The sequence below is a fragment of the Ochotona curzoniae genome, unplaced genomic scaffold (genome assembly GCF_017591425.1).
Source record: "Ochotona curzoniae isolate NIBS_2020 unplaced genomic scaffold, NIBS_Ocur_1.0 scaffold_4506, whole genome shotgun sequence".
In the NCBI taxonomy this organism is placed as follows: Eukaryota; Metazoa; Chordata; class Mammalia; order Lagomorpha; family Ochotonidae; genus Ochotona; species Ochotona curzoniae.
In genome coordinates, this window is record NW_024467119.1 from 79116861 (window position 1) to 79188524 (window position 71664).

At 47.6% G+C, this 71664-nt stretch overlaps 1 protein-coding gene and 1 long non-coding RNA gene across 2 annotated transcripts; both read right to left on the reverse strand.

The window, feature by feature from the left end:
• Positions 1-5354: 5354 nt before the first annotated feature.
• TMEM154 (transmembrane protein 154) lies at positions 5355-44686 on the reverse strand. The gene is made up of 7 exons (XM_040967359.1): positions 44426-44686; positions 25514-25768; positions 25386-25424; positions 21003-21030; positions 19851-19936; positions 18309-18366; positions 5355-7218 (listed from the first exon to the last, which is right to left on the reverse strand). The coding sequence occupies exons 1-7, from the start codon at positions 44487-44489 to the stop codon at positions 7203-7205; spliced, it is 546 nt and encodes a 181-aa protein (XP_040823293.1). The 5' UTR covers positions 44490-44686; the 3' UTR covers positions 5355-7202.
• On the reverse strand, positions 42249-44414 carry LOC121147477. The gene is made up of 2 exons (XR_005882394.1): positions 43591-44414; positions 42249-42715 (listed from the first exon to the last, which is right to left on the reverse strand). It is a non-coding gene; the product is annotated as an uncharacterized LOC121147477 (long non-coding RNA).
• Positions 44687-71664: the final 26978 nt, after the last annotated feature.

Below are 71664 nucleotides of genomic sequence, written 5' to 3' on the forward strand. Positions count from 1 at the left end.
CCTTGGGCCTCTGCACCCACGAGGGATACATGGAAGAAGCTCCTAGCATCAGGTTGACCCATCCTTGGCCATTGTAGCCATTTAGGGAGTGAACCAATGGATGGAAGACCTCTCTCCGGTATCTCTCCCTCTCTTCTCTGTAACTCTGCCTTTCACGTAAATAAATACTTAAAGAAAAAAAAAAAAAAGATGGGGAGCTGCAGCTTGGTTCACTGCCCAAATAGCTGAAATGCCAGAGGTTGGGCCAAGTTAAAACTAGGAGCCTGGAACTCCATCTTGGTCTTCCACATGGTAATGGGGATCCAGGACTTGGGCCAATTTCTGCTGCTTTCCCTGGCCATGAGCAGAGAGCTGGCTTGGAAGTGAAGCAGCCAGGACTCTGACCAGCACTCCTACGGGATGCCAATGGTGATGCTTCAGATATGGGCTCCATTCTGCATCATGACACCTGGCCAGCTGTCTGACTTGTTAAGGTCAGGGTTGGTACCTCGTCAAACACCTCCTTTGTGAAACAGAGCCTCTTGCTGGTGGGTGTGTTAATGCACTGAGAGCACTGTGCTGCCACCTTAGAAGCAGGTTGCCCCATGAGACGTAAGCAGTGTTGTTTCCTTGGGCTAAGAGGAAAGCTCCTTGAATGCAGCTGGCATCATTGGGAAGCTCATCTTGAAGTGCAACCTTGTATCTTCTTAGACATAGTGTCTGGACTTCCAACCACCAATGGGATCATGTGGTGACCCTGAGGCTGCAAGTCTTACACAAAGGAAGAAACACTTCCTAGCAGATTCCAAGGGTATGTTGACATGCTTTTTGACTGGATTCTTCCTGCCTAGTGTTTGTCAAAGTTCTGACAGCTTTTGGTGACTTGCAAGAGAATTCCTAGTCAAGAACATCTTTCTTACCTACATGATGAATTCGCCAGGAAGGTGTGAAGGTGTGGAAGATGAAATTAGCATTGAGGACATGAAAAAAAGTGCGTAATCAGGAAGAAGAAAAGGTTTTCTTTAAAAAAAAAAAAAAACTATTTTTGAAAGAGAGAGGGAGAGACAGAGAAAGAAACAAAAATGGAGAATGAGCAAGACACAGAGAAGAGATCGTCCACCTGTTGATTCATCCCCCAGATTGTTGCAACAGCCATTGCTGGGCTAGGCCAAAGACAGGAGCCGGGAACTTCCTTCAAGCCTTCACATGGGTATAGGGTTCCAAGCACTTAGGCCATTTTTTACTGCTCTCCCAGGCACATCAACAAGGAGTTAGATCGAAAGTGGAGCCGTCTGGAGACAAACTAGCACCCATGGGATGCCAACATCATAGACCATAGCTTTATCTGCTATGCCTCCAAATTATAAGATTTTATTCAAAACATTGACTCTTTTTTTTTATTAAAATAGCTATTAGAATTACATCCCCTTATGCAATTAAAATGTTCATTCCTTCATTAAAAAATGCTTTGGAATTAGGTACTTGGCCTGATGGTTAAGATACCTGCATTACACATTAAAGTGCCTGGGTTTAATTCCTAGCCGTTGATCCTGACACCAACTTCCATAAGGCTGGACCTTGGGAAGCAGTGGGTATGGCCCAAATAATTGGTTCCCTGCTACCCTCCTGGGACACCTCAACTGGGTTCCTAGTGTCTGCCTTTGGGCATGGCCCAGCCCCAGCTGCTGCGGACATTTGTAGAATGATTCAGTTCATGAGAGAGTGCTCCTTGTACCTCTCAAATAAGACATGTAAGCATTTCTTAAAAGTAAATGTTATATAAAGAAGAATAAATACAAGAATCTGTAATAATATATTTTAGATCAGCAGAAAATTCACTTAATTTTTAGAGTAGATAATTTCGTACAAATTCAGTTCTAAAATAATGTTTTGGACTTGTACTGCTTCATTAGTTAAAAAAGATTGACAGGGTACAATTATAATGGTGAGAATTCTTTTTTTTAATAGTCACAGAAATTAAGTTAGAAGAGTTTTCCTTTAGAAAGATGCAGAATTTACCCCTTCTATTCTTAGGAAATAATATTCTAGCAAAAATATCTTACCTTCAAACAAACCTTCATGTAAAATATTCATATCCATGAATTATATAGAAATTAGCATAAGAGATATTCTCTCTTCCCATCTTAATTTGAATGTATGCATCATATACACCTGACATTTATAAAGCTACAAATTACAAGGAAAAACATTACATACGTAAATTTTCAGCTTGCAAGGTAGAAGTAAACCTAAGATCTTCACTCAATCTTGAAACTTAGATGGTTTTGCAAATAAGTTCTAATCAATATCAATGGTACCATTTCTTTCTTTTTTAAAAGATGTAATTTTTTTTAAGTTTATTGGAAAGTGTGATTTACTGAGAGAAGGAGACACAGAGAGAAAGACCTTCCATCTACTAGTTCACTCCACAAATGTCCTCAATGGCTGTACCCGGACCTTCCCAAAGCCAGGAGCTAGGAACCTCTTCTAGGTCTCCCACATGGGTGCAGGGTCCCAAGGCTCTGGACCATCTTCTTCTGCTTTCCCAGGCCACAAGTAGGGAGGTGGATGGGAAGTGGAGCAGTCAGGGAACATGAACTGGCACCCATTTGAGATCCCAACAGCTACAAAGTGAGGATTTAGCCATTAGGCCACCGCACCAGGTCCATGGTACCATTTCTTTCAGGAAGCTTGTAAGGAGGAATTTACACATTTTTGGGACAGAGACTAAGTGACAAATATGACATCTGATGACCTAACTGTCCTCCTGAGACAGTCCTCTACAGGGCTCATAAAATGGAAGAGCTGAATAAAGTAGTATTTTACATTATTCTTAGTTAACTTCAGGGACGTGATACATGTATATTACATTATTACTAATCTACCTTGGCATGGATTGAACAGCATTTGGTTCCACATATTCATGCAGACATTAAAATGCCAGAGTCTTAAGTTAATTGTTAAGGAATTAACAGCTGGTGGATGAAGGATGGGGACTTCCCCCAGTCATGGTGTCTGATGGTGGGAAGGGAAGGGGAGGGACTGGTCTGAGTCAGATGGCAGGGCAGAACACCATGATCGAATTGTGATGGCTTTGTGAAGAAAGAACCCGATGCGGGGAGGAGGAGCGTGCTTCCCCAGTCTCTCCAGTTCCTAACTCACTGTCCCAGTTCACGTGTTCTGCTTCTTGTCAGCCTCCATCAGACACCAGATCAATGAGCCTGCCGATCGTACCCCAGGAACCTCCAAAACCATGAGCTCAAAGCAGCCTCCTTCCTCTCTCAGATGTTTTAGTTCAAGTAACCAAAAGCTGACTCCAGCAATATCTGTGATCCTTGCTCTTTCTGGAAACTGGCATTTACTAACCATATGCCTGATGTCATTTATCATTTGAGGATTTTCACCTAAGAGGAACCGCATGATTACACTCAATTGAACTTTACACTGGTTAAAAAAAAAAATAGTGACCACAGTAGCTATAGATCGCTATTTATTCTTTTACAGGCAGATCAAAGAGGAAAACCATGCAGGACATCTTCTGCAAAGTCTCGTTTCTTATTTACAAAGGACCTGCGTTAGCCAGCTTGTCACCACTATAACTCTACACCTGAGACAAATGATATGTGAGCGCAAGGAGGAGCGCTGTTGTTTTTTTATTGTTTTTTGGTTTTGTTTTCGCTCACAGCTTTGGCTTGTGACTCTCAGGCAGGTGGGTACCACTGGTCCAGGGGGTGACATTGTCAGTGGCCCATCAGGGAGCATGGGTGAGCACATACTCAACAAGGAGACGTGGTGGGTGGGCCTGGAAGCAGAGGAAGTGGCCAGTCCCAGCTCTCAGGGCACATCCCCCTATGCCCACCTCCCAGACACAACAAACAGCTCCCACCCTCTTGGTAGCATTGGCACAGGCATGAGTTCAGGAATATGTGTCCTGTTCACGGTGCCACCAACAACCCATGAACACGATGTGATGTACATGGAGGAGTAGCTATGGAGCTCTCTGCATCTGAGGTTCACTTATCAAAAAACAAAAATTAAAAATCCCACTCGCCTCTGATTGTCTTAAACACTCTGACACTGTGCTTCTGATGGTACGTGGTGCTGAGATTAGAGTCTTCATGTTATCTTAAGGTACTCGGGTCTTGGGAGCTTAACCTATTAAATCTTTTCAAAAGCTCAGAGCAGGTGCAGAGTGCACGACCAGCTCTCTTTTCTATAATTGTGTGGATTGCTACCACATGAGCATGGCTTGTTACTCAGACGAGTGCTAGGGTGCAGGCAAACACCAGGCAGCTGTAGAGGATGACCTCCGGAAGCCAGCCCAGAGGCAGGCCAAATGGCCACAGACAAGGCATCAAGGTGCATTGCAGGCCTGGGTTGTTGTGGAAGGCAGCTCTAAATGCTCAGTCCGGCAGGTGCCATGCTGCCCCCAACAAACTCGTCCAGTTGTCACAGGGCCAAAAGGCACCTGTGCCTGCAGCTGCTCTGCACTGGCTGCTGTGCTGTTGGACAGTAACCCCAGAATTGACCCCACCTGTCCTGTGGATGTGAAAACGCCACACATAATCATTTTATCCACGTTTTTCTGCTCAGCGTAACACTGCATCTTATTACGGCGAAAGGTTCCGAATATGGACCAACTCCAACAGAAGCACAAACGGCCACCTGTGTTTTAAGGTTCCCCAACACAAAGCCCTTTTCCAGAGATGGCATGAACTGCCAGTTTTACCACCGGCTGAAGAGCTTCCTCTGCAGTTCCATTTTCATTGGCATCCATTTAACATCACTAGAATCTCTGTCCACCTCCCTGCCCATAGCATCAAGGACCACCCTAGGCAGGTGCTCAAGTCCACGTAACAAGTTACCCAGGGAGAGATGTGACAATGGTGGGTGAAGAGTCCCAAGAGGAACCTTGGACATATTCATCACAGTAAATTTCCTGAGTGGGATTAGACCAGGCTGTCCACCTGGGATGCTTTAAAATGCACAAAAATGCAATAAAATTTACATGACTTGAGCAAATTTTTACTTTGATGAGCTGTACAAAGAAGATAGCTGAGTGAATTGTTTTTGCTAGTGATAATCTAAAACAGAAAATGAAGTCTTAGACTTAAAAGCCATTCTTGAAATTGTCACAAATAGTCGATGCCTGTTAACTGGATAGTAGTAAAAAAACTCAGGCTGCTGGAACTGCTGCTTAACTGCTTTGATTCATACTGACTTCTTCCTTTCTTGCCAGGATCAACCTTCTAATGTCCTTGGACACTGTGCAGTGATAATGGTCTGTACCTTTCTTAGGCACAAACTAAAAGCCAGGTTTGCTTCTCCTGGAATTTGAAGGATTTTTTCCTTCCTTCCTTCCTTCCTTCCTTCCTTCCTTCCTTCCTTCCTTCCTTCCTTCCTTCCTTCCTTCCTTCTTTTTCCCATATCAGAGTGAGATTCCAGGGTTCCTTGTATTCTCTAAACTTTTACAGGTCATCATTTGATGGGGTTGGAGCAAATTTCAAGGCTTGAGTGCTTGGCAATGTTAGTACCTAGCTAAAGAAGCAGAGCAAAACTAAACAGCAAAGAACGATGAGAAACAAGCTGAAAGTATCAAACAAAGGCAAAAAAAAAAAGTTATGACTGCTGAGAAAATGACAATTTTGGCATAAACATCTGCAGAGCCACTGTGGGCTGTAAGTTGATTATAGGTATGCAAAAGGGCAAGGAAAGCCAAAAGTTGTGTGAGGATCTGCTCCTCAGAAGATGGGCAAATCTGCTAATGTCTCGCAGCATGAAAACCATCTTTACCAAAGTACCGTGCCGCCCTGGCATAGCACGAGAGCAGTGATCAGGCACAATGTGACAGCTGCATCTTTTGTTAAATAGAAAGATATCTCCACTCTGGACCTCTGCTTTTAAAATTATTGGCCGAGTTCGGAAAACACATACTTGTAAAATGGGGCCCAACGGGCAGGAGAAGGGTAAGCTTTTCCTTGGCATGCAGGCAGCCTTCCTTCCAAAGACCAGTCCACAAGTTCAGCAGCAAATGTTCGGTTCACCTTATATCCCCTTGGTTGACGTGGGGGGGGGGGGGGAGGGGAGAAAGATGACTCAATTTTTTTCATTCTCCGTTTCTTTCCTGGAATAAAATAGCCAGCATCCCAAGACAACAGAGGACTCTCACTTTTGGAGGTCAGAATTGGGATCAGGTTTGAGTGGAGGCTGATTTGGCACGAGTGGGAGTGGCCAATGGGTGGGCTGTTACTCTTAGCGTGGGGGTGCGGGCACACATCACAGAGGACGCGTGAGCTCTTGGAATGCAGACAGCGAGTGCTGGGGGTGTGAGTCACGCTGCAGGCCCACACTTCTGCTAATCTTCTCTTTGGTTCCAACCACCTTCAAACTCTCCAGGAGACAGATGGGTGATGGCCACCCCTCCCCCATACACACACCTGCACCCATACCACACGCAAGGGAAGCACGGTCAAGCCAGAACGAGCGTGGGGGAAACATGGAAGGGAAGGTTATTTTGGCAGAAAAGAAAAATGTTTGTTCTTTCATTGAAAATTCTCAGTTCCTCTGAGAAGTCCCAGGGGAGACAGGAGGCAGCCAGGTCAAGGTTGGTTAAGCCCCCAAAGCATGCTTCCTCATCGCTGCGGGGTAGGGGAGGGGAAGGCGAGGGTCTCTCCCCACGTCTTCTTGGTGGATGCAAACCAGCCCACCAACCCCCAGGATGAGGCTCACGATCATTCTCACGATAGAACTCTCCAGAAAAAAGCTTCTGCTCTGGGTAGTTGGCCTGCTGGTGAACTTGATTACCACAAGCACTTTACCAGAGTGAGCCAGAAGAAAACCATAGGTGAAAACAGCCTCCTGGTTAAACCCTAAGGAATGAAGCCAAAAGGTGGTGAGGACGGGAGAGCAAGTACCACCAGCCAGGAGTTAGCCCAGAGCAGGGAACGTCCTAGGGTCAGAGCGGAGCGCGTCGCCCGTTGCTCCATCCTCAGAGGCAGAGAGGCACGGCAGCCAGGTCTTTTACTGGGGCTCAAAGGCCTGTTTTTCCGAGTGCAGGTGTAGCCACCATTAGGAAGAGCAGGCATTGGGAAAACAGCAAAAGGTTCTCGTGTCTCCGTGGGTTGGAAATTCATTAAGCCCTGTCGTCTTGGTCGTCCTCGGGCAGGCTGGGTAGGTTCACTCAGCAAGGCTGCTCCTCTTGGAAAACAGAGCCCTGCTCCGCGTTAGGGTTCATGGTCACTGTAAAAGAAACCGAACAATAGTGCACCTGCAAGAAACTACCAAGAGGTGGTCCCTGCATCGCGTAGGTGGCTCAGGAGAGCAGAAGTGGGCAGGAAGTGGGCAGGGGCCAGCCCGCCATGCCTGAAAGCAAAGGTCAGCTCAAGTTTCGTATTTGTTTCCCTGAGCAGGAAGTCCATGGAAGACAAGATCCCCAGCTCCCAGCCTCCACCTCCTTCCCAGTGCTGATGTGGAGAGGAGCAGATGGAGTTGGCCTTCCCCCTTAATTAAATCTAATCCCACTCTATGAATGCGCACCAAATGGCCTTTAAAGGTTGTTTTGCTTCCCCCCGTCCTTCCCGCAGCCCACAAGGCTATTTTCTTCCCTCAAGACTTTGTGGTGCCGACCTGGTTTTAGTCACCTGTTTTCCTACCCACACACGGCCTGGAGGTGTCCCCTCCCATGTCTTCTAGAATTCAGTCATCGGGTATCTTGGGGATGGGAGTAGACAGCAGTTACGGACGTGGTGCTTGCACACCACCCGGCTCTTGACTACTTCCGGCTTTTGTTTCCAACGTGGCTGTCCGTTGCCAGCTAGCTCGCTGCGTGGGGCTTTCTTTTTCTCTCCCTGTGGACTCGTGGCTCCACCCTTTTTCTTTCTCCTGGAAGGCAAGCTGCACTCTCCTCCCTCCCATTTCTCTTTTGATTTGTGTGTGTCCCCTTGGTGGAAATTCCATCGTGTCCCTGCCGGAAGTGGCCGCTGTTTCCTGGGACTAGGGCTTGAATGCTGGGAGCCCTGTGGGGTGGAGTGGCCTCCACTCACACGTGTGCGTGGCAGGTAGCAGATCCGGCTCTCCCATGCACGCTGTAGCGCTCCCTGTGCCTTGATAGAGAGGACTTTGAAATAACCAGGACAGACAGATGGACTGACTGATCTTAGATTTGTTCACAAAAGGCAGATGAAGATGGTCGTGTGTGCATGTGTGTGTGTGTGTGTGGAGAGAGAGAAAGAGAGAGAGAGAGAGAGAGAGAAGCTCATAAAAGGAGGGGCTAACAGTGGGGAAACAGAGAGAAGAACTTAATTTGAGATGGGGGAGGGAAGGAAGCAGCCACAGCAACATTTACTTAAAATGCAAAGCCAGGGCAGCAGTTAGCACGCAGCCTGGGTTGCCTGCATCCCTTAGTAGAGTGTCTGAGTTTGAGTCCCAGCTCCGTTCCCACATCCAGCTCCCTGATCATGGGACCCTGCCAGGGCCTCAGTAGTGATGGTCAGGTCCCTGGGGCCCTGCCACTCATGTGCGAGACCTGACTTGAGCTGCTGGCTCCTGGTTTCTGCCTGGTCCAGCCCCACCTGTTGTAGTAGGGCCTGGTAGAAGGGAGCTGTCTCTCTCTCCATCTGTCCTCTCTGCCTTTCAAAATAAATGAAAGTGGAAATCAAAACATTTGTACCTGAAGAGTGGACACTCAGCATTGCCGTGCCTTCACTTAGGTCCATCCTGACCACCTCGTACAACGGGCAAGGAGGCGTTCTCACGGGCAGCCCAGTAACCCGGGAAGAACTCAGCCTTGTGGGCTTTTTTCCTCCCTTCTGTGTCCTTCTCTTGGAATTCCAGTCAGTTCTGCAGAGAGCTGCGCCAGCAGAGAAGCTGACCAGCAGTGGACAGAACCCTTCTGTTTTTCTCCATGCTGTTCTGTGTCCAGCTGTTAGAACTGGAGTGATTTTGTAAAATGAACTGTTAGAAAACTAGCCATATTCATAGCTGAAAAAACTGGAAAGTACACCGAAGACAAAAACACCAATAATCTCAATGTTGTTAGCGCTCTGGTAGTTCCTTAACTCTTCTGTGGCAATAACACATAGCCTGGGTGTGTTGAACCCAGGTCCTCTATGCGGATGGTTCCGTAATATGCTGCTCTCATCACCACTCACCTGCGGCCATCTTTGCTTCCTAATGAACATTCAATGTCACTGTCTTACTAGATTGAAAAGTAATTCAGTGGAGCTGGAGCTGTAGTGCAGTCTGCCACGCTGGCATCCCATATCAGTGCCAGTTCAAGTCCCACCTGATCCTTTCCCTTTCCAGAACTCTGGGAAAGCAGTGGAAGATGGCTCAGGTGCTTGGGCCCCTGTCACCCATACCAATGACGTGAGTCTGCACACTTCCTGACTTGGCCTGGTTCAGTCTTACCCATTATGGTCATTTGGTAAAAACTAACCAGCAGATGGAAGATCTCTCTGTCTCTGTCTCTCTCTTTGTAATTCTTCCTTTAAAATAAGTAGTTAAAAAATTTGTTGACACCTTTAATAAACCTTAGGCTACTTTCAACTTTCATTTCTACAAATACTGCTACATGCTTGCACACTTCCAATTGTTACTTTGGCATAAAGCTCTAGAAAAGGAATTGCAAGTCAAGTTGCTGGCAATATTAAAGCTTTAATAGTGCATGACCATATTATTCCTTTCCCCTAGAAAATGTGTATAATTTAAACTGTACCAATACTTCCCTTTAGGAAAATATTTTTATGCCAACATCCAACAACAACAAAAAAAGTGGGTTTTTTCCCCCATTTTATTTGGAAAGCAGAGCCCACCATCGGCCATCTGCTGGTTCACTCTCTAAATGCCCAAACACCCAAGACTAGGCCAGCTGATGCCAGGCCACCCAGGGGGATTCTCGGCACCCAAGTACATGGGCAGCTTCTGCTGCATTCCCAGGGTGCACAGTAGAGGGAACTGGACAGGAAGTGGAGGAGCTAGGAATCAAACCAGGCTCTCCAATTTGGAATGCAAGCATCCCAAGTGACGCCTTGACCACTGACCCAAATGCCTGCCCTTACCTTTACTTAAACTGACCTTAAAAAAATCATTCATTTTATTTGAAAGGCAAATTACACAGAGGGGAGAAAGAGAGAAAGATCTTCTATATGCTGCAGTGCCAGGGCTGGGTCAGGCCGTACCCAGGAGCGAGGAGCTTCGTCTGGGTCTGCCATGTGGGTGACAGGAGATGGAGCACTTGGGCCATCTTCCAGTGCTTTCCCCAGGCGGTAAGAAGGGAGCTGGATTGGAGCAGCCAGGACAAGGATTGGTGACCATATGGAGAGCAGGCGTTGCAGGCGGCCACTTTATCCAATGTGCCACAACAGTCGCCTTGTTTATTTACTTTTTTTTATTACTAAGAAGAACAAACATTGTTGAAAGTTTAATTGATCATTTCTTCTCTTGTTGAATTGCTTGCTGATCCTTTTTTTGCGCCTAGTTCAGATGAGATCATTATGTTTGGTTTGGTTACTGAGTCTAATTTTTTGTTCATTATACAGAGTGGAAAAAAAAACTCCGTATGAGGTCATTTTCCTCCTAGTGTGATTTATTGAGTTTTCTGAAGTATGCAAGTGCTGAGTTTTTAATGTAATTGAATCTATCCTTTTTTAAAAAATTATTTCCAAATTGTATATAATTCTTTCAAGCCAGTCCCCCTCAAAGAGCTTATCATTTTTTCTTAACTTTTTCTGCACATTTTGAATATTTAAACTTATGAAGAGTTTAAAGCATTTTAAATGTAAAACAGCTTAATGCTTGTAGAGAATGCATGGTAGAAGTTCTAGAATTCTCTCCCAATGTTAGCCAGTTATCCCAATTATTCCCAGAATGATCCACCTGTTGGGAAATGTTCCTCCCATAACATACACATTTCCACGGACTTGTGCCTTTTTCTGAAATTTCCTTCTATTTCTTTAATATTTCTCATTTGGTTCCAAGTAGACAGAGTTTTAACTTTTGACAAATCTTCCCTCGCCCGCTGCCACTCCAGTTGTCCCATCACTCCCATCTGTGAGAACTGTCCTGGGTACTTGAGCAGTCATTTCTCAGGATGCAAAGTGCACCAAGATTTTTAAGAGACTGATTTTAAGTTTTACCCTGGGGAGACTTTAGTTGTGGAACACACTATGCCTCTCCATTTGTCCGAATGTGTATGACTTTCAACAAGCATATGGATGTTTCTTTAGGCTCTCCGCTTAGCTCCCACTGTGTGTTCTTTTGCATGATATATTCGCACTGGTGTATGTGCTGACATGTGGCTTGTGTAGCGTAATGGATAAAAGCTCAGGGTCAGATGGCCAGCTTTGGGGTCAAGGCTCAACCACTTTGCTGCAGGGCGATGATGGGGAAGCTAGTCTTGGCCTTGTGCCTCGGTGTCCCTGCTGAGAGAGACAGCAGGTCAGCACAGAGGGGGTTAGCTCTCCCTGGTGGCCCCTTCATGGTCAGCCCACCACCTGAGCCTGAAGTCCTGGCTGTCTCCTAGGTGCGGGCCTGTAGTGAGTTAGACACGCCCCCCTGCCCAGAGGTTGTTTCTTTTCTCAGCAAAATGATCAGACAACCCCTGGCAGTGCTAACCTGGGCAAACGATGGGCTTCCTGGGCAAAAACATCTTGCCAAGGGCCCAGCACAGTAGCTTAGCAACTAAAGTCCTCGCCTTAGATGCACTGGGATCTCATATGGGTGTGGGTTCAAATATCTCTTTCATGGTGGTCCCTGCCTTCAGCTGCAAGCAGCCAACAGCTCCTCTGGCTAGTCTGTCTTGTAACCACCCTGTCTTTTTTTTTTTTTATGACCCAGCCAAGGAGCCTCATCTGCAGGGCACGGCAATAAATCTGTGTGAAGCCTTGCTGCTGTTGAGATGTTCTCTAACTTGGTTTTCATTGCATGCAGAATTCAGTTCAGCACAAAGTCATGTAACAATTGGATTAGGTTCTTTCCCATCATCAATATCATTGTCCCTTCTTCCCGCAAGAAGTCTGGCCTGGGTGGCTGATTAGGCAGCCTAGGATCCATTTGAGACATATAGATCAGGCCATGGGACAGACGTCATCTTGGCCACTGTCCAAGCAATGCGTTGGGCTTTTAGATTTTTCACATCTTCCCTCCTCTGCTATTCGCACATGCATATACATCCATGCACACCATGCACATACCTGTATTTTACTGTTATTGAGGCTATCCACGGGATTATTAGCTATCCATCTAAGAGTAAACTCTGATTGGAAAACAATTAGTTGGCCCTTAAAACTTGCTGATACGGAGGGCAGGGGAGGGAGGCATTTGGCTTAGCAGTTAAGATGCCCATTTCCCATATCAGAGTCCTCATTCCAACATCCACCTTTGGCTCTGGACTCCAGCTTTCTGCTCATGGGCACCTTGGCAGGCACCAGTTTGGGGGTCCAGTGGTTGGTTCCTGTCACCCACATGGGAGATTCAGATTGAATTTCTGGCTCCAGATCCAGCCAAGGCAGGCAGCTTGCAGCTGCAAGGCAGGGACCGCCATGAAAGAGATGTTTGGGTTGTCCCGGCCTCATTTCACTGGGAGCTTGCCAAGTAGATGTCTTCTTAAAGATAGTAATCCTGGGATGCTTTTTAAAATCAGTTCCACTTGTTTTCACAGTTTGTCATCCTGTTACGAGGCAGGCTCTGGGGAGAGGTGTTCCATGTGCCTCAGATTGCTACAGGGCACTCCCGGGAGGAGGCCCGCTCACGCGGCTGTTGGGATAAGCTTGTAAGCACCACTGTGGCCAGCCACCCGGGTTGGAAGCCGCTTATTTCAGGCACTGCAACCCTGTGGCAGAAAATAAGAGCTTTCCTGACCTCTCTTCGTTGCTTCTCAAATTAAAAAGGAAAAAAAACGGAAAGCTTGTTGATTTGAAGTGTGTTTTAAGTGATTTTTGAGAGGCTAGAAAGGAAAAGAGGAAATAAACATGGAAACAACTGTGAGTAGCCATGGAAAGTGTTTGAACAGAAGCCTCCAAGGGCTCGCAAAGCAGTCCTGCTCCTGGCAGGTGAATCTCACTGATGGCAGGACTGGTGAGGGTCACGCCAGGTCATGGCCTTCCACACGCCAGGTCATGGTGGCTGTCCTTCCTGTGGCTACATGTTGTTAATTTATGAAATACCCCTTTTATTTTAAGCAATGAAAGACAATACAATTGCAATTTTAAAAGAAGCTCCCTTTGTGGCCGTTGTGGTAGCTCAATATGCACTTTTATACCAGCAGACCATATGGCTGCTGGTTCTAGTCCCAGCTGCTCTACCTCCCATCCAGCTCTCTGCTCATAGTCTGGGAAAGCAGTGGAGGATGGCCCAAAGCCAGGTACCCCTACATCCATGTGGAAGACCTGGAGGAAGGTCCTGGCTCCTGGCTTCATATCAACCCAGCTCCAGCCATTGTAGCCATTCAAGGAGTGAACCAGTGAATGGAACAGGAGAGGAGAAAGAAGAAAGACAGAAAGCGAATGTGAAAAAATATATATATTTATTTTTATTAGGAAGCAGAGAGAAAGATCTTCCATCTGCTGGTTTACTGCCCAAGTGAACGCATCAGCCAGAGCTGAGCCAATCTGAAGCCAGGAGCCAGGAACGTCTTCTGGGTCTCCCATATGGGTGCAGGGTCCCAAGGCCTTGGGCCATCCTTACTGCTTTCCCAGGCCACAAGCAGGGAGCTGGATGGGAAGTGAGGCAGCCAGGAAATGAGCTGGCACCCATTTGGGATTCCGGAGTATGCAAGGCAAGGGCTTTAGCCTCTAGGCTACTGTTTCTGGCTCATTTTTTAACTAGCTTCATGACATGAGGCAGATAGCATTTGGACATAAAGGATATTTAGAAAATATGTTCTGAAGAATGACATTGGCAATTGTGCTTTCTAAGCGAAAAAAAAAAAAAAGAGAGAGAGAGAGAGAGAGAGAGAATATGCAGGGAGAAAAAAAAGTATAAAAAAATTCTCCCTTAAACTGCCCTGATCCTTCCCTCAGAAATATTGAAGTGGCCCAGTTTTACAATAGCACTGAGCTGAGAAACACAGAATAAACATTCAAATTATTCTAAGCATACACAGCTTTCCCTTCTGAGCTAAATTTTTAAAAGTTCATTTATTTATTTGAAAGGTAGAGTGACAGAAAGACACAGCGAGGGAGGGACAGAGATCTTCCATCTACAGGGTCACTCCTCAAATGGCTTCAATGGCCAGGGCTGGGCCAGACAGAAGCCAGGGGCCTAGAGCTCCATCTGGTCTCCCCCATCCCCTCATCCCCTCAGGCATGCATGAACAGAAATCTGGGCTGGAAATGGAGCTGCCAGGACTCCAAGCAGCCTTCTGGGGTGGGATGCCGGCATCCCAGCAGGTGGTTGCACTGGCAGCACTGCAATGCCATCCCCACTTGACCTCCTAAATGATGGTTCCTAGGCACCTGGGCTCTGACAAATGCCATGGAGTCTCGTTAGTGGTCTGTCCACTTGGATGCGCCCAAGGTCAGCGTGAAGTTACCACTGCGGTTAAGAGGAGAATGTTTGTCCTTCCTGCTCTGTGGCTTTGCCTGCAAGTCTGCAGAGATGGATACAACAGGCTCTCCTGAAACTTTCTAAACGAACTTCACTGTCTGCGTCCCCAGAAGAGCACAGGCTGGCTGGGCCCTTTCTCCTCTTCGCCACTGCTCGTGTCCCCAGGGAGGATCTGCAGGCACGGGGTTGGTAGTGGAGGAACACAGAGGACAGTAAGGCCCCCTGGGTAGGGCAGATTGGGGATTTTCATCAGGAGCTTGCAGCCACTCAGGCGCCATGGTCATGGGGTTCTCTTCCTTCTTTCCCCCACTCCTGATGGCCACTCTTCTCTGGGTAGGCAGGGCTATCAGTGGTTGATCTGGAGGATGGACGGGGCCTCCCTATCCTTGGGACAGCTACATCAGTTCTTCCCAAGGCATTCAACGCACCTGCCTTGCTACAGCATGCAAAAGGATGACTCAGAGGCAAACGTCATTAGAGGAGCTTGGGGCAAGGGTGATGTGTTCAGTGGAGCCTTATTGAACAACCCGGGCTGGTGAGGGCTGCAGATCCTGACACAGGGGACAGGGGAGGGCGTTGTGCAGAACCCTCTGTGTTCTCTGTGAACCTGGCACTGCTCTACAAACATCAGCACCACAAACAGCCAGCACGGAGCAGGGGGAACTGCTGCCACAACGTCAGAACTGGTTCATTGGCACGGTGCTTTGGAACTAGCAGAGTAGCTGCTTTCTCAGGTGCTCCAGAAGGACACACATCCTTATTTCACATTTTTTTTCAAGAAGAACCATCAGCAGCACAGGGAGCTGAAGTGAATTTATCTCAGTCTAACAGGTGCCCGAGCCAGGCCTTAGAACAGCCATCTCATTCCAGTAACCTTGTATCTGTCTCTCTTCTTCCAAAAGCTTCTTCAAAATTAATTTTGGCTTTTATGTATTTGAAAGGAAGGCACAGAGAGAGACAGACAGATAGACAGACAGACAGACAGAATGTCCTATTGTCTAATTTGCTTTTCAAATGCCTTGACAGCCAGGGCAGAGTGAGGCAGAAGCCAGGAACCCGGAACTCCACCCAGAGCTCATGGCAGGTGGCAGGAATCCATGTAGCTGAGATCAGAAGCTGAGCCAGGACCTGCTCCCAGGCACTGTGCTGTGGGGTGACTCCAGGCACTGTGCTGCGAGGTGACCCCAGCACTGTGCTGTGGGGTGCTGGGAGCACTGTGCTGTGGGGTGCTGGCAGCATTGTGCTGCAGGGTGACCCCAGGCACTGTGCTGCGGGGTGACCCCAGCACTGTGCTGTGGGGTGCTGGCAGCATCCGAAGCAGGATCTTAACTGCTGCACCCTACATCTGCCCTGACATGGATATCTCAATGAGTCACAAGCTTTTAGGGGGAAACAAAAGTGAACCCTATTTCTGTCCTGGAGGAGATAGTTACAGTAATGTACTGGCTATCAATGTAATGAAGCAATCAGGGGAAAGAACTGGGAATGAATTTACGGCAGAGAAGCAAGGCTGTACCCTCGAATGTCCTTTCAGAGAGAAGACAGGTTGAGGAGCAAGTGGTGCTCACACCACCAAACCCAGGGCACCTGGTGGTCGCGGAGGAGAGCCCAGGCTCTTCAAGGAGACCACCCAGATTTCCAATTCCTCATGTTCAATGGGTGTGTAAAGAAATCACCATAGAAACCAGTGGCAAAAATAATGCCCTCCTGCTCCCAGTCCCTGAGCCTGGGACTTAGGATACAAGCTATGAGCCCCACAGAGAGTAAACCTCTCTTGAACAGTTTTAATTCTTTAATCATGACAACAGCAATAGCCAATATGTATTGAGAGCTCAGTATGTACTTTTCTTAGTTTTCAGTGAATAAAAATTAATTTGGGGCGGAAGGTTAGCATTTAGCCAAGGGTGAAGGTGTGTGAGTCCTCTTTTGGGGTGTCTGGGTTCCATGTCTAATTCCAGCTCCCGGTGCCACCTTCCTGCTAATTCAGGTGGGGCATGGCAGCAGATGACAGCTCAACAGCTGGTTTCCTGGCACCCACATTCTGGCCTCCTTGCTATGCACTGACCTTCTCTGACCTTTGCTGGCGTTGCCAGAACAAACCAGCAGATGGAGGATGAGTCTTTATTCGAGTCTTTCTCCATCTCTCGGCCTCTTAAATAGTACTCACAGAAATAGTTAGAAGCGGAATGTGGCCCAAAGACCTGGGCCTTGCCCTGTCGGGTATGGAAGACCAATATGGCCACACAGAGCAGGAGTGCACCTCCCCCAAAATGAAGACCAAGCCAGGGTGAAACCAGGATCTGGGAACTCCATCTGGGTCATAGCCAAAGGTAGCAGGAATCCAACTACTGGGATGCTTCAGCAGGAAGCTGGAAATAGAGCAGTCAGGCCTTGAACTCTAACACGAGACACTGGCGCTCCAAACAGCAGCTTAACCTACTGCACCACCACACCTGCCCCCCTGTAATGGGGAGCGTCTTCCACATTGCCCATCATTTTCAAGAGCAAACATGGGCAGATATGCCAAAGCCACTGACATTCACAGCAGGTGGGTGTCTGGCAGTCATACAGTAGTAAGATGCTGCGGAGTGGGCTGGGCGTCAGCAATTGGCCCGTCATCAGGAAGACACTCCTTTGTAGTGACCTCTGTCACATTGCCACTGGGTTCATTTTTCCACCTGCTGGTTCATTTGGGGAATCTTATTTAGACGGAACACAGCATGAAGGTTAACAAAAAGATACCCAGAGAAGCACCTTCGTATCGGAGCTTGGGTCTGTCTGAGTAGGACTGCAGTGTTGTCATATTGGAGACACAGGAGGGCGAATGCTTCGAGCAGTTAGGGAGTGGATGCAGAAAGGGGGTGCAGGGGACAAGTCTCTGCCTCAATAGGCAGCCTTCCATAACCAGTCTTCTCACATGATCTCTAGTCCCAAGGACTACCCAATGGCATGAGACTGTTTGGCGAGAGAAATAAGGGGTGCCCTGAATGTTTGTCCTATTTCCCTGACACAATTGTACCATCCCCATCACGGGCTCACGTTCTGTGTTCTCTGTCCATCTGTGGGTGATCCCCGCCAATCGCCAGGTGTCCCCCTGCAAATCCCTGCCCCAGCATGCACAAGTTCCCAGACTTGTTCAGTCACGAACCCCCTAACTTGAGCAGACCATGTCTTTCCAAAATCATACACATAAACAAGGCAGAATCTGTACTCAACAAAAGACTATTTGCACTGGGCCACCAAGGGCCCACAAGTGACCCAACACGTTAAAATGTTCTAGCTAGTACCGCCACCTAGTGGCAGAAGGGAGCATTTATTTTTTGATTTTTCCTTTCCTCTAAGAATCTTATTGATGAGATGGGCTTTTTATTTCTTTTTCAAATGTTCCTTTGGTTAATTCTTATGAACAGCTGCCCCATCTGAAACTTGCCTTCATCTCTTTTTTTTTACTGACACCAATTAGGCAAGGTGAGCAAACCCACTGTGTTTATAAAGTCTGATGACTCAAACAGGCACCCATATTGAATAACATCTCTCTAGAGGGTCTAGAAAACAAATACTGTTTTATTTCTAAAATTAATACTAACCAACTTCTCCATATAAAGGAGCAATAGGGTGTTCACCTGGTAGTCTTCTACTTCTGACGTCGCATAATTCCTTTTCTGCACGCACACACACACACCCTGTGAACTGTCACATGGAATATACAACCTGGGGAAGACAAGCACAAAGCCTTCCCTACAGGTCCCAACACTGCAGGAATCCCCAGTAGCAACGGGACGTACCTCGGGCTGTGGCTCAATTCCTTTTCTTCCTTTAAGGTAGGTAAGCACTCATGATCAGCTAGGACAGAACGAAAGCACACACACTGTTAATCACCGAAGCACTCTTTGCCAGCCACCAAACTGGCCAGATGGCTATTGCGTATCCCTGAGGTGTGCAAAAGTGGCTTCATCAGGGAGTTGCAGAGCTTAACCCTAAAGGTTCTAGAAGGTTCAGGAAGGCTCTGGAAAGCTCTGGAAATGGGAAAAGCAGCGGTAACACGGATGCCCTCCCTGCCCCCGAGAGTGTGTTGCTCATCACTGCCTGGTGATTCAGTGAGAACGCCAGTGTTGCTCCCAAGCTAGAATCTCGGTCTTTGGGCTTTTGTGCTCTGACTGAGGTCCTGCTGGCTGTGCGATGGCTGCAGTGAGAGCACACAACAGGAAGTAAGCGGGGGCAGTGGGGGTGGGGTGGGGTGGAAAGCAAGCAATCTCCCCAAAGCCAGGAGAGCATCACTACACCTCCAATGACTTGCAAGAAGATTGAAAACCCACTGGAGTCATCCCCTCTGTGCCAAAGGAGCTCTCTGCTTTGGCCGTCAAGCGCAAATGTCTGGAAATCTTGTTTATTTATTTGAGAGACAGAAAGAGCACTCCCATCAGCTGGTTCACACGGCCAGGGCTACGGCTGTGCCAAAGCCGAAGCCAGGAACTAGGGATTCAATCCAGGGGATGGAACATGGGGAGGGGGAGGGAAGACCCCAGTACCTATTAAACTGCGTCATAAAATAAAGAAAAAAAACCCTAATGACTTGAGACATTGCTATTGGCTCCCATGGTGTGGGTTAGCAGGGAGCTGAAGCCAGGAGCTAGAGCTAGGAAGCAAACCCTGGCCATTCCCTCATGAAACGTGCACATACTAACCCTTATAAACACCCATTATTATTGGGCCCGGCGCGGTGGCGCAGTGGTGCAAGTGGTTAAGGTCCTCGCCTTGCACGCCCGGGATCCCATATGGGCGCCGGTTCTGATCCTGGCAGCCCTGCTTCCTTTCCAGCTCCCTGCCTGTGGCCCGGGAAAGCAGTCGAGGACAGCCCAAAGCTTTGGGACCCTGTACCCGTGTGGGAGACCCGGAAGAGGCTCCTGGCTTCGGATTCGCATAGCATTGGCAGTTCCGCTCACTTGGGGAGTGAATCATCGGATGGAAGACCTTCCTCTCTGTCTCTCCTCTCTGTATATCCGCCTTTCCAATAAAAAATAATAAAAATAAATCTTTAAAAAAAATAAACACCCATTATTTAATCTTATGCTACTTTCTCAGGTCAGAGGGTGTGGCAGGATAAGTTAATACAACCTATACAAATACGAAAACAAGGGGTAACCATCAATATAATCATTACAATGCCTAGCCAAGGCTAGTCTGAGCCAAGGTTATTATCTGTAAGCATAAGATCAAAGGCAGGAACAGGCTCTGTCCAGTTCCAGGATTTACCAGGAGCTTTTATTTATACAGTAGTTGCTGCCTTCTATGACAATAGCCAAAAGCACCTTCAGCTTACCACGTACCGTTTCTATTCATGCTGCTCATCCATTTGTCAAGCTCTTCCATCTCAATTTCCATAACAGAGGGCGTGTCTTCTTCAAAAATAGGGCTAGAGTTGGACAGCAAAAAGCTCATTGAAAGCGATGTGTGGTGCATTGGATGTCATTTGCAGGGAGCAGTGCATGTGGGCTCTGAGCAAGAGGCACTTGACTTAGAGTCTGACACTCCAGGGCTGCCTCTGTGTGTGTGTGTGTGTCCTATTCAGAAGCATCAAGCTCTATATGAAATGAGACAAACACTAAAGCAAACCCACCTCTAAATGGGGAACCCACTGGTCCTGCACATGGGCCCAGAAAGGAAGCTGGGGCCAGCTTCCCTGCAGGTGCAAAACCCAGCCGGCAAGCCTTGCTTGGGTGCTCATGCGGCCAAGTGGCCACACGTTCAGCTTCGCTTCATTTTACTTCTCTTTCCTCGGGAGGCCGGAGAGCAGCTAGTCACAGGCTGCCCCGCTCCACCCATTCCTCAGGCTTTTTCCATGTGGAGAAGGGGCAGGGGAAACAGGCTGTCTCCTTCATGGTTTTTATGGGGCAGATGCCCTGGTAGAAGATGCTGGGAGAGGATGGACCACCTGCCTGCTCCCAGCATCAGGCAGCTTGTCTCTTACATAAGTGTCGCATGGGGAACACTGCAGGAGCCAGGGGTGGGGTAAAGCGGGATTGGGGAGCCGGGTCATTGCCCAGAAGGTTCCTGGCTCCGAGGTAGAATTCCTCTCTCTTTCTCTCCCTCTCTCTCCCTACCTCATTTTTCCCACCATGCCCCACACCTGCTTTCTCATCCTGTTCCACCTTCTGTTTCTGTCCTTCCCACTCCTTTCTCTCTCCTTTCTTCCTCCCCTTCCGGAGGCTTGGGGCCCCCATCTGAGTGTCTTCCCTGGTGATAACCTTTTCCATCTGCATGTATGAGCAGAAGTCCTTGATAATCAGCCAAGGTCAAATAATGCGACTATCATGCATCGGGTATTGGTACCAGGCAGAAGCAGTATTTTCTGAACAGAAGTCAAGGCGATGAGGCAGCTGTGGCCCCTGCCCTCCGAGGGGTTGGTGCCCTGAGCAGGGTCTGGGGCCTGGGGCTGGGAGGGATGGCAGCAAGGACAGAAGGCAAGGGGTACAACTCACACTTTCATGTTGTCACCTCCCAGTTCACCTAAAAGGGAGGAAGAGAAAGGTGGTTAGCTTGGCTCAACCTGCAACGAGTTTTCAATTCAATAGTGAAACAAACACAATAGCTCCAAGGAAACTGCCTTTTGCAACTTCATCTATCATCTGTTAGTTTCAGAAGCTCTGGCTCCCTCCCCAGTACACAGGTGCTCCAACCATCCCTCTTGCCTCCCACCAGCAGGCAGCAGGCAGATATCAGGCAGAACAGGGGAGCCACCTCCAGGGGCCTGTGGCGGGGCTGATCTGCCAGTGCTCAGTTCAGATCCCAGGCTAATCCCTCTTCATTTCCTATCTCCCGGAGAGAACAACACAGTGGTGAGGGAAGGAGAGGGAGGGTTCAGGATCAGGGCTTGCTCCCAGCCCATGTCACAACACCTGGGGTGACCTGCTGCCCTGAGGACACTGACCCCATGCCTCTGTCCTGCTGGTGGCTGTGGCTGCTCCATCCTCAGCTCCCCTAGGGACTGCCCTTATTCCCTGCTCCAGCAGAGGCTGGCTCCTGCACAGCCTCCAGATCTCCAAGCTTAACCACTCTGTTGAGAGGCCCTCGCAGCCTCTGGCTCAAAGCAGGTCCACCCTTCCTATTCTTTGCAGCTCTGCATCTCTTAGGCGTGTGCCTGGGCAGTGGCCACAGGTTCTCATCCAGCAGGTCATTTGCCTTCTCCACTTCCACCCCTCCCCTGCCTTTTTTTTTTTTAAAGTTTTAGTTATTTATTGGAAGGCCATAGTTACTGAGAGAGAGGGAGAGATAGAGACCATGAGCAAGAATGAACATAAGAGCGAGAGAATAGGAGAAAGATCTATACTTGATACATTCCCCGATGGCTACAATATCCCATGGGGCCAGATGGAAGCCAGGAGCCTCGAACTTCATTAGAGAATAGCACATGGGTCCAGGGGTCCAAAGAACCTGGGACATCTTCCACTGCTTCCCCAGGTGTGCTAGCAGGGAACTGGATCAGAAGTGGAGCCGGGACTTGAATTGGCACTTATACAAGCTCCTCGTATTGCAGATGATGACTTTTAAGTCACCTCCCCACAATGCTGGCCACTGCATTAACTGTTTTTTTTTTGTCTTTCTCTGCCACTAGACTGCAGCTTCCGAAGGGCACAATCACATTTGTCACATCCAGTGTGGCATCACGCCAGACCAAGGTCCACAAGCATTGCACTCGGGCAAATGCCTTGTCAATGCAGGAGTACTTCCTAGAGTTTCTGGGAAGATAGCATTAGAAGATAAGTTCATGTTGGTGCTAGAAGTCAAAATCCATGCACTGCATTTTTCATAAAATGCATTTTTCATGAACTTTTTCAAGACCCTCATATTTATTGAGTAAGTCTTAATAGCGATCGGCACTAGAGTGAAGTTCACGTTCAAGTTTTTGGCCTTAGCGTCATCAGTCATCATCACAGTGCATCTTCCAGCAAGCCCACTGGGTGGCTGTTGGTTGCGGTTAGAGTCAGGTGGCAGTTTGCAACAACAGGACTCTGTGGTAGATCTGACTGGAAGTGAACCCCAGGTAACAGAGTCCTGGTGTCCTAGCCCAAACTCTGCTGCCTTTGCCAGCAGGTCAGGCACACCCAGCAGAACAGTGTGGAGCAAGTGGGCAGCTTGGGTCCTCTGCACCTCTGCTGGCAAGACCAGGGGAGAACAAGACCCTCTGAGGCCCTGCAGATCATCCCATCCCTTTGGCCTTTGCCCACTGGGAGCCTCCTTTTGTCTGCCCTGCAACTGGTCAGGCCCCCATGCAGGGACCACTGCCTGCAGCGTCCCAGCAGTGCAGAGGGAGCTGTCATTTCTTGTGTTTGGCAAGTTTGACTGGCACTGCTGATTCAGGAATGCTGGGTACAAATGCAAGTTTCAAGTCACCAGTGTTTGCCTTGGCTGGAGGGGAGGGGTCTGGGTACGCCTGTTCCCCAGCGTCGGCCCCCTCGTTCAGGTGCCTGAAGCTTCAGAAAGTTAGGATGGGGGAGAGAAGAGGACCTTCACTTTGCAGCGTTTGCACACTCATTTTTAACCTGAAACTCAGATTTGACAGTAAATAAATCCACACAGTTACATTCCTGCTCCCACCACGGGTGACGGGGTGTGGAGGGGGCAGAGCTCCAGTGTTTGAGTGCTCCCTGCTCTCACTCCCTTGTCCCCTGTTTAATAACCCCTAGTAGCTCTCAGCCCCTGCTGCGGGCATGGATTTATCTTTATAATCTGCAGTTCCCTGTAGGCTTCTTGGTGAGCAAAAGCCAGCCTTCATGCAGATGCTGGGGAAGTTTAAAACCCCATTACAGAAGCACTCAGGAGGCACCCACACCAAGTGCTTGTAATCAGTGTTAAAGCAGCAAAAAGCCTTCTGTGGCCTCCTCTCCCTGCTCCACGGCCATTACCCCCATTACCATGGCAACAGGAAAGTGTTAGGGAGAGTACCAGAGGAGACAGGAGGCCAATGGCAGGTCCTTGGCTTGCACACCCTGCCCGCCCCACTTTGCCTGGATTCTATCTATTACCAGCCATCTGCTCTGCTGCCCCCTCCCACTCCCTCCATTCCCTACCTGCTCCCAGTCCTTTCCATGTCCTGATACCCATTTTGTCTTCCTCCTGCACTTCCCATCTTACACCCAGCCAACCTGCCAAATCTCCCCCACTATGTACCTGATGACAGGAAAGCTGCTTGGGGAGAGAGGCAGAAGATGTTCTGGCCTCAGGAGACTTGGATTTCCCTGTCTTTTGTCCCTGATGAGCTGTGAATCAAGTCACGAACCAAGTTGGATTTCCCAAACAGAGCTGGGCATACTACAGCAATGGCCACCAAGGGGTTAAATCAGTGGCTTCTGGCCAGGCCTCTTGCCTGCAGCCATCTCCTAGGGACCGGTCATCAAAGGGGTAAATAAGTCTTAAACAGCAGCCACTGCAAAGGTAAGGCCCTGAGGTCCAGGGGAAGAAGAATCCAGAACATTAAATGATTTCCCAACTATTTCCCTGGTCAGGAAACAGACAGCTTCCCCCGATCATCACCACCACCCAAAAGAGGCTGGGGTGGCACAGCAGTTGAGATGATGCCCGGGGACAGCCACATTCCACACTGGAGTTCCTGGGACAGGCCAGGGGCTCTATTTCAGATTCAGTCTGCTGCTGTTGTGTCCCCTGGAGGCAGCAGGTGAGGGCTCCAGCATTTGGGTCCCAGCTGCCCATGTACAAAGACTAGATGGCGTGCACAGCTTTGCCCTGGTCCAGCCCTGACTACTGTGGGCATTTGGGAAGTGAACCAGCAGCTCTTGGTTGCTGGCTTCAGCTCCAAGCTCAGCTCCGGCCATTGTGGCCATTAGAGGAGTGAACCAATAGATGAAAGATCTCTCTCCTCTCACTCCTCCCTCCTTCTCTCTGTGTAACTCTGTAACTCTGTTTTTCTAATAAAAAAAAAAATATATATATATATATATATTTAAAGATTCAATAGGAGCAGGTTTTTCTTAGTGGTTAGGATACCTGCATCCCATATTGGGGTTGTAGGATCAATTCTGGCTCTGGGTCCTGGTTCAAACCTCCTGCCAAGACAGATCCTGGGACTCTAACGCTCCTTCATGGACTACAAACATGTACTGAGCAGATGGTGTGTGTTGGGGTAGGCATCATGTTAGGCAAAGGGAGAAGAAATAAGCAACGATTATTGTATGATTAATGTAGCATTTATCGTATGCCTGGTGATCCATGTAACTCTTACAGTGCTGGGAGGAAGGCATTGGGTTTCCTGAGCTACAGACGAAGTTCGATCAAGGTCGCAGTGGCAGCGAGTGTACTGACCAACTGCAGTCCGCACGACCTCAGCACCACACTGTCAACCCAAATGAACGAGAGACATTCTTGTTTCGTCAACTTCATCACACAGTAGGAAAGATAGAAAAAGACAAGAAAAAGAACACCTTTTTTCCATTTAAAAAAAAAACACAGAATTATTAACCTCTGGAAAACCTCACGGAAACAAACCATTCATTACTTGCTATCATATGTAGTCTTTGTTTAAGTCCTTTTATAAAGTTTTTAACATTTTTTTCATGTTATTTGAAATAGAAAAGGTCAAAGATGGAGACCATCCATCTGCTGGGCCAAGCCAAAGCCAAGTGCTAGAACCAGGCTGAGTCTCCTGCAGGGGTGACAGGGAGCCAAGGGCTTGAGCCATCACATGCCACCCCCTCAGCACACATTAGCAGGGAGCTGGGATCAAAGCAAACACTTCAGCACTGTGCTTAACAATGGCCTTATTGCTTAATTCTAAAACGTCTCAGTTCCTTGTTGCCATTGCGCCCTCATCTCTAAGCAGATGTTCCGGTAATTCTTGGAATACTTACACGTCTGTAACGCGTTCTGAGATCCTTGGCTAGAAGGCTCTGCAGACAAGCATAAAAAATTGTGTCTTACTGAATATTCATTTACACACACGCAAGTGTCTGGAAATGGGTAGACAACAAATATTCACCTTGCTTAGCTCTTTTTCTTTTATAGTATATTGCAAAGGGTACTACTATCAACACTAGGAGGATCAATAAAGCCAACGGGACCGCGGCCATTAATATTAGCTGCAACTGCATTGTATCCTCAGCCATGTGGGTGAAGTTGGCATCCACGGTGGGCAGCTGCAGGGTCACTGCATCAAAGGTAGTCAGGGGAGCATCTTCCACTGCTGCGTCTTCCCCGACCATGTCTCCCGACTGCTCTGCTTCCTCATAATCACCTGTGGGAAGACGCACAAAACTGAGATGGCCGTGGAGACACAGCTGGTGTGCTACGTGTTCTGTGGTTTTTAAATGGATCCTTGCCACATTCAATCCTAAACATGAGCCACTGGGCGTGGCTCTCAGGCCAGGCTGACAGGAGCAGCGGGCTGAAGGTAAACAGAGCTCCAGCTGGGAGTAGAGCGAGCATGGAACCACAGCTTGCCAGTCACCCCCCACAAAGGCAGTCATGTAGCCTTGACCGGATACAGTAGCAGCACTTAGAGCAAAGAGCATCAACACACCCCCTCATGTCAAGGCTGATGTGCCAAGCCGTGTGGTATTCTGAGATTACTCCTGGAGTTTATCATGAGACTTTTTAATATGATTTCTCAATACATTTAAATTCACCTTTACAGGCCACATAACGTGTTCTCATTTTTAAGAAAAGGCTGGACCTAGTGGAAAATAATTTGTTGAAGGTAGAGCAACTGCTTAGGTCTTGGTGTCAGTCTCCCGTTCTGTATAACCCTCTGGGATTCTCTGACCAATCTTCCTGGGTTCTCAATGAAAACGCAATGCACATGTCACTGACAAAGGGAAATTCCCAATATTTACATTTACTGAAAGAAATGTCTCCATGGAAGTGTTCCCTATCATCAGGCAACCAAGGGCATTTTGCTTTGGCCTCAGATTGTACTGAAAAGCTGCCTCATTCCTGATGACAGGACAGGGAGAGGACATGGGTGGGTGACAGTTTTGCAAGTCTTTTCTCTCCTGGCCAGGTGATGGTCATGGTCAAGTGAGTTAAAGATCTGAGTCCTATCATGAGGTCACACTACCTGCCCTTCAGGTGGGCCCAATGAGCAGTACTCCCTGTAAACTGAGGCCATGGAATCTATGGGAAATGCTTTCCCAGGCATGAGGCATCGTGCAGATGCACAAGTTGGCTGCAGTAAAGCCACACGTTAATCCAGAGCAATGAAAGTGGACCTGGCAGAGCCAATTTATTATCTGATTTCAGGGCTGGTGTGATGATAGAACAAGCTAATCCTCCACCTGCAGCAACAGCATCCCATGTGGACACCGGGACAATGAACTTTGATTAGGATTAAAATAACACAAATATTTGGTCATTGCTAAGGATTGAATGTTCACACACACACACACCCTTCACGTGGTGAAGCGCTAATTCCCAATGTGATGGGTTTTAGGGGGGCCTTTGAGCACACTAAGATTGGGGTGACATCATGAAGGCAGGACCCCCATGGTGGGATTACTATCCTTATAAGGAAATCGGCAGACATCATTGTATGACAGATGAAGCCATTGCTTTTGGCCTTTGCATTCTGCCCATGTTAGCCCCAGTCCCAGCTGCTCTGCTTCTGATCTGGCATCCTGCCAGTGCATCTGCGACTCCTGCCACCCACATGGGAAACCAGGATGGAGGTCCTGGCTCCTGAAATCAGCCTGGCCATGTGGGGAATGAACTGACGCATGGAAAGCCTCTCTCTCCCTCCTTACCTCTCTCTCCCTCTTTCTCTCATTCTGCCTTTCAAATGAATGAATCAATCACTTAAATAAAAGCAGAGCCCAGCGTTCTCTGTCCTTGCCAATGGGGACACACCAGAAAGCAGTCATCTGCACACCAGGAGGTGTACCCAACAAATGTCAAATCTGCCAGCACCTGGATTTTGGACTTGCCAGCCACCCAGTTGGTGGTGTTCTGTTATGGTGGCTGAGCTGAGACAGCCGCAGTGTGATGATCTGGTTATAGATATAAATATGGCCTTCCCACGCAAGGCCAGGAAATGCATCTGACAGTCACGCTGTCCTGAACCATCTACATTCATCACATGCAAACTTCAGAGTGTCACTTCCCTGTATTTCTCACACATACATGCCAAAAGCAGGAGGAAGAGGTGGCCTGTCCTTTACTGGTCTCCGTCTTGTGCATTAAGGGATTTGGATGGTTACACAGCTTTGGTTTGAGCTGAGCCGATGACGTGGTCATGCCTATGTGAAAATCTTTGCTGTCTGGTGCCACAGGGGAGCAGGGATAGGTATTGCCCACACATACACTCCTTAAAGTCACTTCACTTCCAGGACCACTGGGATTCAACATAGTACTCTGCCCTGGTAACCTTGGCAACTGAGGGGCAGGGGTCGGGCGAGGAGGAAATGATGTGTCTGCAAGTGTAGGCGGTGGCAATGCCCTAACTCCCGGCCATGGGTGCTTAGGGTGCTTATCCTGCTCAGTTCTCCAGGGCACCAACAGTCACATTCACACAATTACATGCATATACACACACTCACACATACACACCTGCTCACATACTAATACTCTCATTCATGCTCACACTCTCATATACACACAAAAACGTGCACACAAATATACTCACACATTCACAGACTCATACACATATACACATAGACACACACCAATACATGCACACTCACATAATATGCTCACATTCACACACACACACACTTGATTGCTTTGGCTTCCTTCTCTCACTGCCAGAGGCCCTGTTCTAACTTGGGCTAAATTGAAGTGACAATTTGCCAAGGGGACAAACTCTGTGCCCAGCAAATTATCTCATTACTCCTCACTGTTTCTTCCGGATCCACTCTGCGGCTGGGAGGTGGTACAATGTGCCCAAGATGCCAGAGCTAGCAGGCAGGATTAGAGACTCCGACGCCAGGTTCTCGGCCTGCCCCGCCTCCCTAACTGGAAGCAGATGCCCCTCAGTGAACTACCCAGACTGTAGGGTTCAACTCTTATTTCAGAAAATGCACTTTTGGTAGCAGCTGAGCTTCTGGCTGGCCACTCCACTTGGCACACAGCCAGGGAGGAAAGTTCCTCATGCAAGGCAATACCCCTCGCCCACAGAAGGAGGTGGCTCTTGGGCACAGCGGAAGTGAGGAACCGGGTCCTGGGCACCTGTCATGTGTTTGGGACTCCCCTGCCCAGGGTGTGAGATGGTCCCAGTGACTCTGCAGGGAAGGTGAGTGAAGTTTCCAGAATGTTTTGTGCTCTGCCTCAGCCCTTGACCCCTAGCCCCAGAAATCAGCCAGCCAGAATAAGGAGAGCATTTAGCCCATTGGGGCTGGGAGCAACAGACAGAAGGGCACTGGGTGCCCAGGGCTGTGTATCTTTCTCAGCTTGAGATAATTCTGACCGTGGATGGGCCTTGGCATTAAAGGGAACGTTCTCTCCACAATGTGCCGTCACACACACCCTCACATTGGTTTGCTTCATGCTCTCTCAGATTCTTCAGGGGCTGTTTCAATGAGTGAGGATCAAGTGAAGGCTCCCCCTGCCCCTGCATGTATTATTTACCCCGTAAGTCTTCACCTTCAGAGAGCCCTAGGAGGGCTTCCATCCGAGCCCACTCCCTGTCCAAGCTCCAACTCCATGATAACCTAGAAATTGTACGTAAGAGTAACTGTATTTACTGGCTGCTCAATTCATGGCATATGCCAGGACAAGTACGAGTGGCATGTTTTGACCTTCACAGAGACCTTAATGTCCCCAATCTATAGATGCAGAAACTTGAGCCTTGGAGCTGGCATTGGGGCTTAGCAAATAAAGCTGCTGCTATGATGCTGGCATCCCATATGGGCACTGGTTCGTGTCCTGGCTGCTCCACTTCCGATCCAGCATCCTGCTTATGGCCTGAAAAAGCAATGGAAGATGGCCCCAATGCTTGGGGCCCTGCACTCACATGGGAGGCCTGGCGGAAACTCCCGGCTCCTAACTTGCCCAGCCCTGGGCTAGTGTGGCCATTTGGGGAGTGAACCAGTGGATGAGAATTCATTCTCTCTCTCTTTGCTTCTTGATAACTCTGACTTTCAAATAAATAAATATATATATTTTTAAATGAAAAAGAAAGGAAGGAGGAAGGAGACAGTCTGGGCTGCTGGTGCTGGGGAACGGCAGCGTTTGTGTTCAGTGTTCCGAACCTGTGGGGCTTGCAGCTGCATCTCCTCAGGCGTGGCCGTCCACTGAGGGTGCTGTCCTTCCTTGTACAGCTGAGGATTTGGACAACCCATTCATCCTTGCACGGCTTAATGTGCTCATCGATCCAACTGAGGAGTGATCCCCAAGGCCCCATCTATTTCCACACTGAGTCTCTACGCTGAATCCAAAGCATTGACCTTGCTTTTAATTAAACTTCCTGGAGAGGCAATATGCAAGGGGTACAGGCTCAGAAAAAAAAAAAAAGTTCTGCTGCTATCCTGGCCCCCATGGTACAATTTCCTTCCCCAGAGGTAACCACTGTCCTGCTGCCTTCCAGAGAACTCTATGTGGATAAGGCGTTGGTATTAGTTCCTGTTTCCTTTACTCATAGAGACAAACAGGAGCAAAATGTATCCAGTATTCCGCCCCTTTCTTTCTTGCACTTGGCATTTCACCTTGAACCTTGTTCCATGAGGGGTGTGGAATTAAGTACAGAGTGCTGTCCCCACCACCACCCGGAGCCATGACTTGGATCTGTCGCCACCTGACCCTGCTGCTGGAGATCTCTCAGGAGGTTGTTGTGGTTTCAACAGTGCCATTCACACATCCCCTTGTTCATCCCTGAGGTTTCCCACAGGCAGGACAGTTTTGACAGCGGAGCTCAGCAGAGGGGAGAGAAGGTGTGGGGGATGCGATAAAGGGGGCAGTACTTCCCAAGACACAGCCCAGGCGGAGTCCTCTCACTGTGAGGCTTGACAGAAACCTGATCAAAAAGGGCTGGGTGTGGGGGGCAGCCTGTGATGGCCCCAGTGGGTGCTGTGGCTTGGACTCGTCTCCCCCAAGTTACGGCATTAAAAACTAAACCCTTGATAACTATGTCGATGTTGGGACCATGGGGTCTCTGCGAGGTGGTGTGGATGACATGATGGGGCATCAATGGCTTTGGAAGAAGAGGAAGAGAGATGATGTTGGCACCTTGCCCTGTCTCACCAAGTGACCCCTTCTGCCATCTTATGACCCAGTGAAGAGCCTTCACCATGCAGATGCCAACCCCAGGTTCTGCAGCCTGCCAGCTGCCAAACAAACCTGCATTCTTTACAAATTACTCAGTCCGTTATTGATCCAGAAAATGGACTAAGACAAGGAGCAAAGGTGGAAGCATGAACAATCAGCCCTCAGAAGCTCCTGCAGTGATTCTGCCAAGGGAAGCTGGAGAGCCTGGGCGGGACACAGCCTGCCATCAGTGACCAGGAACGGGTTACCAGACAGAGGCGCAAACCTGAACAGGGAAGCCCCAGGTGACAAAAGCAGGTGTGTGCAGGTGGAGCCAGTGGAGGTAGCAGAGCAGGCCTCCCCTCCCCTGTCCCCCAAAATCTGATGGCTGTACCTGCCCAGGTCGGTACTTAACCCCAGTAGACATATGATCCCCTAAAACCTGCCCAGCCTCACACAGCCCTTGTAGCACCAGCTAGGCTAAGAAACACACTCCCAGGAAGATGTTCCGTGGGCAGCATGCCACACAGCCACAGGGACTTAGCACAGTCTTGAAGAAAGCCAGAACAAGTTCTCTGTTTCTTCCTCTCTCTCTCAGGAAGCGAGTCAGGATCTGAACCCTGTTGAATGTCCTTAGTCTTGGAAGCCAAGGACAGGTTCCTAAGCCAGAACTCGGAAGAGCTGCGCTTGAGGCATGCCACACCACCCCCTTTAGCCAAGGGGATGGAGAAGTGCCCCTTCCCTTCTCTGACCTTCTGCTCCCTAAGATCCAAAAGAAGCCCTTCCACAACACCTGTCTCATAGTGTCTGCCCGGCAGCCACTGAAACCATCAGCATGAAGACCCTGTGCAAGAGGCCGTGACCTCTTGTAGGTTTCTCCGTCACTCATCCATTCTCTTTCCCCACCCCTACACTTCTCTCTGCTGTTCCCAAGAGGCTTATCTGCCTGCTACAGCTTGCTCCTTCTATGGCTTGATATATTTCAGGGTCCCAGGGTGGGGCAGGCAGCAGCAGAAGCCCAAGCTGCAGGAGCTGCAGGGTGAAAATGGAAAGCGACAGTGACATGTTCACAGGCAGAGACCCAGGCAGGAAGAGGAAGTATGGAGGACAGCAGGCAGAAAACAGAAGGTCAGCCTTGCATGCCTTCACACCCTGTGTGACCCACTTGCCACGACACCGGGCATGAGGGGCTAGTGGGCTCCCTGGCTGCAGGTTGGGCGGGGTGCTGCCTGTCTGGGTGGTTTTGTCATGTCGGCACGGATTCTCCCAAGACTTTTCCATCCCAGGATATATATATATATATTTGAAGGGTGATTGAAGGCCAGAGTAAAAGTAGAAGAAATGGGCTGTGGAGAGGAGAGATCTTCCATCGGTTAGTTCACTTTCCAAATGGCCTCAACAGCCGGAGCTGGGCCCAGCTGAAGCCAGGAGCCAGAAACTCCATCTGGGCATGTGGGTGGCAGCAGTTCAAGAACATGGGCCTTCTGTTTGCTTTCCCAGGCCATTAGCAGGGAGCTGGATGTAACAGTCAGACGTGAACCTGTGATACCGGATGCCTGCGTTGTAAGTGATGCCTTAACTCACTGCATGACAAAGTTGGCCCCTAATCATAAAGAGAGTTTGGAGTGCACGCATCTGATGTGGTGGTGAAGACACCATTCTGGATGGCCACATTCCATATCACAGTGTCTGGGTTGGAGTCTTGGTTGTGCTTCCCAAACTAGCATCCTGTTAATATTGCATGCTGGGAGGCAGCTGAGGGCAGCCCAAGTACTTAAGTTCCTGCCACACACATGGGGTACCCACAGGGAGCTCCTGGCTCCTAGCTTCAGCCTGTAGCTGCTACAGGACTTGAGGAGTGAACCAGTAGAATGACCTCTCTCTGTTTCTCTGCCTTCCAAATAATGACATAATCAAAAGAGACAGAGAGAAGGAGAGTGGTCATATGAATGAAGAAGTCACGTTGCAATGCCTCACTTGACTGTTTTGGAAGTGATAATAATAATTCAGATCTGATCATTCAGATGATGAATTGTGCAGTGTTCAATTACAAATGCTTATTGGCATATTGGCAACATTCATTCAAGCACATCTGGAGTCCATGGTTTCCGCATCTGGTGAGGAATCCTTGTGCATGGGGACAGAATGAGCTGAGGCCAGGTGGCTGTGGCGCCTGGCAGCCTGCTGCACCTTCAGCACTGCCCTGAGCAGTGGAAACACCCTTGCTCCTTGGTGGCGCAAACTCTTTAGCAACTTCTGTTTTTTTTTTTTTTTTTTTTGCAAGTGGAACATATATGTCACTGACCTCTAGCTATTACAACTAGGAAACGCAGCATCCCACACCACCGTGGTTACCACACTGATAATACAGTGGGAAACAGAACGATGACAAGAGGCTGTTCCGATCTCACTGATGCGGGGAGGCAGGCTGGACACCATCTGGCCACCCAGCTGTGTCATGCACTAAGTACGCAGAGTCCACGTCTGCATAACTGAAGTAATTTGTGATGTAGAGGAGGAGGTGGAGCAGAGCATAGCAGGTAGTCAGTAAGACTTGCCCCTGCTCTGGGTGGGTGGCGGGGGTGAAATCACTCAGGATGCTCAAGAAACTGGACTCAGCAGTGAACACTGGGCACAGCCCTTACGACACTGCCTGTGACATTAGCATCCCATTTTGGAGTGCCTGGGTTTCCGATTCTAGTTTCCTGCTAATGTGCACCTTGAGAAGCTCAGGTATTTGAGTTCCTAGCACACACAAGTCTCAGTTCTGGGCTCTTAGCACTGGCCAGGTCCAGCCCTGGCTGTTGCAAACATCTGGTAAACTGATTAGTAGACAGAAGATCTCTCCCTCTTTCTTATATATAATTCACATATAAATTTAAAAGCCAATAGAAACCAAAGCCTAACTTTCATTCACCTGTATGCCTCCAACTATAACCAACAACCTAACTAGTATAAGGACATTAAAAGAAACAAATAAACGAAACAAAACAAAAAACCCAGGAGTGTTTCAGTGGTTTTCAATCCTAGTCACACATCAAAACCACTGGGGCACTCTTTCACACTTTGGTGTCCAGCCCACACCCCAAGTAAAAAAGTAATAATAATACCTTGGAGGTGCAATCGAGGCCTCAAGGCTGTAGATGGTTAGATTCTATCCCCTCGGCCACCACCAAGCCATTCTCTCCTCTGGTTCTCTAGGTCATTTTGGGAAGAATCCAAGACAGGGAGTTGGACGCCAAAGGCTTGCCATTTGGGTCCCTGGAAGACACTGCCCAGGGTACCCCTGAATAAAAGAGCTGCCTGTTCATAGCACCTACAGGTTTGCATGAGAGCTGGGGCCAGGGGCTGTGCTGACCAGGCACCTGCATCCGTTAGTACATGCATTGGCTGGTTTAGGAGGTGGATTGAACCTGACCCTGCACTAGCTGGAGCATCCAAGAGTCAAGTCTGAAGACTTCCCAGGCAAGGTTTTTTGGAGAACTCCCCAACTAGACCACTGGGCTCAAGCTCTGACCTCAGGGATAATTACAAGGGCATGTGGTCCAACCTTGGAGTACATGTCGTGGGACTGGGCCACCTCAGTTGCTGATGCCCGTGTCATTCAGAACATACCCAAATGTAATGAGAAACATGACAGCCAGCTCATCTAAGCTGATGGGAGCATCAAGTGCCTCATCAAAAGATGGAAAGCAGAGCAGATTGAACAACTCTCCTGGCCAGGCTTTTCAGCAGGTATCTAGATCTGTGGATAAGCTGAAGTAGACCTGGTGACCAACAGACCTTAGGAAGATTTTCTCACTGTGATACAATGAAGCTGACAACCTCTCAGAACTATCCAGACCACTCAAGTAACACCCTTCCCCACATCAGGGTCTCTAGGTCAACATCAAATGACCATCTCCATCCCTGAGCACTATTGAGGTTTGACAGTCAAGAGCAGGCTCCCCCCACACCAAAACCTTTTCTCTCATAACTCCCCTAATCTGTGGACAGAGGGGAAAAAAAGAAGTGAAATATTTATCTCACCCAACTTCCTTCACATCATGACCCTCTCCACCCTAATCAGAAGCTTACATGGGTATACAGCCCTCTTACCTATATAGCCAACACTAAACACAAAATAAATGTATAGATTAAAATGAATAAATGAATAATCTTGTGAAAGAAAATAAAATAGGTGCCAGCTAGGATGCCAATTGGCATCTCCAGAAAAGGTCCTGCTGATGCCACAGCTTGGAGGTTTAAGCCAGGAGTCCTTAAACCCTACGGTGCATGGCAAACATGAGTGCTGGGTGCTGCTGCCCAGCCCCGGGATGGAACCTGAGAATGTGCATTTCTGACATGTTACCAGGCCATACCACTGCTGCTGGGCTGGAGATCACAGGGTCTGACAGGCCCAGATAATCTCGTTTCCTTCTGATTCCTCATCGGCCACAGCAGTAGTTCTCCACCTTCACAGCACTCAGACTCCGAGTTCCTGGAGCTCAACCAAATCAGTATTTGAGGCTATTCGGGGATATGGCCTAGCAGACTTAAAAGTTCCCCATTTAGGAGTGAGCCCATGTGTGGAAGATCAATCTCCCCGAGCTCTGTAATTCCGCCTTTCAAATAAAATAAATATTTAAAACAAATGCTTCCCTAAATAATCCTAGTGGGTATGTGCACTGGGGTGAGGATGATTCAGTGAAATCATAATGGAGTGGGCTTTAATCACCCATGCTGACAGTCCTCATTCATTTTCTGTGTGATTGCAGAACTGAACACAAGGACAAAACCCTTGGGCACAAAATTAACAGTTGCATATACCTTTCACAGTCTATCTCTTTGGCTGATCTCTTTAAAATTGTGTTCAGCATTTGTGGTATCTAAGACATAGCCAGGGACAAAACTGGAACAAACAGAAACAGATGAGCTTCCAGACTCATCAGGCCCCCATCTGGTGGTGGAAAGATGGCTGGGTTTGGTGTCCATAGATGCTTGCCAGTGCCATGTCTTTGGGGGATGCTACTGAGACAGCACTGCTTTGGATAATAGAAAGTGCCACAATGACACCACCACCATTGCCCAGACCATGGACTACAGAGAGGGCTATGGGGACACCACTGCTGCCCAGACCACAGTGGGGACCATGGGGTCACCACCACTATACAGACCACAGAGAGTGCCAGAGGGACACCACCACCACACAGACCACAGAGGGGACCATGGGGCCACCACCATATACAGACCACACAGGGAGTAATGGAGACACCACCACTGTACACAACTCAGTGGATCCATGGGACACCACCACTGCACAGACCACAGAGGGGGCCATGGGAACACCACCACTGCACAGACCACAGAGTGGGGCTATGAGAACACCACCACTTTTCAGATCACACAGGAGGCCACACAGACATCACCACTTCCCAGACCACAGAGGGGCCACAGGGATACCACCACTGCATAGACCAAGGGACACCCCCACTGCACAGACCATGGCGGGGGGTGGACACACAGACATCACCACTGCACAGACCACAAAGAGAGCAATGGGGACACCATCACTGTATACAACTCAGAGGGTCTATGGGACACCACCACTGCACAGACCACAGAGGGGCCATAGGGCACCACCACTGCACAGACCAAGGGACACCACCACTGCACAGACCACAGAGGGGCCACACACACACCACCACTACTGCATAGATCAGAGAGGATCGAAGGACATCACCACCATATACGGAACACAGAGAGGGCCATGGAGATGCCACTGCTGCTGAGATCACAGAGGAGCCACACAGCCACCACCACTACCCAGACCTCAGAGGGGCCATGCAGACACTACCACTGTCCAGGCCACAGAGGGGGTCACACAGCCACTACCACTGCAAAGACCACAGAGAGGACCACAGAGACACCACCATATACAGACCACAGAGGGGGTACGGGGACACCACTGCGGCCCTGACTTCAGAGTGGCCACGCAGACACCACCACTGCCCAAAGCACGGGGCGGGGGGGGGGGCCATGGGGACACCACAGCTAAACAGACTGGGGCAGGGGACAGGGAGACCACTTGTAAACAAACCACAGGATGGGCTATGGAGATACCACCACTGCCCTGACCACAGAGTGGACTTTGGGCCATCACTGCTATACAGACCAAAGGGCAGGGCGCCACAGCAACACCACTGTTGTCTATACCATAGAGGGGGCCAGGCTCCTGGCTTCAACCTGGTCTAGTCCCAACTCTTACAGTCATCTGGGGGGCGAATCCGCAGATGGAAAATATTTTTATTTGTCTCTCTCTCTCTTCTTCTCACTGTGTAACTGTGCCTTTCCAATAAATAAATAATAAATATTTTTTCAATTTTAGACTTCATAAGAAAGTTTGGGGCTGTTTACTAATACTTGAGAATAAGATTCTAAAACTGTCAAGTATCAATGACATTTATCTACATATTACTATAATTTGATTTCACTCTGCAAATGGTTATGGTCTTATCATGAATGTAAGTACATCCTGAGATGTAATACATATCCTCCATTCATTCATACAGTCATGCACTAAGGCATTCATTCATTGACTCAGTTCATCAGTCATTCAGTCAGTTGCTACACTCTGTGATGTGCCTATTACACGGAAGGTGTTTCATGCCTTCTAAGCTCCAGGATATACAGATGAATGAAACCCAACCCCCTGCCTCTTCCTAGGGAAGTGACTGGAAAGCAGGGACAACACCATGCAAATGAATAATAATTAGAAAATAGATTAATAAAAGTTGTAAGGTGGTGGCATATGGTGCCACAGGGATATGAGGGAGGAAGGAATGAGTGGCATGTAGGATTGGGGATACGAGAAGTCTTCGCAGAGGAGTGGAACCATTGAATCAAATCTCAGGAGTCCACCCAGCCCAGGTGCAGGGGAGGAAGGCTCATTGGCCCAACCCCTGATGTGTTTAAGTTGTGTCTTAGGGCACAGGTGGAAGTGACAAGGGTCACATGGGAAGGGAACTCTGGGCACTGTGACCATGCTGGGGGTGATCAGACAGGGGGAGGCAGAATCTTCTCAAGGAAATGAAAAGTCGCACACATGGGACTAAGCACAGGAGGAGAAGGGTTAAGTTTGTGATATAGAAAGACCACTGCAGAAGTGAGACCAGATACATCCAGTGCCCAAGGTACACAACAGTTACCCAAGTACAATGAGACCTACAGGCGGTCTGCAGACTCAGGGGGCAGAGATGGAGCTGTGTTTCCGGCACTCTGGACTCATACCATATGCTGGGGCACAGCCTGGGAAAACTGACCGTGGCAGGGCAGACAGATCTGGGTGGAGGCGATGATGATGTGGAAATCACCAGCCTTGGAGGGAGATGAAAGGCAGACAAGTGGGTAGGATGGTCCCAGAGAGGTACAAGGAGCAAGGAAAGGAGAGACGTGCACCAGTATGAAGTGAACAGGTGGATAAGAAAGCATCAGGCAAAAAGCAGAAGAGAGTTTGTATCATTATTCGGATCTGCAAATGGTAAGAAAAAAAAAAGGAGGGGAGTGGGCCCTGGGGGCTATTAAAGGCACTTGTGACTCAGTAATGGGCCTTCTGGGTCCAGACCCAAAGCCCCAGGGCAGAACACTGCAGGAGGACCAGAGAGTGAGAAAATGAGGATGCAAAAGGGCTGGAGATGGGAAGAGAGCCAGTGGAGAGCAGCAGGTGCTCCCACCCTCGAACCCTCGTGACCTCTTACTGTGTGGAAAGACGGGCCACAAACCTCAGGGGGCCACTGCCCAACCAGCTGGGACCTTTCTAAAGCGAGGGTGCACAGATATTTTTTCTCCAGGGGCCAGTGACTTTCAGTTTATCTTTAAAGGTCAAGGATAGTCTACAACAATGTCTTCATCACCAGTAAAGCTGAACATCTGTGCCACACAAGCATCTTAAACTTGGGGATCAGCAAAGGGGCTAGGCCGCAGCTCTTAGCCCAGCAGGCACTGCACTTCCAGCTTCTTCTCTAGAAGAACCAACACCCTAGACAGGGCTGAAGTTCCCTCCACATCCACTCTACCAGTGGATGTGGAGGGAACTAGCAATGCTAGATCCTCAAATTCAGTACCTGAAGTTCATTGACACACTTTCAAAAGATGCCTGTGTCTGTAAGCAATTGACAGCACACTGTGATGCATTCTGAACACTGAATAAATGTTACTGTTGTGTGCATAATAGTCTTTCTGTCAGCATCACTTCTGAGACTGCTGTGTCCTGACACAGGTAACCCAAGGTCACTGTCTCTGGCTCACTCTGGGGCATCTTCCTCTGTGACTACCCCAAGTACCTCTGTGCTCCATTTGTGAGAGATGTAGGAGCCAGTTGTTGAGATGTACAGAATGGTTATAGGGAAAACTTCTGAGATACGAGACTACCTGGGAATTCTCCCAGTGAGCAACATCTGCAGATGCCAGATGAAACCCAAGGAATAATCTTTTAGATGCAGAGAGAACACGAATGCAAGTAAGAAACTCCCCAGGGCCTGAGAACTGAAGATTGTAGAGGAAATGGCAATTTCGCATCATGCCTTTTTTTTTCTTATTAGAAAGGCAGATATACAGAAAGGAGAGACAGAGAGGAAGATCTTCCATCCGATGATTCACTCCCCAAGTGAGCGCAACGGCCAATACTATGCCAATCCGAAGCCAGGAGCCTCTTCCGGGTCTCCCACGCAGGTGCAGGGTCCCAAAGCTTTGGGCTGTCCTCGACTGCTTTCCCGGGCCACAGGCAGAGAGCTGGAAGGGAAGCGGGGCTGCCGGGATAGAGCCGGCGCCCATATGGGATCCTGGGCGTGCAAGGCGAGGACCTTAACCACTTGTGCCACTGCGCCGGGCCCCATCATGCCTTTTACCAGGAATTTCCTAGACAAAAAGTTTAGATCCTTAGAGATGGAATAGGATCTATGGGCTTTCCTGGGGCTCCTGTCCATCCAGAGGCCAAAAGGCAGAGCTGAAACATCAGACCTTGCCTTTGGGAAAAAAGAAAGAAGAAAACTCGAGGGGCCATCACCATAGCAAGCAAGGCTTCCACCTGTGTCCGCATCCCATCCGGATACCGACACGTGTCCTGGTTGTCCACTTCTCATCCAGCTTCCTGCTAATAGCCTGGCAAAGCAGTGGCAACAGAAGAAGACTCAAGGCCTTGGGCCTCTGCACCTACTCAGGAGACCCTGAAGGAGTTCTTAGCTCCCAGCTTCAGATCAGCTCAGCTTACCTCCAACTTTGTGGTATTTGGGCAGTGAACCAGAGAATGGAAGAGCTCTCTGTCTCTTTCTATTCCGTGTCTTTGACTTTCAAATAACATAGATAGATAGAAAGATAGATAGATAGAAAGAAAGAAAGAAAGAAAGAAAGAAAGAAAGAAAGAAAGAAAGAAAGAAAGAAAGAAAGAAAGAAAGAAAGAAAAAAAAAAGCCACAGTAAAGGCCTTGAAACATTCACAGGCATGGGAGAGGCTGCTGACCCAGGTGGGCCCTGGACCTGCCCTTGACTTTGAGTTCTGGGTTTGGTCCACTTCTTGTGGGCAGACACATTGGTCTGTGTGGTTAACTGTCCTGGTGCCTGACATGGCTCTGTCTCTAGCTGCTTCCCCTCACTGGATGGCTGTCCCTTCCCCACCCTGAGGCTAGGAGCAAGCATCCAGATCAGCACCTCCCTGCCTCTCTCTGTGTTTTCCAGATCCTATTTGGTGCCATCAGGCCTGGGGTTTCACCTTTGCAAGGTTGCCAGTTAGGGCATCATGTCATACGTAGCCTAGTGGTGGGACTAGTATCTCCTGGATTGGCAACCTTAATGTACAGCACTAGCCATTGTACTTCACAACCTCCATTCTGACTGGGAGTCAGCCAATACAACTACAGTGCAGACATGCTGGTAGGCAAATTGCAGGATGCCTGGTTCCTTACGCAAGGGTCCCATCCCAGCCACGCTCTGTCCTCTTCAGTTCCTTGGGAATCTGTGCACACAATGGGACTCATTCCCCAGGTGCCTGACTGTGTTTGCTTTCCTCAAGGCTCCGTGGTGCTGGCGGTCACTTTCCATCTGGGCTCCCAGACAGCAGCTCCTGGGATGCTGGACCGGAAGCTGAGCTGCTCTGCGTGCCTTGCCCCACCTGCCTTGTTGGACTCCCGCCCTTCTGCAGCTGCTCCCCCAGTGACTTCCAAAGGCTGCTTTTCCTGCTGCTGGGTTTAACTTCCCTAATCCCCCAGATTCCCTTGCTGCTGATGCCACACCTGCATCAGCTCCTCCCTTCCCTCCCCCCCTCGGTGGCTGGGCGGCCCAGCTTTCACCCAACTCTCCCCAAGCCTGTACCCTGGCAGCCAGCACACTCCCAACACAGACAAACGCAGCACTGTTATTCTCACTCAGAAACCCGAAAGCCCAGCTGGGAATTCTGTGATACACCTAGATCCGGGAAGGTAGGGACTTGTCCCAACCTGAACCTGGACACGTGGTCCCGCAGCGCCTGGAAACTCTCCTGGGTTGCAAGGTGAAGGTTACAGTGCAAACCCCAGAGGTGCCATGGCAATTAGGTCTGCTGCTTGGCTGTGTGACTTTGGGCAAGTTACTAAGGCTCTCTGTATCTCCAGTTTCTCATCTGGAAACCAAGGGTGCAGAGTACCCTTTTGTGAGATTGTTCTGAAAATGACACGGGTTAGGCTGTGAAGGGCTTATTTGGAACACTGCCTGGCATATGATGTTAGCAGTCATAATGAGTCATGCCATGAGTCGTACATTCTGACTCCCTGTGGATATCCTAGTCTGTAAGATAGTCCTGAACGCTGTACATACATTGCTTTTTTCATAAAAGATTGATTTTATTTTTATTTGAAAGGCAAAGCCACTGAGAGGAAAGAGAAATCTTCTACCCACTGGTTTACCTCTTACATGGCTGGGATGACTGAAGCTGAACTGATCTGAAGCCAGGATCCAGGAGCTTCCTGCAGCTCTGCACAAGTGCAGAGTCCCAAGGACTTAGACCATCCTCCACTGCTCTCCCAGGCCATAAGCAGGCAGCTGGATCAGGAGTGGAGAGCAGTGAGAGCTTACTGATAATAACATTGAACTACATAGGATGATTAGAGCAACACGCTGTCATAGAAGACACGTGAAGGTGATTTCTCTTCAGCTTACTGACATTGCCAGCCCCCTGCTCGCACATTCTGGGGCTGTTCAGTAGAAACCAGGTTACCGGACACACGTGCTGCAGTCCCACCACAGTCCATCTGATAATGGAGATGGCTACTGAGGAACAAACAGGCATGGTGCCACCCCAATGGGCACCAGTGTTTTCTTCTCCATCTCAGGGTTCACCGGGAATTCGATGGCTTTTATTCTCCTGGAACACCCCAGGAAAGCTCCCAGCTCTCTCATCTGTTTGATGCTCGTCATTCGGACCACACAGCTTCCTGGTTTCCACTTCACGCTTACTAGTTCTCCCTTCTACAAACCACCCTGGTTTGCAGTAGCGGATGTGTCTCCGGCTCCAGGGACCCAGGAAGTTGCATTTTGCTTTCTGGGAGTGCTAAGCTGACCCTGACAAGGCTGAGGATACAGAAGGCAGCGGGGTGTACCTCCCTTCACTTCATGGACAGGAGGTTTGCTTTAAGTTTAAACTTTTCTCAAAGACATCCAACACTGACCCAAATACCTACGCCCAAAGCTTGTCCAGAACTATGCTCAAAATCTCAGAAAAGCTATTCTCTCCTATTTTTTTCCAACGGTCTTCATCGGGGGTAGGGAGAGCCTATTAAAATAAACTAAATCCCTTGGCCTCAAAATGTTCATGAACAATAGAATTAAAAGATAGCGAGAGGACAAGGCATTGTGTCGCAGTTGCCCACTGGGATGTTCATTTCCCTAGGGAGGGTGGTTAGTGGGAATCCTGCTGCTCTGTGCCCAAACTCCTGTTAGTGCTCACTCCGGCAGCAGGCGACAGCATCCCTGCCTCACCAGGAAGACCCAGAGGGAGTCCCAAGCTCTTGGCTTCAATATGGCTCAGCCCCAGCTGCTGCTGGTGCTTGGGGAGTGAACCCACAGATGGAAATCTGCTCTTTTGTGTATGCTGCTCTGCCTTTTAAGTAAAAATCACATACAAATTTAAAAATACATTTCAGATTTTTTTTTTTTTTATGGGGAGGGAGACAGGTAATGAGACAAGTAATGAGAAGCAACAGACAAGTTCTCTTAATTCACTCTCTGAACACTCTCTCTAGCCTAGACTGGGCTGGGCTGGACTTAAGTCCGGAGCTGGAGGGCAATCCAGGGACCCAACCACTGAAGACACTCCCTGCTGCGTCCCAGGAAGGTACAATGAGAATTCACTGTTATGCTTCAACAGGCGTCCATGTTACACTCAAGGTATGTCTGGGCACATGGTGCTGTGTGAGGAGAGGTCGTCAGAGGTGGGAGAGGGGGCTTGGCTTCACCCTACCCAGCCCTGAGTGCTGGAGGCATTCCAGGAGGCGGCTGCAGAGGCCTAGGACACAGAGTGGCAGGTGCACAGCAGCTAGTCCGCAAGGCTGACAAGGGGGAGAGCCTTGGACCATCCCGTCTTCCTCCCCAGTCCCCTGCATGGCCGGAGCTGCTTTCCTGCCCCCAGTCACTGCACGCCCCAGCCTCCGTCCCAACCCAGCACCCTTCCACCTGAAAGTTTGCCCTCACTTTGCCTCTTGTGCCTGGAATACCTGGGTGTGCCTCACCAGGCACATGCAGAGAAAGAGAGGAGATACAGCTGGGGTAGGTGAGAAGTTGGGCACGGAGTGTTCGCGTTCTGGCAGTTGCCACACCTCAGGGCAGTGCTTGATATCCCCTGCTCCCCCCCACCAGCCAGTCCTACCCCATTCTCAGGAACCTTCCTCCAGCTGGAAATCCTGCCCCACTCTAGCTAGCTAGCAGCGGGTAGTCTCCATGCACGGAAACCAGTCAGCAGGTTTATTTACCCAAGCACAGGGCAACAAAATCTTGGAGGCAACTGACTGCTCTGGCAACTGTCAAGGGCTTAAACTAACTACTGTTCTTAGCCTACAGTCCTGAGTTTTCGTACTTCATGTTTTTCCAGTACCTTTGGCTGGCTATCATCCTATGTGTGTGTCAAACTTTGTAACAATCAATGTAAAGGAAATAGCCTCAAAGTAACAAAGATCAAAGAAAAGCAGATGAAAGCTTTTTGCAGGTCTAAGAAGGAATGCCTGGCAATGCCTGAGCTAATTTCCTGTTTTCATTAAAAAAAAAAAGATTTATTCCTCTAAGTGGGCTTTTCAGTAGTAAATTTCCATACTCCGGTTTTTTTCTAAGAGCTTTTGGACTCAACAGACTTCTCAGCCCACACAATTAAAAGCAAATTTATTATTTCTCGGGTTTGGCTGATGGAAGCAGTCTTTGACAGATACTGCCAAAAAGTTTATGGCTTTCCTAATATGCCCATTAAGGTTGGCAAATTACAGAGATCCACACAACTTGGACAGCCAAGCAGCTTAAACGGAGCGAGAGCAACGGGCGCACCTCATCAGCCGCAAGGAAAACAAAGTTCACCCTGCACCCCAGCGCACCCCCGCCGCGCCTAGACAACTCCGAGGTCCTCTAGCGCGAGCACTGGGGTGCCTAGCTATTCACCCTCCGCGTCAGCGATCTGTAGCCACCGGCGGCACCTTGCAAGCCCAGGGGGCAGGGAGCTGGCAGTCGCTTACCGCGGCCGGCAGGAGTGAGCGTGGCCAGCAGGGCGAGGAGCAGGGCGGCGCGGCGAGATCTCATGTCAGGCAGGGTGCGCTCAGGATGCTGCGCGGGGCCTCGGCCTCCCTGAAACGCGAGTTTCCTGTTTCCTGCCTGTTCAGGTCGGTGCTGACTCGAAGAAGAGGTGCTTGCCTGTTTTTTAGGAAGTGATGTAACTCTACGGGAGCTTGTCAGACCAGCAAGGATTGCAAAAGACAAGTTGCTCTCCCAGCCTCGGTTCAGTAGTAGTGCAGCCTCAGGCCCCCTGGGCAGCGACCCCAGGGGCCACATGCATCCACACCCTGGGTGTGAGAGTTTGCTCAAGCACAGGTGCGTGCTGAGGGCTGTACCCGCTGTCCAGGGAACTCGCTGCCAAGCTGGCAGTGTTCTAAACCAGCGCTGCCTCATGCAAGAGCCAGCAGCCAAAATGTTTAAGGTTTATTTATTTTCTTTGAAAAGCAGAGTTACAGAGGGAGAATCTCAACATCTGCTGCTTTGTTCCTTGCCAAGAGCCTGGAGCTTCTTCTGGGTATCCCGTGTGTGGGCGGCAGGGGCCCAAGCATTTGGGCCATCTTCTGGGCTTGTCACAGGTGCATCCCCAGGAAGCTGGAGGTGGAGCCGCTGGGACGCCAAGTGGCACTCATATGGGATGCTGGCATTGCAGGTGGCCGTTATCACCTGCTGCATCACAATGCCAGCTCTGGGTGTAGTTGCCTCTTGACAAACATGCCAAGAAATGGAGAGAGAGACATCAGACAACCGCTCCCCCCTCCCCCCATCCTTCCGTGCAAATTTGCCTAATCAGCTGTTTCTGGTCAGCAGGCCTTTGGGACCTGCCTATGACACACAGGTGCCTGGACCACCTCTACCCTTGATCTAACTAACAATTCTTCAGTGCACGGCTGCTTTCTAGTATCATTAGCTACTGTGCATCTCCATTCTTATCCACAGCAAATGGGCTGATGATTTAAGTAATGATCAGTTTGCTATTGTACTTATCTAATTCCTACTCATTTATTTATTTCAAAGGCCAGAACAGAGAGAGGTCTGCCATCTGATGGTTCACTCCCCAGATGCCTGCAGCAGAGCCAGGCCAATGCCAGGAGCCTAGAACCCCATCTGTGTCTCCCACATGGGTGGAAGGGGCCCGAGGCCTTGGGCCAGCATGGGCTGCTTTCCCAGGTGCATTAATAAGCAGCTGGATTGGACGCAGAGGAGCTAGGATTCAACCCAGCACTCTGATGTGGGATGCCAGTATCCCAAGTAGCAGCTTAACCCACTGTGCCACAATGCTTGCTCCTGCTAATGGATTTACAGTGTGTGTTTTAAGGTTTAAGCTGGCAGAGTTGGTGCCATAGTTCAACAGGCTATTCTTCCACCTTCATGCACTGGCGGGCCCTATGATTCCTGTCCCATCTGCTCCACTTCCCGTCCAGCTCACTGCCTATGGCCTGGGAAAGCAGCAGATGACCTAAGGCCTTGGGCCACTATACTACATGGATGATCGGGAAGAGACTCCTGGCTCCTGACTTCAGATTGACTCAGCTCCATCCATTGCAGCCATTTAGGGGAGTAAAAGAGCAATTGGAAGATCTTTCTGCCTTTCCTTTTCACTGTAATTCTACCTCTCAAGTAAAAATAAATCTTTTTTTAAAGAAAACATTTTAAGCCAGCAGTTACTCCAATTTGTGATAAAACTGTTGATGTTTTTTGCCCTGTAGGTGACAATACAGAACAATGGGAGAACACACACGTGGTCAAACTTGGGTGATTGATTTGAGACCAGCAGAGCTGTCAATCACACTCCCCTGTGGTGTGAACGGGCCGCTGGCTCAGGGCCTGCTCCTGCTGGCTTTGGGTGGTGATTATTCCTGCAGGAGCACAAGTTTCTCCAGCTGTTACACACACATGCCAGGGAGAAGGCCCAGGGTTTGGGTGTTTCCTTTGGTCCTATTGAAGCTATTGCTGGCTTGTAGTTTGGGCAGGACAAGGCTGAAAACCTTGGGCTCTTCATTTTTTTAACTGAAGCTAATGATAGAGCCTTGCAAAGTTCGGAGACTTTAACAAAAGGTTTTTATTTGTTTATTTGGGTCTGGCATTGGGACATTGTAGGTTAAACTGCAAACTGTGGGGGCTGCTATCCCATATTAATGTCAATTCAAGTTCAAGCTGCTCAACTTTCGTTGTTGTTATTTTTCATTGGAATGCAGACAAAGAGAAGGAAAGCTCTTCCGTCCACTGATTCACTCCCCAAGTGGCCACAACGGCTGTTGCTGAGCTGATCCGAAGCCAGGATCCAGAAGCTTCTTCCGCGTAGATAGATAGATAGATAGATAGACTGACTTCAATATATATTTAGATCTGGAGAGAAACAGATTTTTTCCAGATTGGCTGGCCCACGCCCCCACAACCCCGTGGGCCACCTGCACGCGAAGGAACCCGAATCCTTGAGCCATCACTGTGACCTGCGAGGGTGTGCCTCAGCAGGAAGGTGGAGCCACAAGCAGAGCCAGGGTGCAAAGCCAGCACTCCGGGATGGGACGGTGGGCCTCCTAAGCAGGGTGCTCCCCACTGCGCCCACCTGGGCCCATGTCGAGGGAGGCTTTGGCTGGCTGAGCCCCGCGGCCCAACAGCTCCCCCTAGTGCCGACAAGCGTGCACCGTCTTGCTTCTGAGCTGCAGAAGCCTCCCACAGCTTTTGTAGTTGACATTTAATTGTTTTTTCCTGCTGAGCAAGCATTCCCAATTCTTTGGGTGAAGAAACCCTTCATCCTAGCAAAAAGCTTCTACAGGGTTCTTCGCAAAGTTCATGAAAACTATTACTAAAAGATAAGTTTATTTTGGTGAAAAAACAATTCATGTGGTTATTTTTTTCATAATACACATTTTTATGAACTTTTACATGACTCCTTATCTGCCTTTTTTGGAGCTGACCCTCTAACTACCCTCTGGCTGGAAGACACAGCATGGTTGACCAGTCATGCTTTATTTCCTGGAAAAATTAGTTTGAAGTGGTCACATGTCCGTCAGATTAGACAGATGTACAAAACACTCTGAGTCCGCGGGATTCCCGCCCCACCACGCCCAAGTCCCGCACCCTCTGTTACCCAAGCCCCTCGACGTGACAAAGCTGATCTTTGGAAGAGGAGATGACCGTGCTAGCGCCTCGGGGCATCTCTGTAGCAGCTGATACCACTGAGAGTTTGCATGGCGAGGAAAGGGCCTCTGACTTTTGGGTCTTCCAATTTCAGCTGCCTGGTGCTTTGGCAGCTAGCCATCTGGCCTCTGATGAATTCTCATACTCTCATGGCAGGAGTCAGGGCCTCAGTCGCCACTGGGAGGCACGTGGAAGGACATATGAGAGAAGGGTAGGCTGTACAATAACGCTGGTGGACCCTGGGTGTGGGTGATCTTGGTTTCTGCTGTGGACTTCCAGGCACCAGGTAGGGAGGGCATGGTGCCCAGGAAATGCCCAGAGAGAAAACTTGCCTACCCAATCCTCCCCCTTCCACCCCCTACCGAATGAAGTACTGGCCCTCACTCCAGATTGGTACTCTCCAGAGCCCAAGTCCAACTCTGCATGAGTAACCACCTGGGAAGGGGTTTTCATGCCTGATCAAATCTGAGAACTGCTGGTGGTTGGTTTTTAGCTCCTGGTGGAGGGGCAGGGATGCACCTTTCCTCCACTAGCATACGGTTAAGTAGCACCTCATGGTTTCCCTTTTTGCCCTGGCTGCCAGGCAGCCCAGTGCTGAGCAGAAAGCCAGACTGAAGAAATTTGGCGCACCCCAATTTTGTTCAGCATTTCTAATATTTGGAAGGGTCCCCCTCCCTTCTGCGGGCCTCCCTCCAGGAGCTTCAGACCCTATCAAGATCTGTTTGCTTCTGTTCTCTGGCTCTGCACCCAACTGACCCAATCTTGCTCATCAGGGGCCTCCCACGCCTGTTACAAAGGAACTGAACTTCCTTCCACTGCTGTTCCGTTTTTGATCAAATGGTGCCTTCATGCTTTTTTATTCGCCCTTCAAACACATCTGTGAGTAATATTGTTAAGCACGCAGGGGCTATCCAGAGTGAAGGATGCTGACAAGTGCCTGAGGGCTTTGTCTTTTGTCTCTCTGTTTCATTTGACCTCTCAGAATCACAGTTGATGGTGACCTGGCCAGATAAATCCTCAACACCAAGCAAACTAAAATATACAAAAAGCACACAGGTTTGGGAACTTAGCAACTTACAAAAGAATTCAGAAGTATGATGGAAGAAACAAGGTTTGTATATGGACAGTACCATAAGTGAGCAAAGCTTGAGACCACATTTGTCTGAAAGTGGAAGTAACAGCATGAGTCGAGGGATGAATATTTAGCCAAGTAGTTGGCATTCTTCCAGCCTGCCTGGGCGGTGCGCCTGGGTTCAAACTCCAGCTCCACTTCCAGTTCCAGCTTCCTGCTAATGCAAACTTCAGGGGAGCCCCAGGTTATATTCCCTGGACCAAGCTCCCCACTCTGGCTGCTGTGCACCACTGGGGAGTGAATCAGCAGGTGAGTGTTCTATCCGACTCGCACTCCGCCCCATACCTTACTTCTCCAAAAAAAAAACAGGTATGAATTTATCTTGGTGCATAAACATTTCACAGATCCTAGAACTCTACCCAGGCTGCCCTAATGGGTGCTAAGGAACCATCGACTGGAGCCACCCCTGCTGCCTCCCAAGAGACAATCAGCAGGAAGCCCAATCAGAAGCAGAATTCTGAGCCACATTCTGGAATGGCCTGCACGCATCTCAACTGCTATTTAGCCACTGCGTGATATTCACCCTTGAAGCATTTTTTTTTTTCATAACAGGTGAAACTATGCATAAGAATGCATGAATTTAGTTGACTTTGGTATCAAACTCAATACTTTTTTAATTCCATTTCCCATCGGTTCACTTACCAAATGGCCACAATGGCTGAAACTGAGTCAATCCAAAGCCAGGAGCCAGGAACCTCCCCCAGATTTTCCATGTGGGTTCAGGCCACAGGCAGGGATCTGGAAGGGAAGTGGAATAGCCAGGACATGAGCCAGCACCTATATAGATCCTGGTGCTTACAAAGGGAGGATTATCCAGTTGAGCCATCACACTGGGCTCTTGCATTTCTAGTCTGGGAGAAGGTGACTTGCACCTGGATGAGATCAGAAAGGTGGAGTCCAGGTGGGAGCATTCTAGATCTGCCAGAGCTGCAGCTCTGTGACCACAGAGATGTGTGTGAGTATAAGTCGGGGAGGGTGTTCAGCAATATTTGTTACATGGTAGCAACATGTCCCTAACTGCTTGATACATCTCTGAAAATTATCATCCAAGAGCTGTGCACCTAGAAGGAGAAAGAGAAGTCAAGAACTAGTTTTGATGAGCAGTGAAAAGTATGGCTGTCAGGTCATGCCAGACTCCTCGCAAAGACAGTGCTGTTCCTGTCTATCTTACTTCCACTAGGCCCCCCCACCACCACCTGCAGGGCAGGCAGTAGTGACAGGCAGGTCGGCTATGCTGTGATCACCCTTGGCACTCCTGGACAATTGGGGTAAAATTCCTGCTCATAGAGTGCTTGTTAGAGAGCCAGGATAGCGAGAGCCCTATGGCATTTGTGCGTGTGACTCTGCCCGCATCCCATTCTGGTGATGTGATTTAGACTGTCTCTTCGTGTGCTGTGGAGGTCTGGAAATAGGAGCTGCGTTAACTTTTATGGCTTTATTCTGCTCAAGGTTCTGCCCCACAAGAGAGCCTACAACCAAGCAACAAGGGTACGCCTGACAAACAGTATTAAAGAATTGAAAAATGGTCCTTGTCCAAGTGGGATTTAAAAGTAAATCTCTTATTTGCACCTTGAGATTGCATTTGCAAATGATCACAAGTTACTGAATCAGAATCAAGCAATTTCCCCTATTTCCCTGCAAAGTGTCATTCCTGAAGTTTTGGAAGGGAGAACTTCAATGAGAAGAGCCCCAGAACACCTGTCCAAATTCTCTCTCCACTCCGGAGTGGTTTCTGCCCATCTCACACACTTGTCTGTCCTCCCACCTCTGGCCCATTGCAAAGCACACTGCCCCTCTCCGCCCTTTTTTTTTTTCCCAAAGGAATCAGAGACAACAGCTCTGTGAGTGTTTGGGTTTGCTTGACACCATCTAGGGCTATGTGTGTTGTCAGTTCCAGCACACTTACCATATGGGGCTTTGGCTGAAAGGGGGGCCACTTAGGATACTTGCACAGCACTCATGCAACTTCCTCTTGGGCACGTCTTTAGGGATTGAGAATTCTTATGGCTGGGGGCATGATAAGAGAAACAGCATTCTTCTTCTTTCTTTTTTTTTTTTTTTTGTAAGTGGTCTAAATACTTCAATTTATTTTATTTTATTTTACTAGAATATTTTATTTTATTTATTTATTTATTTCATTTTGTGATGCAGTTTCATAGGCTCTGGAATTCCCCCAAACCCTCCCCACGCCCTCCCCCCATGGTGGATTCCTCCACCTTGTTGCAGTATTACAGTTCAAATTCAGTCAAGATTCTTTCTTTGCAAACATATAGCAAACATAGAGCCCAGCATCTTATTGTCCAAATACATTCAACGGTTTCTTGGGGAGGCCATCTCTGGTCTGAGAGCAGAGCAGGCAGAATAGCATCTGTCCAATGAAAAGCTACAACATAACATCAACAATAATTTACAACATTATGGAGTTAATTGTCATGGTATTGTGTGACCAATATGTTAGAAAATGCAGGTTTTTAGCCACATCCTGCGACTACTTCATTGATATTTCAATTTTAGTTTATACACAACCGGCTGCTATACACCTTAAAAATGCTATGGGGTACTATTCAGCTATCTTGTGTCTATTTTCATTTTTGTATTGAGAAATTTATAGTGTTGAAGCATAGTTTTTACTGAACTTGGCAGATTTTAGGATAGTCCAAACTGGCTTATAACTCAAACAAGGCATATGTCAACAGTTGAGGCGCAGAACAGTTTTAGGAGGGGTGTGCAGAGAAATCTTCAATACCCTAGTGGGCAGTAACTAAACTTTGTGTCCTACCTAGTAAGGTAGATGTGAGTCCAAGCTGACCGTTTCCTGTCAAAACAGCATTCTTTTCATATGCAAACATTAGCATGTGGGAAAAGCAGTGAAAATAAAATATGCTTTCACACACACTGAAAACTGGGAGGTTGGGGGTCAACCGGGAGTTACAGACAAGGCTACTTTAAGAAGCCCACAGGAAAATGAAATTAAAAGATTGAATGTGGTGTGCAAAAATGGAAATAGTGTACACTGAATAGAAGCTTCAAAAATTCATGAGAAATGTGCATGATAAAAAAATACGAGGCCTGGATTCCAAAGTTTTGTTCCACAAAATAAGCTTATTATTTTATTCTATTTTCCATGAGCATTTGGAACCCACCTGCCAGCTCTGGAGAGATATTGAAAGTTGGGGTGGGTCAAAGACAGGGAGAAGGAGGTAGAATAAAGAAACCATGCTTCCTTTAGCATCATTCTGTATTATTGTAAAAAAAACAACACATAAATTACCTTCATACCACTAAAAAACAAAGGTGTGTGACTCGGAGGAGGAAGCTTACAATTACACAATGGTTTTCAAGCCTGCAGGCGGGTTGGCAATCCCAGCGGGGAAGAGGAGAGATGGGTCAATGAGCAAGCTTGGATTTTTGAAACTACCCACCAGCAGCTGAAAGTGTGTGTCAAGAGTGAGACCAGCAAACAAAGCAAGAAGAAGGGATGCGTTTGGGAGTGGCAGCGTTATTTGGGAAATGACCATTCAGCGGACAGAATGCAGTGAAGCTGCTCAGTCTGTGGTCCTGGGTGACTACACACATATCTGGAGATGAAGGCTACGAGAGAGACATTTCAGCATGCAATCAACATGCCTTGGAGCGCAGTAAGTGTGAAGCCCAACAGTTCCATGTTGAAGTACCTGAGTGTGACCAATCCCAGGCTCTGGCTCCTGCCTCCTGCTGATGGGCACCTTGGGAGGCCAGAGGTGGTGATCAAGTCCTTGAGATGCTGCCACCCTTATGGGAGACCTGCGCTGTGTTCTGGGCTCTTGGCTTTGTCCTGGCTCAGCCCCCACCCTTGTAAGCATATGGGAGTGGGCCGGTTGACAGGAGCTCCATTTGTTTGTCAGTCTGGTCTCATGGTCTATGTGCCTTTCTCCCCTTGTCTCTCAAAAAAGGAAAAATTCCTCTTGTCTCTTTGATGACTAGAAAAGAACACACACAGGGATAGGGAAGAGTTAGAGGGAAAAGATGAAAGGTGACCCAAAGACAAGGCAAAAGCTCATCCTAAGCCATGGATGCTCAACCCAGAAGTATTGCACCTGCAGGGGACCTCTGGCAATGCCTGAAGATACTTTGTGGTTACTAAAACCTGGTGCTACAGGCACCTAGTAGGAGGAACTTGTGCCCAGCCCAGCCTCTTGCAGCAAAGAATCATATAGCCCTGGATGGCAAGAGGGCTAAGGCTGAGGAGCCCAGACTGAGTAGTCAGATTCACTGAGATGCTAACACCTCGGGCAGCACGTCCTTTCCAGTGGACAAGGTGTTTTCACACCCATTTGCTCCTCAGCACAGAATCTGCCATCCTCCTCAACACAGGGCAGCCATCCTTGTTTTCTCTGTGACAGCTTGAGAACATAGAGGTCCAAGCACTGATCCAGGGCCATTGAGCACAGAACCGCAGTCTTGGGTCCTAGCCACTCTGACAGCACACACAGTCCTCTTGGAGCTAAATGGTTGGACCAGTGCTGGTTGCCGACACATCACAAGGTGGCTTAGGGAAAGGGGCTGATGAGGCCAAAGCAAGGAAGTCACCATCACAGGAGTACGGTTGTCAGGAGAAACTGGTGGGACTTCATCCTAGTGTTGGTGAGACAGTGCCAGCGTTTGCTCTTGCTCACTTTGCCACATGCACACCAGGAGCGGTTCTCTGTGTACTGAGATCTGCAAGGGCTTGGCTGTCTCCATGAAGGACAATCTCAAGGGGCTGGAGAGAGGGGCTCATTCTGGAACTCTTGTGAACTGCACCTCAGTGAAGGGAATCCAACCTTACAGTGTTCACGGGGTTTGCTTATCCTTTTACTTTTTCCTGAGTTTAGAGATTTTGGTTGAGCCTCCCGATCCTGCACACCTCCTCTTTTCTCCCTCTTCCTGGCCTTCTGTGTGTCTTCATTTTTCCTCTCTCTTCTCCTCTGCTTTGCCCAACCCTGGTGCTGTTCCTCTTGGGCCCAAAGAGGTAGAACTTGTCACATGGTCAGAGTTTTTGTTCTAGCCTAGGGACCTAAACAAGGGGCATGCTGGGCAAACACAGCTGAGGAAGGACAGAAATAAAGAGGAGAAAGAGAGAGAGTATAGAGACAGACACAACAGCGATGCTGTTGTATAGGAAGCTGGGACCAGGACCTGGCATGGAGTTGGAGATGGAAATGGATTCTATCGGCATAGGGCAGCTCCAGACAGTGCTGAGGGCGGGAATGCCTTGACTCATCCTGGGTCGTGGGATGTGTACTCCATGAGCGTTTCCCTGCCCACACTGGATTCCCTCTGTGAGCAGCACTGCACTTGACATTGGTGGCTTGCCTCCGAGGTCTGAGGCTTCGCTGCCATTCAAATGATGCGGCTCACTGAGTCACTGGATGCAGATGAAAATAGCATTGTGCACAGCCTGTCCTTCTGCGTGGCTATTTAAGTCCCTGGGACATGAGGTCATAGCACAAATCCTCACACAAGGCACCATCAGCTGACACGAACTCAAATAGCTTTATGACCACAATTCCATGTTCAAGGGCGCCAAGACAGGCTACAGTAGCACATTTGCGAGCCCTGGAATGGAGATGGTCACCCCAAAAGGGAAACCACTTCAATCCTTCTGGCACTCTCCAGGGGACCACACCTCACAAAGGACTGTCTGCCTTTTTAACAAGTTGCTATTGATATTTTAATATGACATTGTAAATATTTTTCAGGGTAACACATTCTTGGTGTAGAAAAATTAGAACGTGTAAATCCCTAGAGAGCAAAAAATAAGTGTCACCCGCGACCCCCTCCTGATGGCTGTGGAATCTTCAAGAAGGTCACAGCAAATGTGTGCAATGAAAAAATTAGGCCTGGGTTTCTTATATTTTTTTCTTATGTACCAAATAAAGCTTACCTTTTAACATGAGATTCCACGGACTTTTGGCAATACCCTCATTTCTCTGAGTTCCGACTACTTGCTCAATGAACCCATTCACACATGCAAGTCTGGTGCCTTTCATTCCTAAAACCCCTGGGCAGGTCCAGGGCAGGTGCACCAGGACTTCTCCTTGTGCTGGTTGGATCCAGGGTGGCATTGACCCTAGGCTGTCTAGTGACCAGCTGTATCCTGGATCAGAAGGCTTGTCCCCTAGCAGGGTCGCCACAAACTCCTCTGTCAAACCCTCTGGAATCAGGATGAAGGCTTCACATTCCTGGGGAGCTGCTGGGGAAAGAAAGAAAGAATGCCTAAGCCTGGAGACAGAAGAAGAGGCCAGAGAGAGGGGACATCCCGATGGCCTTACATGGAGATGAGGGGAGGCTGGGCCCCCACGCTGGGAGCCTCACTGTGAAGGCCCTTTCAATGCACTTCTTGCCCCACTATTCCAGGCTTAGCAGAACCCTGACACAAGGTGAATCTCTTCAACCTTATGGGAAATGAAATGAGTCGTTCATTCTATCAAACAAGTTTGAACTCAAGATATTGTGAGAACTCCAGATGAAACATAACGTTTTTTTATCTTAATTTGTATATGATGTAGCCACAACTGTCTACAGACCAATGCAATTTTAGCATCTCCACAAAAGCTAAGACCGCAGGAATCATTTGGAATGTGTTTGATTTCAAGAAGACCTGACTTAAAAGAGAGAGAAAGTGAGTGATCTCTTATCCATTGTTTTACTTCCCAAATGCCCATATCAGCATCCAGGGCTGTACCAAGCTGGAGCCAGGAGCCAGGAGCTCCATGCACAGCTCCTGCGTGGTCCATCACCTGCTGCTTCCCCGGGCATGCACTTGCAGGAGGCTGGGTCAGAAGCAGAGCCAGGACTTGAACCCATGCCCCCGGAGATAGGACGTGGGCATCCCAACCAGAACCCTTAAACCAAACACCCTTTCCTCATTGCCATATTGCAGCCAATCACTGGCAAGACAAAAATGAGAGTTAAAGGTAGACTATAAAATCTAGATAACATACAGATTAAGAGAAATGCAAATTTTTGTATAGTTTAATGAGAAGAGGAACATCGAAGCTGAGGAAAATTGTGCTGTAACTGAACCACGAAATCCAGAAAAGTAAAACACTGCAAAGCATGGGACGACAAAGTAATTGAAGACCAGCAGCTGTCAAAGTGGGATTCTTTATCCAGCAGTGCCAGGATAATTTGGGAACTGTCTACAAGTGCAAATGTCAAGTCCCGTCTCAGGACCATTGAACCAGAAACTTTGGGAGGTGGTGTCTAGCAAACACAGCATTCTGATGTAGCTAAGATTCCAGCTTCCAAAGGAAAAGTCAACTTTTACAAACATTAAAACTTGCAAAAATGAAAACAAAAAAGCCCCCTCCCAAAAAGAAACCCAAAAAAAAGAGATGGAGAAAAAGATTAGCGCCTGGACCAGCTCCAGAGGTAACAGGCTCGGGCTGGGCAAGCAGGTGCCTGGAGTCTTTTTGATCACCTGTCATTGCTCAGCCCCTTCCAGACTAACTGTGACCAGGTCAATGCTGACATCAGTGCATCACACACCCCCTGGCTACCCTTCAGAATCACCTAGAGAGTGTCTGAATCGCTTGTCTATACCAGAGCCTACCTTACACCAACTCTGTTAGGATCCCAAGGCTGTGGCCTGGCTTCTGCACTTCTCTGAGAGGTTAGGCAGCTCCAGTACGCAGCTATAGTTTTCAACTAACCACTTGGAGCATCTGAGCCCACAGTGAGGGGCTGTCTGCTCTTCATGCTTCCTCAGCCTCACACCTGCTATTCATATTCCCAGTAGCCTGACCTGAATCATTATGAAAAGCCAAAACAAATACACCTGCGCCTCCTGTCTTACCTTCCACAGGCTTTCAGGTGCTACGGATGACATCTGACCTGCACATGACTCAATTTGGATTCCAGATTGCACTGCCTGGAATGGGAAGCTCAGGCCAATGTGAGATCCACGGCTCATGTCTCTTGTGCTTTTGGAACATCTGGTGGGAGTGTAGCATCCTCCTCTCTAGCCCCGTACAGTCTCTTGGGCCTCCACCCCGGCAGCAACTCAATCTTACATATACAAAATAGTATATAGAACATGTACCTTATCTACAAATCACTACGTGTCATTGTCACAGACACACGATTGTATCACAAAGGCCTTCTACAAGCTCTTGGAAAATGGAATTAGAACATGACATAGGGGCCTGGAGCAACAGCTCAACTGGCTGATCCTCTCCCTTCAAGTGCAGAGATCCCATATGGGGACCAGTTGCCACTGAGGCCAGCTGGGGAGTGAACCAGCAGGTACAAGAGCTCTCTATCTCTCCTCTCTTTTCAATAAAAATAAATACATCTTTTTTTAAAAAACATGATGACATAAATTTTCAACGAATTGTTAAAACCTGTATTCAGACATATATGTACTTTACATAGGAGTTTATATACAAATTGCACATGATACCATATATGTGCAGCTTATGATATATCATACATATGTGATATCTACTGTATGATATATATGGTGTCGTGTATACTTTATGTATATCACATATCTGTGTTATATACATGTGTGTGATATACACTGTATGATATATACTACATTTGGTGTCATATACACTTTATATATAAACTCCTGTATAAATACATTATAAATGATACATAATGATATATACATGTGTATTATGAGAAGGCTTCAAAAGGTTTGTGAAAAAATAAAATTAAAAGGTCAGGGTCCATAAACTTTAAAAATCATATTAATTGTTCAAGTGTTTTTAGCAGGCACAGAAAGATTGTGCATATTTGTGCCATGTGATGGTTCGACAGACAGACATTGTGTAATGCCCAGTCAGGGTAGGTCCTAAAGGTCTGGTGAGATTCATGAGCTTTCTGAAGCCCCTGGGATACATATTTATACCTACCCATGCACACACACACACACAAATACCTTAGATGGCTTTCTTGAGCCTCCTGGCTAGGGTGGGCCCTGAACATTCTAGAAGTTTCTTAGTGATGTTCCTGGGCAGCCAGGGTTGAGAGAAGCACTTACAACAAAACATGTAGCAAGGCAGACCTACATGTAGGAAGGAAGACAATTTGGATGTTTAACCCCAAATAGAGAAGTGTGGCACAGTCCCTGAGCATCAAGCACAAAGCTTACCACAAAGCTGTGGCAACAGCCACCAGACCCCAGCCCCATGTCCTGCACACCCTGGCCGGGAGCTGTGGGCAGGCATCTCTCCAGCTTTGCTTGGCAGCTCCAGGCTTGGGGGGGTACAACAGGCATAAACCAGGCACTCGATGCTTCTTGTACAGTTCTGGCTCGACAGAGCACAGCCCCATTCAGAACGGCGAAGGCTCAGGGAAGGGGAGAGGGGAGGGGCTGGGTCTCAACACAGAGGAAGCAGACGAGGGTGGGAGGGTGGCCAGCTGTCCCTTGTATCTGCACAACTCCTGTGGCCAAGCACATGACTGGATCCTTGGACCATGGAACTCCCTGCGATGCGCTTAGCGCCAATGCATCACAAGCATTTTGTGTCTTCTTTGTACTCCTGTGAGTCTGGGGGCAATGCCTTCCAATTTTAGATTTTGCTTTTTGAAAAAACTAACAAGGATGGGCATTTGGCCTAGTGGCTGAGATGCAAGTTAAGACTCCATTACCTCATTTCAGAATGTCTGGGCTCCAGTCCCAGCTCCACTCCCAGTTCCAACTTCCTGCAGAGCTGGGAGGCAGCCGCACTGGGATCCATGCTAGCCATGTGGGAGGCTGGGATTGTTCTAGCTCCCAGCTGCGCCCAGCCCTAGCCTCAGGCACTGCGAACATTTGGAGAGTGGACCAACGGATGGGAGATCTCTCTGCCTCTAATACAACTAAAAATAAAAACCAAATGATAATATTATTCATCATAGAAAAACTGGAGTATTCAGAGGCACAAGATGACAATGATTGAAAACACTGTTAGGCTCACTTCCGGAAAATTAGTTTTCAGAACCTGGTGCTTTCTTTTCTAACCTTCAAGTGTCAATTCTAAACTTCTCTGCATCCGCAACTGTGCTAAATTCAGCTTCTGTTAGAGAAATCCAGGAAGTTGGAAAGAGGAAAAAAAAAAAAAAAGATCCTTACACACACACACACACACACACACACACACACACACACGGTGGCACACCAAGGAAATGAAAAAGAAAACATGAGTGACTCAGTCAATTGATGTGAAATTGGAAAACGCTCAGGCTTGGCTGGAAGCCCCAGGGTTCTCTTTGCTGGTGGAGTCTGCAGCCAGGGGCACTCGGAGGATGGGCCACTCGCTCCCAGTACCCTCTCCCATGGGGTCTAGGACTCTGCCTGGTGCTGGAGCTGGTGTACCCTGCTCGTAGCCACCTACACATGCCCAGGCTCAGTTAGGACTCAGAAAGGAGGACAAGGTATTGCTGTCACATGTGTGCAGGGGCTTGCTACACGGCCAGGGCCACAGCTGACATCCACACCCAGATGGAGCTGGCATAAGGCGTCACAGCTGCATAGGTGTGGCTGTGTCGCTGTCGGTGCCTCCTATGAGATTTTCTGTGGACATCACAGGTGCATCATTCAGTGATTAAAAAAAGAAGCAGAAAAAGCATTTTTCACTGCAATTGAAATGTTTTATCCGTAAGGACAGGGACTGAGAAGTACCTTCGTATTTCTACAGTTCAGTATTTGACTATTCTCACCTTCCTAGGCTTGTGATCTATGAGATAAGTCATTGGAGGTGGCAGGGAAGCTCCCAGCTCCTCGTTTTCCAGATGAGAAAACAGAGGCAGAGAGAGTGAGCCGGGGTGACCCCAGGTGCGCTGCCGTGAATGCGAGAGCTGGCATAGTCCTGCCCTGGTGCGGCTTGCTTGCCAGGCCTCTGGCCACACCTCAGCTCATACTGTAGTCAGCCAGAGGGCTTGTTCAGACAGGAGGGCCGCGCCCAGCCTCAGACATTCGGACTCAGTTGTCTGTGGGTGAGGCCTGTGAATTTGCATTCCTAGCACATTCTCAGGTCACCTGGCTATGTGGAAATCACTCTCTAAGAACCATGGCATTACAGCACACTTGCCAGTCAACTAGCTCAGCAACGAGGACACATTCAAACTGGCTTTGCATCCACGTAAATCTTATTTAACCTGAAACTCACTCCACTCGTGGCCACCATGCAACCGGTGCTGTGTTACCAGGGTGAAATAGCACAGGAGTTTGCTCCCAGTCTCCCTTCCAAATGCTTTCTATTACAAAAAAACTTAAAGGGCTAGGGGGTGGATGCAGAGATCTAAGGAACAATAGGCATTGTACACCTCACAATATTTTACGTTTGCAGGCACTCAGGTGAGCCAATTATTCCCACTTTAAGATTTAAGAAAGAGAAGGTTGAACTGCTGTGGCTCAACAGGCTAATCCTCTGCCTTGCAGTGCCAGCATCCCATCTGGGCTCCAGTTCCTGTCCCCAGCTATTTCACCTCCAACCCAGCTTCTTGCCTTATGGTCTGAGAAAATAGTGTTGGCTGGCCCAAGCTCTTGTGTTCCTGCGTGAGACCCAGAAGTGTCTCTTGGCTCCTTGTTTCAGCTCAGCTCAGCTCTGATGCTTGCAGTCATTTGAGGATTAAACAGTGGATGAAAGACCCTCTCTTTATCTCTCCTTCTCTTGTGTAAATTTGCCTATCCAAATAAAAATAAATTATTCCTTTTAAAATTTTATGGAACAATTTCATAAGGTCTGGAATTCCCCCCTTCAACTCCTACCCTCTGATTGATTTTCTCCATATTATTAGAATGGTTTAGACCTTCATAAGGAGTCATAATTCCATCCATCTGTTATTTAAGTGTGCCCTGACACTGCTGGTACAGACAATGTCAGACAGTCCAGCATCCCATTGTCTATACATGTCCAACAGTTCCAACGGGAGTCTTTGATCTAAAGTGCATATTGCATTATATCTTTACATGTGGACATGGTAGTCTCGACTACGCCATCACTATACATTATTAAGTGAGAAGCCACAAAATAAGGTCAACAACAGATACGAAGTTAAAACAAAAAGAAGAAAAAAAATACAGCAGCATGAAGTCGAAAAGGGGTGCGACTGAATAACCAAGGCATGGGTGACGAAAAGGAAACACAGAAGTCTCTCGGGTAAAATGATGCCACCATGCAATTCATGAGCCAGCGATAAATTTGACAAGAGAAAAGAAAGTACTTGGAAGAAATGAAAATTTAATAAAAGCATCAAAGCACATCAGATGTAGCAAAAACAGTATTGAAAGGGTTATTGAACATAAATTTGCATGATGGTTTTCTTATATTAGAGAAAACATATGTTATTTGTCCTTTGGGGATGACTTATTTCACTGAGTGTAATGATCTCTAGTTGGGACCATCTAGTTGCAAACGGTATAATTCCATTCTTTTAAATGGCTGAGTAATATTCCATAGAGTAGATGTACACAGCGTTTTAACCACTCCTCTCTGAATAGGCATCTGGATTGTTTCCATGTCTTTGCTATTGTAGATTGTGCTGCTGTAAATATAGGATTATAGATCCCCTTCTCATATGCAGTTTTCATTTCTATTGGGTATATTCCTAGGAACAGGATAGCTGGGTTATATGGCAGATTTATTTGCAATTTTCCAAGCACTCTCCATACTGATTTCCACAGTGGTTGTAGTAGCCTACACTCCCACGGGCAGTGAAGGAGGGTGCCTTTCTCCCACATCCACACCAGCAGGTGTTAGTAGAGTTCTGAATGCTAGCCAGTGTCACTGGAGTTAGGTGGTACCTCAATGTGGTTTTCATTTGTACCTCCCTGACAGCTAGGGAGCCTGAGCATCTTTTCATATGTCTGTTAGCCATTTGAATCTGTTCTTTTGAAAAATGTCTGTTCATTTGCTTTGCCCAAGTGTTTTTTTGTTTTTTGGGTTTTTTTTTTTTTTTTTGGTTGTTGTTCTTGTTTTTTACTTTCCCTGGGTTTCTGAAGCTTTTTGTAAATCTGGATATTAGTGCCCTATCACTTGTGTAGTGTGCAAAAATTTTTCTCCCATTCTGTTAGTTGCTTCTTCGCCTTGCTAATTGTTTCCTTTGCTATACAGAAGCTTTTTAGTTTGATGTAGTCCAGTTGTTTATTTTGTCTTTGCCCGTGCTTTTGGCATCTTTCCTAAGAAGTCTTTCCCCATTCCTGTTTCTTGGAGAGTGCTTCCTATGTTTTGCTTTAGTAGCTTGTTGGTTTCTGGGTGTAGATTTTAGGTCCTTGAACCATTTAAAGCTGACTTTTGTATATTGTGACAGGTACAGGTTTCTGTTTCTTAATTCTGCAGGCTGCTATCCAATTGTCCCAACAATATTTGTTGAATACACCAGGCTTTTTACCTGGATTGTTTTCAGTTTTCTTGTCAAAGATTAGTTTGCTATACATGAATGAGCTCCCTTCTGTGTTTCTATTCTGTTGTGTTCATCTTCTCTGGTTCTGTACCAGCTGTTTTGATAACCACTGATCTGTAGTATGTCTTGAGGTCTGGAATTGTGATTCATCCAGCTTGATTTTTATTCTTCAGGATAGCTTTGGCTATTCATGGACTCTTGTGTTTCCAAATGAACTTTATTTCTGAAAATGTTGTTGGGATTTTGATTGGGATTGCACTGAATCTATGTATTACTTTTGGTAATATGGTCATTTTGATGATGTTGATCCTGCCAATCCATGAACATGGTAAGTTTCTCCATTTTTCAAGGTCTTCTTCTATTTCCTTTTTAATGTTTTATAGTTTTCATCATAGAAGTCTTTCACATGTTTATTTAGCTTAATTCCTTAGTACTTAAGATTCCTCTCCACTATTTTAAAGAGGATTGTACTTATATTTATTTTTCTCAGCCATGGAATTATTTGTGTTAATTTTGTTTCCTGCTACCCCGCCAAAGTCTCTTATGAGTTCAATAGTCTCTTGACTGAGTCTTTTGGTTCTTCTACGTAGAAAATCATGTTGTCAGGCCCGGCGCGGTGGCACAAGTGGTTAAGGTCCTCGCCTTGCACGCCCGGGATCCCATATGTGCGCCGGTTCTAATCCCGGCAGCCCCGCTTCCCTTTCAGCTCCCTGCCTGTGGCCCAGGAAGGCAGTCGAGGACGGCCCAAAGCTTTGGGAACCTGTACCCGTGTGGGAGACCCGGAAGAGGCTCCTGGCTTCGGATCGGCATAGTATCGACCCGTTGTGCTCACTTGGGGAGTGAATCATCGGACAGAAGATCTTCCTCTCTGTCTCTCCTATCTGTATATCCGCCTTTCCAATGAAAAAATTTTTAAATAAAAGATAAATCTTTTTTTAAAAAAAGAAAATTGTGTTGTCTGCAAATAATTTCAATTCTTCATTTTCAATTTATATTTCTTTAATTCTTTTTCCTTGCCTAATAGCTCTGACAAGGACTTCCAATACTATATTGAAGAGTAGTGGTAACAGTGGACATCCTTGTCTAGTTCCAGATGTTAGTGGAAAGGCTTCCAGTCTTTCTCCATTTAGTATGATGCTGGCTTTTATATCGTAAATTGCTTTGACTGTGTTGTAGAATGTTCCTTCTATGTCTATCTTGCTTAGGTTTTTCAGCATGAAGTGGTGTTGGATTTTATCAAATGCTTTCTCTGCATCTATTGAGATTATCACATGGTTTTCATTTTTCAATTTGTTGATGTGATGTATCACATTTATTGATTTGTGAAGGTTGAACTATCCCTGCATGCCTGGCATGAATCCCACCTGGTCCGGGTGAATGATCTGCCTGATGTGCTGTTGGATCCTGTTGGCTAGTATTTTGTTGAGAATCTTTGTGTCTATGTTCATCAAGGATATTGATCTGTAGTTTTTCTTTTCTGTTGTTTCTCTATGTGGCTTTAGTATTAAGGTGATATTGACTTCATAGAAAGAGTTTGGAAGGACTACCTCCCTTTCTATTGTTTGGAAAAGCTGGTGAAGATTGGGGTAAGTTCCTCTTGAAACATTTGGTAGAATTTAGCAGTGGAGACATCTGGTCCAGGACTTTGCTTGGTTGGGAGGGCTTTAATTACTGATTCAATCTCAGTCCGTGTGATAGGTCTATTTAGATTGTTAATTGCTTTTGATTCAACTTTGGTGGATTGTATGTGTCCAAAATTCTATCCATCTCTTCTAGGTCTTCAGATTAGTTCGCGTATAGTTGCTGGTAATAGTTCCTGTTGATTCTTTGCATTTCCAAGGTATCTGTTGTTATATCTCCTTTCTTATCTCTGATGCTATTGATGTGTATTTTCTCCCTCCTTTTTAAAATTAGTTGGGCTAGTGGGGAGTCTATTTTGTTGATTTTCTCAAAGAACCAGCTCTTCGATTCATTGATCTTATACATTAGTTCTGTTGGTCTCTATTTGGCTTACTTTCTGCCTTATCTTGGTTATTTTTTTTCTGCTAATCTTGGGATTGCTTTGCTGTTGTTTTTCTAGCTCCTTCAACTGTAAGGTTAGCTCACTTGGTGTTCTTCTAGTTTCTTAACATAAGTATTGATTGAGATTAACTTTCTTCTTAACACTACCTTGATTGTATCCCATAAGTTTTGATATGTTGTAATGATGCTTTCATTTATTTCTCGCAATTTTTTAATTTACCCTTTGATTTCCTTTATGACCCATTGCTCATTGAGTAGCATATTATCCAGTCTCCATGTATTTACAAGTCTTCCTGGGTGTTTTGACTTCTTGGTGTTTAGTTTCCTTCCAAGATAGCCTGAGAAGCATGGTATAATTCAATTTTTAAAGATATGCTGAGGATTGTTTTATGACCTATAACATGATCAATTCTGGAGAAGTTTCCATGGGCTGATGAAAAAAAAATGTATTACTGTCTATACAATGAAAGGTTTGGTAGATATGAACTAAGTCCATTTGTTCTAGAGTTTGGGTGAATTCTGTTGTTTCTTTGCTGAGTTTTGTCTTGTAGATATGTCCATTGATGTTAAAGGGGTAATTAAGTCCCCCACTATAATTGTATTGGAGTCTATTTCTGCCTTTAAATCCATTAATTCTTGTTTCACATAGCTAGATGCCTTGGCCTTTGGCACATATACATTTATTATGGTGATCTCTTCTTGCTGAATGAATCCTTTGATCATTATGTGGTGTCCTTCTTCATCTCTTTTAATGTTTTTTACATCAAAGTCTATATCATCTGATATAAAAACGGCTGCACCCGCATGTTTTTCCTTACCGTTAGCTTGGAATATATTTTTCCCATCCTTTTACTTTCAGTTTCCCCTGCTCTTTATTGATGAGATGTGTCTCCTATAAGCAGCAGTTAGATGGGTTTTTTATTTTTTGGTTTTTTGGTTTTTTCCAGTGCTCTAGTCTGTGGCATTTGGTTGATGAGTTTAAGCCATTTACATTCAATGTTAATATGGATAGGTGACGGTTTGGTCCTGTCATTTTAACAATGGATTGTTCTTTGACTTAGTCTTCTGTTAGCCTTTTACTGGAATGTTCTCCACATTTGCTTCTAATTTTGGTAGTTGCTATTCCTTTTCTCTTTCAAGAGAACAACTTTGAGTGTCATTTCTAGGACAGGTTTAGAAGAGGTAAATTTGGGCCCAGTGTGGTAGTCTAGCAGCTAAAGGCCTCACCTTGCACATGCAGGGATCCCATATAGGCACCAGTTTTAATCCCAGCAGCCCCACTTCCCATCCAGCTCCCTGCTTGTGGCCTGGGAAAGCAGTTGAGAATGGCCCAAAGCCTTGGGACTCTGCACCTACGTGGGAGACCCGAAAGAGGCTCCAGGCTCCTCGCTTCAGATTGACTCGGCTCTGGCCATTGTGCTCACTTGGGGAGTGAATCATTGGACAGAGGACCTTCCTCTCTGTCTCTCCTCTCTGTATATCTGACTTTCTCCAAAAATAAAATAAATGTTCAAAAAAAATAATAAAAAGAAGAGGTAAATTCTTGGAATTTTTCTTTATTGTGGAAGAATGTTATTTCATTTTCAAACACAAAGGAGAACTTTCCTGGATATGTTATTCTGGGCTGAAAATTTTCCCTTTTAGAATCTGGAATGTCACTCCTGTGTCTTCTGACCTGTAACGTTTCCTCTGAAAGATCAGCTGTGAGTTTGACTGGGCTTCCACTGTAGGTCTCTTGATTTTTTTTTTTTTTCACGTGCACAGTTAAGGATCTTTTCCTCATGTTCAACTGAAAAGAGCTTGATTATCATACGTCGTGGTGAGGTTCACTCTCAATCAACTCTATTGGGAGTTCTGTGACCATCCTGAATATTATTTTCCAATTCTTTCTCCAGATTAGGGAAGTTTTTGTTTATTATTTCATTGAATGCACCTTTAATCCCAGCTTCTCTTTCTGCGTTTTCTGGGACTCCCATGACTCTTATATTTGGCCTTTTAATTGTATCTTTTCATTCTTGGATCCTTTTTTCTTTTTTTTTTTTTTTGGCTTGACCTAGCTCTGCTTCTAGCTTTTTCTTTGTTTCCCCCGGTGTCAGGAAATATCTTCCGGTTCTGAGATTCTTCATTCTGCTTCATTCATTCTAGTTTTTTTGAGACTCTCCACTGAACTTTTAATTTGCTCCATTGTATTCTTAATTTCTGATACATCAGTTTTCATTTGATTCATTTGCATTGTGACATATTCCTTGAATTCCTTGAATGCCTGCTTTATGTGCTTCTCATTGTTGATAAGAAGTTTTATAACAAGTGTTTTGAATTCTGTATCCCCATTTTCTCAACGTGTTCCTCAGTTAATCTGAGGGTGGTAGAGGATTTTGCTCCTTTGCTGGAGAGTCTTCAGTAACATTCATAGTGCCTCTGTCTCTTCTTTTACCTTTTGTCATTGCAATTCTGCTTGGCAAATTCTTCTCCTTAGTGCATTTTTCTAATTTGTATTACCTACAGGTCTATTAGTCGATTTTTATGTTCAACCAGTGTCCCAGATTAGTAAAATGCCAGTTGCCCTAAATAGCTGGATTATCAGTGGTACTAATCTTGTCAACATGTGCTAGCCATTAGGTCTGAGTGCCACCTGGAGTTATTTTGGGTGGGGTCTGTAGTGAGCCACCATGAAACTGTTTTCCCTGAGGTGCCTGTGCAGTGTTCTAAGCTGGAAGTGATTTTGTTCCCAGCTTGGCTCTTGTGCAGCTCAGCTGTCCTCCCTTCAGTCTAACAGTGCCTGGTCCTTTGAAAATGGCATCCTGAGCCCTACTGATTTAGCACATGCACAGATTACTACTGCTCGTCCCGACCTCTCAGCTCTTGCCCCTCTGTGCAAGATGGCACCTAGCAGGATGCCGATAGAGATCTGAGGCTGCAGGCTCTCAGATCTGGGGACCATATAGACGCTGCGGAATATGAAACTGGTGTTGCCCTCCCCGTGGGGGTCAGCTCAGTGTGATCAGCCAGAAACGAGCCCACTGCCGGCTGTCCCTTCAGCTCCACATTCTCTGCCCCACCACACAAAGTGGCACCCGATTTCTGTGCTGTGAGATCTGCCCTGCCACTGGTCCACCCCCTGGAGTCTGCTGCTCCTCCTAGCAGGATGGGCAGCTCTCAGCATGCATTTAGCTCCTGAGCTCCCCACATGAACCCATGCTCCCACCTGGCTGCCACAAGAGCCGTGGCCGCCACTGGATCCCTGGCTGCCACTGGAACCCAAATCACTGGAGTCCAGATAGCTGCTCACTGGCTGCTGGTGGGTTTTCTGTTCACTGCAACACTGCTCCACCGTTGCTGCTGCCTCCCTGTGTCCAGGCGGTCTCTAGGTACCTCCCTGCTGGCTGCCTGACTTGTATCATTTCCCATAATCTGCTCCTTGTGCTTCACCCTGTCTAATGGTTGTCTCTCATCCCAAACATCTCTGCACCGTATGCCGCCATCTTGTGTCCAATAAATTGCTCTTAAAAAATCTGCTGGCTGGCTTTGTGACAGAACAGGCTAATCTTCCAGAGTGGGGCTGGGATTCCATATGGGCATCAATTTGAGTCCTGGCTGCTCTACTTCCAGTTCTGTTCCCTGCTTATGGCCTGGGAAAGCAGTGAAGAATGGCTCAAGGCTTTGGGCCCCTGAACATACGTGGGAGACCTGGAAGAAGCTCCTGGCTCCCGGCTTCAGACACGCTCAGCACCGGCCACTGAGACCTTTTGGGTAGTTAATTAGCATATAGAAAATTCTCTGTCTCTCCCTCCCCTCCCCACTGTAACTCTGAACTTCAAGTAAAATAAGTATATCTTTTTAAAAAGTCTCCAAAAGATTATACCACATGCCTAAGAACTGGAAGGCTGTTTAAAAATTAATTTTGTCTTTGATAGCATAGGTTGAACTCTGAGCTCCGTGGTCTGGTTTTTGTCATGAGTGTCTCACACCCGTGTCTGCGTGGGGCTCTCAACACGCCATCGACATGTCAGCCCCAGCTGCTTCTGGGTCTGTTATACGCCTCCTCCCTTCAGTCTACGCACTGACCCTCATTTCTTTCTAGTTGCTAACGCACTTTTCAGAACTTGAGTGCTAGAATAATTTAAGACTTGTTAGTGTTCTGGTTAGTCTGATGCAAAGACATAACTAGGAGGGAATTCATTGGGTAAATTGTGGTACATACTGATGCACAGATTAATATGGAAAATGGTCATAATATACTTACATCAAAATATTTCTGGTGCATATTTTGAAAGGCAGACACATAAACACACAGAATCTGCCATCTGGGTGACACCCCCTGCAAATGCCTGCAATAGCCAGGCCTGGGCCAGATCACAACCGGAGCCAGCAGCACAATCCAGGCCTCCCAGGGCAGTGGCAGGAAGCCAAGGACTGCAGCCCTCACCTGCTACACCCCAGGGTGGGCATTAGCAAGAAGCTGGAGACAGAAGCACAGCTGGGACTCGAACTCAGACACTGATGAGGGATCCAGGTATTTCTGGTCACATCTTAACCACTACACCAAACACTTGCCCCAATACATTTGAATTTTGAAAAAGCAAGTTTTAAACATGCATTGTCTATTATGTATTATCCAAAAACAAACAAACAAAAATCAGTCCAGCATTGTGGCACAATGGGTTAAGCCACCATCTGCAATGCCTGTATCCCATATGGATATCCCATCAAATCCTGGCTACTCCAGTTCCAATCTACTCCCTGCTATTGCATCTGGGAAAGAGCAGCAGATGGCCCAAGTACTCATGTGAGAGACTTGGATGAAACCTCTGGCTTCTGGCTCAGGCTGGCTCAGCCCCTGCCATGCAGCCACCTGGGGAATGAATTAGCTGATGAAAGATGTTTTTCTCTTTCAAATTAAAAAATAATAATAATAAATATTGAAAAAAACCATTGATAAGGACACACACACACACGTGCAAATGGAAGTCACATCCATACCTTGGAACTCCATCAAACATTAAAAATGATGAACTTAGGGTACAACAGCCCAACTTTCAAGTGCCAACATCTCATATGGCGGCTGGTTCATATCCCAGCTGCTACTCTTCCCATCTAGCTCCCTGCTTATAGCCTTGGGAACCAGTGGAGCATGGCCCAAGGCCTTGGGACCCTGTGGGAGACTCAGAAGAGGCTCCTGGGCTCCTGGCTTTGCATTGGCACAGCTCTAGCCATTGTTGCTATTTGCGGAGTGAACCAGTGGGTAGAAGATCTTTCTGTCATTCCTTCTCTCTGTAATTTGGCATTTCCAATGAAAATAAATTATTTAAAAAAAAAAAAAAGATGGACTCAAAAGCATGAGACACTGGTTGACTTTTCTTCTTTCCAGTATACTTTTCTAAATTTCATATTTTTTTCTTCCAGGTTTTACTTTGTGAAAGAAAACCTTCATCCACCTTTTCATTTACCCCCCTCTTCTCTTCACATTTTCCTGCTGTTTATTCTTCTCAATAAATATTTAGCTCCATGTTCTTCTGTGTGCCCAAAAAAAAAAAAAAAAAAAAATCGGAGTTCCATGGGAGCCAAAAGAAAAGCAGCCGCTCACTGTTGTCCAGTTCAAGGAGAAAAGCAGCAGGCTGGGAGCTTCTCCCGGGGAGCCCGTTTTGTATGCGCAGCAAGAGCTCCTGCAAAGGATGTGTGAGAACTGAACATACACGCTCATTATTTCCGCTGGATCCTTGAGCTCTGTGGGATACACGTGAGCATGTGCTGTGCCGACTCATAAATCTAAATGATTTACAGTGACTACACGTAGAGCATGATAAATACTTAAAGAAATTAATGAACAAAACCTGAAAGGGGCAGCAGGCCCTCCACCACACTCAAGGATTCCTAGGTGGAGTTCACAGGTCTGAAGGAGGAGGCAGCCTGCCTAGACAGTCATTTCTCAGGGGACTGTGCTAGGGCCGCGGGAGCCTAGAGGACGACTCTGCAGGGTGGAGCCAGCACTCCTGGGGATCAAGCGCTGCCTCTTCCGGGGAGATCTCTGGCCAGTGGAACAGGAAGCACTAGGTGATGCCCAGGGTCACACCCAGTACCCCAGGTCAAGACAAAGAGCAGGTGCAGGTGGCTGTTCCTGAATTCTCTGAGGAGAACCTCCTGTGACCTCTGGCACTACAGGAGGCAGCAAGAAGACATTCAAGGATAGTTCAGGAGAAAGGTGAAGGGGCAGGCAGTTAGCCGAGCATTTAAGATGCTGCTGGGGAGATGTCTGTGTCTCACCACGGATCCCTGGGTTCAATTCCCACCTCTGCTACCTGCTCCTGCAGACCTTGGGAGACAGTGGTAAGACTCAAGTCGCCGGACTCCTGCCACCCACCACGTGGAAGACCCAGACTGCCTTCCAGGTCCTTGCTTTTGGCTTCAGCCCACCCCTGGCCGTGATGGGCACTGGAGAGTGCACCAGGAGATGGAGCTCTGTTTATTTCCTTTCTCTCTATGTCTCAAAGAAGATTTTTGGGAAAATTAGGTTAAATTATATTGATTTGGGTGTAAAAATACTTTGAAATTCATTATTCATGAACTTGTATATACCCCAGTACGCATGATTACCCAATTTGCTTTTGCACTAAAATATACTGATTTGCATTTCTTTTTCTTTTTCTTTTTTTTTTTTTAACCTACAGAACTTTTGAAATATCCTGTTGTGTTTTCTTTCGTTTGAGTTTATGGAACCCAACCATGGAGGGGAGGTTGTTCCCGGAGGAACAACAACAACAAAAAAGCGAAGCCAGACTCCCTGCAAATAAAACTGTAAGTCTTTGGAACAAGACCATGAGAGCGAAAACTCTTTCTGATCCAGGTCCTCCCCACTGTGTGCTGTACTCAGACAACCATGCCAGGCACACTGAGCAGGCAGCCCTTCTCAGGCCTGCTGGGCCCGGCCAGGCCCAGAGGCTGCTGCTGTGTTTGATGGCCCGAGGAGTGGAGACTCAGCCCAGGCCTGCCAAGTGTTTCTGATCCTGATGGCTCTCCTTCGCTGGCAGAGAGTGAGGTACATGGAGAAGAAGGACTTGCCTGCTAGACAAGGGCATGGGATGTGTGAGCACACTTCCTCTCCAGTGAAGTCTGCAAGAAAGAATAAAACTAAGGGTCTGGCACAGTGGTTCCACAGCTGGCATCTCAAATGGGCACTGGTTTCAGTCCTGGCTGCTCCTCTTCTGGTCCAGCTCCCTGCTAATGACCTAGGAGAGCAGCAAAGAATGGCTCCACTCCTGGAGCCCCACACCCTCATGGGAGACCCGGAAGAAGCTCCTGGCTCCTGGCTTCAGATGGCCATTCAGGGAGTGAACCAGTGGAAGAAGCTCTCCCTGTCTTTCTCTGTAAATCTGCCTTTCAAATAAAAATAAATATATATCTTTAAAATATATATCTTTAAAAATAAGAGATTGAGCTTTAAAATGGAGTTAAAATTTAAAAATGGAGTTAAAAGTAAGTTAATTTTGATACAATACATTTTGAAATCTGTGCATTTTTGTCATCACATTTTCCATGAACTTTTTGAAGACTGTG

Coding starts and splice junctions, on each gene's coding strand:
- TMEM154 (XM_040967359.1), bottom strand. CDS start 44,489: ATGAGATCTCGCCGCGCCGCCCTGCTCCTCGCCCTGCTGGCCACGCTC. Junction 25,769..44,425: donor GCTCACTCCTGCCGGCCGCG/GTAAGCGACTGC, acceptor GTCTTCCCACAG/GTGATTATGAGGAAGCAGAG. Junction 18,367..19,850: donor GAGCAGCATGAATAGAAACG/GTACGTGGTAAG, acceptor GTTCTGTCCTAG/CTGATCATGAGTGCTTACCT.